Source organism: Vicugna pacos, chromosome X (genome assembly GCF_048564905.1).
Source record: "Vicugna pacos chromosome X, VicPac4, whole genome shotgun sequence".
In the NCBI taxonomy this organism is placed as follows: Eukaryota; Metazoa; Chordata; class Mammalia; order Artiodactyla; family Camelidae; genus Vicugna; species Vicugna pacos.
The window spans coordinates 107984771-108056859 of NC_133023.1; the positions used below are offsets into that span (position 1 = coordinate 107984771).

A 72089-nucleotide genomic window follows, 5' to 3' on the forward strand; every position below is an offset into this window, starting at 1 on the left:
ACTCTGCCTTCATGTGGAAAAGGGATTTTGGAGGGAGAGAATTGGGGGAGCAAGTGTCCTTTGCCAAAGGCATCTACTCTCTTCTACTCCTTCATCTCATGATCCTCTTAAGAATAGCCCTCTTAGTTTTCTTCTAGTTCTATGTGAACTTTTAATTAAAAGATTATCTATAGAGATTTAAATAAAATCTCTGAGCAGCTCAGGGCTTATGGAGTTACTGTTACTTGAGGCATGGCTCAAAGACCACTTGTATCGGAAGCATTTGGGGACCTGGTAAAAATGCAGCTTCTGGACACCTATCCCAGACCTACTTTATTTCTGAGGGTAAAGTCTATAAATCTGCATTAGTGAAATGCTTCCCAGGTGATTCTAATGCACCAAAAAATTTGAAAACCAGTTCTCCAAAGCACAATGGTTTGGTGTATAAAAGAAGTAATAGTCTCAGCAACCGATGACCTAGTGGACCTGGCTCTACAAATAATTTCCTGGATGACTTTGAGCAAATCATTTAATTTCTTTGGGCCTCAGTGTTCTCATCTGTAAAAAGGGACATCTCTTCTTTCCATTCCCTCAAAAGTTGTATAGATCAACTATAAATGTGTATGAAAGTTCTCTGGAGTGCTATAAAAATAACACACATTATTATTATTATGGGTGGGGTCAGGGAGAACACACTGGAGAAGGAATGCTGTTGGCAAGGACTGAAGGGAGGAGACCCCAGTTTCTTTCTTTTTCCCATCAGAGTCCAGACAATGGATTATATTGGAATATATTTTGGAATTTCAAGGTTCTTTCCAACTCACACCCTCCCCCGTCCTTCATGTGTTCACAGTTTACTGTTAACAGTGAAGAAGGCTCCTCCTTCCACAACATTCCTTCAGGTAAAACAAAATCTGTCTGAGCAGGTTGATGTCAGCTCCAGGTTCCCATCAGTGCCCAACATGGCACTGTCAGTCAGGAAGTCACTGGATCTTTCCCCTTTGTTATTAGAGGCAAATGTATTAAACAATAGTTATCTGCACATTAGCAGAGATGGAGAAACAAAGCAGATTTTTTTTGTGCTCATTCCTGATTAGGCTTAGAATGGTATATGCCACAGGTGGTCATCTTTAAGACACAGAAAATACTGTTCACTCTTCATGCGTAATGAGTCCAAACATTTCTTCTGTTTCTGATATAAATGGGGGATCTATTTATTTTCAAAGTGAATTACTCTACTTAGGCCCCCTTTCCTACCCTCCACTCTCCGAAGTTTTAGTCAAAGGATTTCATAAAGGATTTCAACACTTCTAAGATTCAGACTGGGTCTAGAGTTTTGTCCAAACATCTGGCTTTCAGTTTCTGAATGCCTAGGTCATTCCTGCCTTTCGGAAAAGAATGTCTGCCCATTCTTGTCCATCCCCGGAGTGCTCCGTCTCAGTGACTTTCTTCTCTGCTATTTTGACTTTCCGACCAGGAAATGGGATTTCATTAACTTTTAGCTTGCAGAGTGGAGGCTGTACCTGAGGTGACCCCAAAAGCCATTCAGATATTCCATCCAAAGGCAGGCAAGTGCTGTGTGGGAAATCACAAAGAGGAGGGGAAAAAAAGAGAGGGAGAGAGGAGAGATGAAATCAGGCTTTGACGAGCAGTTCAGCCGGGCCAGCCCCTTGGAAGCGCGCCAGCGCTGGTGAAGCGCAGCAGCAGCTCTGGGTTTCCGTCGGTCTGGAATGCGCTTCAGCACCGCCCAGCCTCCATCGCGTTAGACGCCCAGCGTTTGATGATTCAGCTGCTTCCCGGCTGCCAGGAGAGATTTGGCCAACTGTTTGAAAAACACTGTCTGCCCCAGACCACACTTGTTTTTATTCTCTGCCTGTTGTCAGGGGCCTCTTCTGAAATGGAACACCTCAGGAAATCAGACCCAACTCTGAGGAGTTTATGCTGCCTCTTGTGCCCCCCTTTCAAAGGCAATTATACCAAAATAGGGATTGTTTGTAGCAAAGTGCTTTCCTAGTGATGTTGAAAGCAGACAATGTATTATCAGGAAATGATCTCTCATTAGATCTTCTTTAGATCAAATGAAAAACACAGTGTGCAAGCAGACTCATCAGACATTAAAGGCACAGCTGAGCTGTGCCATGGCTGAACTCCCCATATATCAGTTTGTTCAAAGATGCAGGTTAAAGGGTAATGGAGACATGCACTTGGGGAAGGAATTGAGCAAGAGCTTCGGCTGAAGGCTGGACTCTTGAACTCTACTGTTTGCTTCTGAGAAGTCCCCTAGCGTTACAGGTCCAACTTTCTGACAGAGGAAATTGATCCTCATGAGGACTGGGCTGCCTCATGCAGAAATGAACCTATTACCTTCAATACAGCTTAGCGGTTAAAAGGATGGTCCTTGGAGTCAGACTGCCAGAATGTGTAGCCCAGGCTACCTTTCTTAGTTTTGTGAATGTAGGAAATTTAGCTCTCCGTGCTTCATTTTTCTTACCTGTAAAATAATAATACTTTCTTTACGGGGTTGTGAGATTTAGAGGAAAATGAGTTGATACATGTAGAGAGTTTAGAATAGGACCTAGCATATGATAAGCCCTCGATAACAGTGTTAACTATTAATGTTATGAAGGCCCTGAAGGTATTCTAGCCTCTCATGCACTGTGTGGCACAGTTATTGAGAACACAACTTTTTAAAAGTAAGACAGTCTTGGGTTTGAGTCCTAGTTCCACCATTTCCTAGCTGTTTGGACTTGGGTAAGTCGCCTAACCTCTGTAAGCCTCAATTTCCTCATCTGTAAAATAGGGATAATAACTGTAGCTACTTCATACAGTTGTTGGGTGGATTAATAAACCATGTAAAATGCTTCACATAGTGGCTGGCCCATAGTAAGTGCTCAATAAATGATAAATAATCATAGAATATGCCTAAGACCCTGTGACTCTAGAAGCCCCACATGTTTTTTTTTTCCCTAGTCTTGGCTCTATTTAAATACTAGGTAATATTTTAAAGATTCACTCTATGCTAAGAGGCCTGTATATACAAGAAGCAGATTGAAAAGCTATTATCTTACTCCATTAAAAAATAGTAATGATGTCTTAATTAACTCCTTGCTTAGGAGGAAGCAGAGTTATCCAAGCGAGTAGGAAATGGAAAATCGAACTCCTCTCTCCTCAACCCTTAGATGCTTTAATGGTCTCAAGAGTCACTTGGGCCGGTCAGCTGAAAAGGGAACCAGCTGGAAACAAACCCAGGATAAGTTGGCAATTACCAAACTCCTTCATCTTATGAAGATGCCTGGTTATTTGTCAAACTTTTGGCCCACTCAGGATCTCTCAATCTATCCTTTATTCTTCTTGAATAGTGAAAACCTGGGTGGGAAGGATGGCAAGGGAAAGAAACAAACCCCTGGCCCTCAAAACCTCACCTGTGGCCTGGCATGGAAAGTGGGCTTGCCTTTCCAGAGAAGATAGTGTGACCTTGCTGAGAAAGGAAGCCAGTCCAAACAGCTGCAAATGACTCTGTACTTCTCTCATGCTCCAGCATGTTCCTCAGCTGTGAAACGTCATGCTTTAGAAGAGAAAACACGATATTTCCTTTCTCTTGCACTTGTGTGAACGTGCAGAAGGTCCCATGTTCTTCTCTGTTCTTCAAAGACACTGAGTTTGTGGAGGACAGTATTGCTTTAGCTCCATCTTGGGGCATGAAAAGAAACTAGATCTAAATCGACAGATTCTCAAAGAATGATTTAATGTGTCACTGGAGAACTTGTACTGTAACCTGATTTTTGCCTGAATCTACAGAATTGCACATGTAAATCCTGGCAAGGAGCACCTTTGCATGTGGCTGTGGTTCTGCAAAGTCCAAACTCATTCTCCCCTTTCTCTTCCTTGATTTCTAGTGTGGTTTCAAAGCAGCACCAAGAGAATTCCTAATGTCTGATCAACCACGCCCTCCTCAGACCCTTCTCAATCCTCTTGCCCCCACCCTCTTCATCCTTAGCACCTTCACCAGGTCTGAGAAGACAGAGACACAGACAGTTAACACTTTTTGGTAACCTTGCCTTGCTTCCTACAGACACAGTCACAAAAAACCACTGTTTTTAATTTTCAAAAGGGAAACCAATAAAAATTATACACAGGAGCCATTTTCTACTACTATGTAAAAGCAGTAAAATACCATAAAGTGGGTTCTCAGCATTTTAACAATAAAAAGCAGTGAACAATACTTTAATAGTCACTATAAACAGTAGCCCACTGGACTATAATTCTTAATAGTTATCTATTGGGCACAACAGAATACAGAACAGGCTATTCTGTTTGAGAGATTTCTACAAGACTCAATTTTAAAAACCAAGCTGGGATGCACAGTGAAGCTTGCTGGGCTGTGGTAGAATAGAATGGGCAGGCCCCATCAGCAGTGGTTTAAGGGAGAGCAAGGTACATTCGGATAGAGGCTTTATGGCCGGTCACACTTGTCCACATGGAGTGGGAGAAGATGAGATTGGTTCTCAAAGGTAACACGTCTTCCCTCTCAGCTCTTGTGGGTCCAAAATCTTGAGAGTCAATTTGCTCAAGGATGTCTGAGTACCAGATAACTGGTTTATACTATTCCAAATCTGAACTGCACCAAAACCCAAGTCTGAATTCCCTAAGCCTGAATTGTCTGTTTTCTGCATAGGTTATCTCCTTGGTCAGGAGATCTACTCAGAGAAACAACTTACTGGATGGATTTTTATATCGCAATATACTTTAATGATGTAAAATCAGAAGAAAGAAACTAAGGTGGCTCTAAGAGGTCTTGTCATCTCCCTAATGGAATAGCCTATACTGCCGAACTATTTCTTGCCAGAGTTGTGCCCAGTTATCTGACGTGAGAACCTCCTTTCCCTGAAAAGGGCTAGAGATACTTAATGCAAAAAGACATAGTAACCAAGCAAAGAGGGATCTCTTTTTGACCTTACGCCTACCTCAATTTGAGAAGTAGGCAAAGATGAAAGGACCAGTAGGGACTTGTGAGCGAGCAACAGCTTTATAAGGTGCCCGGGAAAAGTCTAGCCCATCTCAGTACTGGGTACGCAACAGGTTTTCCTTTGACTTTGGGTGGACTGATTAATTATTTAACTTACTGATTAATTCCTTTTCTAAACCATTTCTACTCTAACCACTTTTTGTTCATTATTTTTTCTCATCCCCTTTCATTCCCTCAGGTATTTGTTACCAATAGTATTAGGCACTATTTTAGCTACTAATTTGTGAATCCAGAGATTTTAGCTACTAATTTGTGAATCCAGAGGACTGTAGCATCTTTTTTTCTTACTATTTCCAACTCTGTTTATATCTTTTTAAGCCAAAGGACACCCTAGGTCTGAACTTGGCTCTTTTCCAAGAGACAACAATCTTTTTATGTTACAGAGAGATCTTTTCCTCAGAACTATTCAAGTGAACTCACTTGAGCTGTATTGCAGTTTCTCAAGATGTCTAACTTACTCTCCCAACATTCCTTAGAATAGTTAGTATGGCCACCTTGATATGGAAATATGAATTTCAAATCACTGGACTATAAAATTTATTACATCAAAACATTAAGACTTTAAAACCACACTAGCAAATGAGGAGCCCAAATAAAATTATTAAATTAGAAAGACAAACATAATGTATGTAATTCACATGAGGGAGACACTAGATTCTTCTACTTAAGTAGCCAGATGTGAGGGAAAGAGGACTAAAAGAGGAAGTGGAAAAGGAAAGAGACATAAATATAATTTCTTACATATCCCTTATGTTCCATATCATTTAATTTCATTTCTACATGAAGGCTGACATTTGGCTGGGTAGCAATTATGCACCATATGGTCAAGCAAATTGTTTTCAGCAGGTGTTGTTCTGATTGGTCAGTGCCTGTGCTCCACCAGTTGCTCAACACTTGGAATATCATTTAAAACCACACCAAGCCTACAAAATAGATATTAATCCTACATAATAGTTATTTTTGTCTACTTTTCAAATAAAGTCTCAGGGAAACTAAGAGAATCTATAGCAAGCAGTGGAGCTTTAGGTGAATTAGCTCATTTACCCCTTTTTGAATGCCCCTCGTGAGGTACTGTCCCAATTTCACAGATGAGGAGGCTGAGGCTCAGAGATTAAGTAAACTGCCCCTAGGCTGCACAGGTAGAAACACAAGACCTTCAATTCAAGCCTTTATCTATTTGACTCAGAGGTCCACTCATTGCATTATACTACACTGCCTTCCAAAGTCTTTGTCCAGAATTGCCACTGAGCCAGCTCTACATCCATAGGTAAAAATGTTCTGGGTGCCTAGTTTTGCATTGTTGGTCTCAGTGATCTGTAAGTTTTCTTCCAGTCATAACCATGTATGCAAAGGTCTAAGTTAAGGTCTTTCCTTACGGATTCCGCAAGGCATTTGTGTGTGCTCTAGTCATTCTCATATGGAGAGTGCTTTCATTAGATGGCCAGTTGCATCATTTTCCTTGGCAAGTTCTTTCTTGTACAAGGAGAGGCGAAACATCTCAACAACTCTAGCTGGGTTCATACAAATATGACCTGTAGGAATTGAGCTCATTGAACTTCCCAGGATGCCAAAAACCTTTCTGACCAGTATTTATGGTGCCCAACACCACTTCTGAGGAACTTTTCCCTTAATTTTTTGCATTAGAACCACATTTTTAGAAGTCCTGTAAGACAGTGGAATGGAGACTGGATAAGCAATCAACATGAGAAGACTGGCTTCCAGTCATGGCTCTTCTATTGTCTAGCTGTGGATGCTCAGGCAAGGGTTTCCCCTTCTCTTGATCTTTCATTCTTCAACTCCCATAGGGTTATTCTGGATATCAAATGAGATAATGATGTCAAAGTGATTAAGTATTTGATTAGTTATAGAATTCCTTTAAAACCACAGAATTGTAACATGGAAACTTGTCTTGGATATCTACTTCAGTGATTGGAAAAAAGTTTTTATAAATAAAACCCTTATTTCAATAGAAGCCTTATTATAAACAGCAATAAATAAAAGATAAAAATAGGATTTAGCAGCTCTGGTTGAAGCAAAGGTGGGTGTTTGCAATTCTGCTCTTCTTGGCCCTCGTAAAGTCCCACGAGGCCCCTGCTCAGAACCCTAGATTCCCACAGAAACTCTATTTGAAAATCATTTATATAATCCACACCCTCATGTTCAGATGAGCCTGAGATTCAGAGAAGGAAAGGGGCTTACCTAGTGCCATCCAACTATTTGGAGGGAGAGCTGGGACTAGAAAGCACACAACATACAAACACTATAGCAATGGATTTTTCCTGTATAACAGTAATTTCAACTAGGAGATAAGCAAAGAATTACGGTAAAAACACTTTAAGTAGGTTGTTTTGATCCAGATATTTTGATGTGAAAATACTTTGACCATAAAAAGAAATGAACAAAAAACCTTTCAGCTTAAATAAAATATTGTCAAGCAGTTTTGTCAAAGCTTACCTCATCCCAAATCCTAGTTGGATCAAATAGCTGGTCAAAATGGAAATAGAAAATGTTAGGTTCTAATTTTTTGAAGTCAGTTTCATATTTTATTAATTTTTTCTATGAACTTCATCAAAGTAAGTTCAAAGTAATACATGCACACAGTAATAAATCAAGGTATGCAGAAGAATTTGTGATGAAAAGCAAGTCTCCCTTCCCATTCCTCAGTGCCACTCCTTAGAAGCAACTTATTTTAACAGTCTCCATTTGTATTTCCTGGATGGAGCCAAGGCCAGTGTCAAACTACTGTGGATCACAACATTCATAAACACTGTAATAGAAAAGCCTACAAGCAAGAGAGGCTTACCAGCTCTCAGATACTTCTTACCATAGTATTCTTCCTATTTGCATCTCTCTCTGGTCCCCCAAGGTTAAAATCCTTGAGGTTAAAGCTCTGGTTCTCTGTAATACTCAAAGAAGCGCTACACCTTAATCCTTGGGAGGCAAAGGCTGAACTAGGCCCTAGATTGTCTTATTTATTCTTAGATTCCAAGGACTTAGCACATAGTTCTCAGTAAATGCTTGTTGAGAGTTTAATTAGTTGGTTAACCAACAAAGGTCTTAAGAAACCAGTACAATATCACTTCACTAAAGCATGTGCCTCAAGTCCGTGACTGCAGCACTGTTGGCAACCACTGGGAGTGATCAAGGCAGCTTACTCAGGTATTATTCCTATGGACGTACGCAACAGCTTGTAAGTAAAGACATAGAAACCTGTGCATGGAGGTGGATACTGACATTGACCTTGGCTCAATCCAGGAATCAATCAAGAAGTAATAACTGCTATGACATTAATTTATTGAGTGTCTAACATAGCATATATAGGAACTGGGATGAGCATTTCACAACTCTATGAGATAGGTATTATTATTATTATCTCTATGACTGATGAGGAAACTAGACACAGACAGAGAATGGATCATGACCAAGGTAATACAGTTAGTATAAAGTGATGGAGGGTGGGGGGTAGGTTCAAGTCTAGACAGCCTGACTCCAGAGCCTGTGTTCTTGATGTTTTAGAAGTACGTACATGTTTTACAAGCACATACCATAGTGTCTTTCACATAGTAGATGCTACATACATGTTAATTCTCTTCTGGTCTTACCGGAAACAGGAAATATTTGGAGAACCGTAAGTCAGGGAGGTAAAAAAAGGAGGGGAACTCAAACACTTAAACACAGAATCAGATCATATTGAGGGACATACGTGTTGTTAATATCACTATTTTTAATCACCTTCCCCACTTCCCACCCTCTTTAGTATCCCCCTCCACCCGTGAAAGTCATCCAGTTTGATCATCAAGTCAATGTACTAGAGCTGGCTGCCTTCCTGCCAGAAGACTTCATCCAAATCTACGCCCACACAAGCCATGTGTCTACTCCCTGCTGTGTCTTATTAAAGGCCAAGTTGATGAACCAAACAGAATGGGAAAATTATGTTTGGGGAGAAGACTGTATGCCTGGATAAACTTGGCTAGGGCAGAACTTGCCTGTCTGCAGAAGTTTTCTAAGTCTCCCTCCAATAAAAGAGTGAATTCTGATTCTTATCCTTTCAGGATATAGTTATAATAAAGCTGCATTTTGTTGCACTATATGCTCCCCAATGAACTTTTGCAGATGTTATTACATGTAATCCTCACAAGAAACTTGTGAGCTAGGCAGAACATTCATTCAGTCAGTATTTAATGCATCCTACTATGTGCCAGGCCATGGCTTAAGAATATGAATAAAGTTAACTCCTACTCATCTTTCCAATCTCAACCCCAACGTCATTATTTTTCAGAGAGGACTTTTTTTTTTCCTCCACTATCATAATATCCTGCTTGTATCCATCACAGGACTTATCATAGTTTAATTATAGACTTACTTGTTTATAGTCTGGCTTCCCTACTTGCACTGTAAGTTTCAAGAGGGTTGAGATTTTTGTCATGTTCCCCTGCTGAATCCTCACACACAGCACAGTGGAAAAGAGCTCACAGTCTGGTAAAGGGAAACAGACAAGCACACACAGAAGCGTAATAAACTAGTGCTGATGCTGTGGAAAAAGTCTGTTTAGAGTAGGGGCTAAAAAACAGGAGGAACAAAGTCTATTTCTATGTGTCAGAAAAAGCTTCCCTGATGGGGTTACACTTCAGCTGAACGTTGAAAGATTATAGGGAAACAATGATGGGTAAATACTCCCTCAAAGAGAAAGCAACATAGACAGTAGCTTGGGGGCATAAAGCAGCACACCACATTCTAAGAACTGTAAGTATTCTGGTAATTTCTAGAGCATAGGAGAGGAAATGAAAGGTGTGAGTTGGTAAGAGATGAGCTTGAAGAAGTAAACAGGAGCGAGGTAAGCAAGAGGACCTTAAATGCTGAACTACCCAATCTGAACTTTATTTCATTCACAATAACAACAGTTACCATTTGTTGACTACCATTCACAATAATATAGCTTCTATTTATCGACTACTAACTTAGGGCTGAATACTTTATACATTGTCTTTTTAAAAACCTCATTCTTATGAAAAATTTCACATATATATAAAAATAGAGAGAATGATAAGAACTTCCATGTAACTATTACCGAGCTTCAACAATTATCAGCTCATGCCAATTGCTCTGGTTATTCGCTGCAGCATAAAAACTACCCTCCAAACTTAGTGGCATAAAATAACAACCATTTGAGGTCTCCATTGAAAAACAATTTTGTATTATATTCCATGATTAGGGGAGCTAGGAATTTGGGCAGGGCATTTCTGCTCCTTATAAATATCACCAACTGAGGCCACTCAGTAGTACTCACCTGGTGGATGTGCTGGTGTGGAGGGTACACGACAGCTTCACTCCTACATTTGGTGGCTTGATGGAAATGGCTGGAAGGCTGAGATGAGCTAGAACGTGGACTGGAGTATATAAGCGTAGCCTCTCTGGCATGGCGTTCTCAGGGTAGTCAGACTTCTTGCTGTTTTCTCCCTGAGCAAGTGTCTTAAAAGAACTAGGTGAAAGCTTCATGACCTCTTCTGACTTCATTACTTATTTTGGATTTTTCATGTAAATGGGATCTTGTGACCTTTTGTACCTGGCTTCTTTCACTTGCCATAATATTTTCAAGATTCATCCACCTTGTATGTATATCAAATCCTTCACTCCTTTTTATGGCAGAATAATATTCCATTGTATGGGTATACTATACATTTTGCTTATCCATTCATCAGTTGATGGACATTTGATTATTTTTTTCCACTTTTTGGTTATTAAGAATAATACTACTATAAATGTTCCTGCATAATTTTTTTTGGTGACCTTTTGTGTCTGTCTTTCACTTAGCATAATGTTTTCAAGATTTAACAAGTATCTGTTCAGGCTCTCATCTTAAAGTGGAGAGGTGTCAAGGACACATAGTAGAAGAGTGTGTGGAATGGGAGATATTGTTGCAGCCATATTTGGAAAACACAACCTGCCACTCCAATCTTGTTTCATTTGTACCTTCATCTACACCCTCCCCACTGCCATGGACTATTCAGAACTAAATTCCAGACATCATATTTTCACCTGGAAAAACTTCTTCATATAAGAACTAATTAAATCCTCATCCTGCCCCATGAGGTTAGAGATTTTTATTGCCATTTTATGAATGAAGAAACTGAAACCAAGAAAAGTTTGAATCATTTGTCAAAAATCACAAAACTGGTAGGTGGTTCAAGCAACACTTGAACGTGCTATGCTTGATTCTAGTGCCTGTGCTCTTTCCATACTGCTGTTTCTTAACAGGGACGGACTTAAAATAGGGAAGTAGTATAATCAACTTGACCTATTAAAAAGATCTTCCTGATTCCAATGTAGAAGGTGGATTGGAAGGGGCCAGAGTTGAGACAGAGAAACCAGCTAAAAGGCTGTAATTAGTTTAGGTCACTGCTTCTCAAATTTTAATGTACATGTGAGTCACCTAAAGATCTTGTTAAAATGCAGATTCTGTTTTAGTAGATCTGGAGTGTAGCCTGAGATTCTGCATTTCTAGCAAGCTGCTGCTTGGCTGCAGACCATATTTTAAGTAACCAGGGCACCATAGGCTAAGGATGATAAAAGTGTTGAACTAGAGAAGTGATACTGGAGAAAAGAGGTAGCAGAGGAAAGAAAATAGAATTTATATAAATTTTTCAATCCCCATTTTCTAGTTGATTCACAGGGAGGGTTAAGTTAGCTCAATAATTTTCCCATTTTTCAGTTGATTCATAGGAATGATTTTCAATTGACTGATAGGGAGGGTTAAGGTAGCTTAATAATTATGTACCAAGTTAGCAACTAAAGCTATGACCAGAACCCAAACCTGCTGACTTTTCATCACACTTATTTGGCCACCCAAGGAAAGTCCCACAATATAGATACAAGCATTAGTGTTCCAAGTAAAATTGAACAATGAAGGTATTTTACCAGTGCATTATACAGAAAATTTAGTTCACATTTGCTCCACTTAAAACTTATTTCTCTTAATGAACAAGATTACACTGTATAGCACAGGGAAATATACACAAAATGTTATGATAAATCACAGAGAAAAAAATGTGACAATGAGTGTGTATATGTCCATGAATGACTGAAAAATTGTGCTGAACACTGGAATTTGACACAACATTGTAAAATGATTATAAATCAATAAAAAATGTTTAAAAAACTTATCTCTCTTAAAATAATGTATTTAACTATCTTAAATTAAAATACAGCAGTACTTATGGTGTTTAGTTAAGAATACTATGGTATCCAGGAATTACGCTATTGAGTCACTGGGCACATCCATCCTGAATTTGCTTGAGAGAAGACTTTACAGAGGGGTGAAATTTGACCTGCATCTCACAGCATTTGAAGGATCTAAACAGCATGAAAAGAATGAGGGAGGCCTTTGCAGAGGGAGAATGGTAGGACTAAGATCCAGAGGCAGGAAAATACATAATGGGGACTGCATGTATGAGTTACATGATAAGCTTCTGCTCATTCTTCAAAAAAAAAATCAGTTATCACAAAAAGGGGAAACCACAGGTGGCCTTTTCTGCACCAGTTGTTTGGAAGAGAATTCCTCTTGTAGTAGGATGCCTACCATTTAGGGAGACGAGTAGTAGAGATAGGGCTGGGGATAGGACTTGAGGTGACACTAAAGAAATGAATATCATACCCATCTATCCATCTGTCTGTCTGAATGGATATGTGTTTAATGAATGTTGATCCTCACCCCCGGGAGAGGGAGGAGGCTCTCCACTATTTTCTCTTCAGACCCGGACCAGTCTCCCTGCACCCTGGCCCCCACCGTAAGCAGGAAACATTCACAAATAAGAGGGCTCTATGTTTAACAATTTGAGAAACTTTGAGACTATTTTCCAAAGCATCTGCACCATTTTACTATCCCACCAGCAGTGTATAAGGGTTCCAATTTCTCCACATCCTCACCAACACTTGTTATTATCTGTCTTTTTGATTATACCCATCCTAGTGTTTGGGGTTGGGGTTTGCAGTTTCCTGATGGCTAATGATGTTGAATACCTTTTCATGTACTTATCTCCAACTGGCTCTTGACAGATAAAAAGGCATCTTTTCCCAACTTTGGTAACATAGAGTTGCCATATGATGCAGCAATTCTACTCTCAGGTACATACCCAAAAGAATTGAATACATGTTCACACACACAAAATTATACAGAAATGTTCATAGTAACATCATTCATAATAACCAAAAAGTGGAAACCACTGAAATATCCATCAACTGATGAATGAAAAAACAAAATGTGGTATGTTGTATATCCATACAATGGGATATTATTCAATCATGAAAATGAATGAAATACTGATATACACTACAAGATGGATGAATGTTGAAAACATTATGCTAACTGAAAGAAACCAGACACAAAAGACCACACGATTCCATTTATCCGAAACATCCAGAATAGGTAAATCTGTAGAAACAGAAAGCAGTTGCCCGAGGCTTGGGGGAGGGCAAATGAGGAGTAACTGCTTAATAGATACAGGATTTTATCTTGGAGGTATAGAAATGTTTTGGAACTAGACGTCATTGAATTGTTCACTTTAAAATTGTTAATTTTATATTAAGTTCACCTCAAGGAAAGAAACAAAGAGCTAGCTGGAGCTGGCTCCACCACACCACTGCCTGAAGACCTTGCACCTCCAAAGTCTGGAAGATCCGACTGTTTATGCTTTATGATAGCCACATGTCACCACTGAGGCAATGAGTACAGAAGTGACTAGCAACTTGAATGGGAAGTGGGGCGAACTCCTGGAGGGCAAAAATTTAATAATATCTGAAATGTATTATTCCATCACCTCTCCACATTTCTGCTCACATTTTTTATTATCTTACTTAATTCTCACATCAATTTTATAGATGGGGGAATTGAAGACTAACAATAAGCTAACAAAGATCACACACAGCCAGGAAGTAGCAGAGATTAGATTTAAACCTTGGTCTACCACAAGTCTGTGCTCTTACATTCAAATGGAAGCCTGTGGTAGCCATGGGAGTGGTACCTAGCCATGTTCCTTTTGTACCCTCAGGCCACTGGGAATTCCCTACAGTGGGTGAGTATGGCTGCCTGCCAAAGACTTCAGTCCCATTCCAGAACTGGTGGCCTTGGGGACTTCTGTGGAACTGTGGGGCTATAAGGCTGCTTAGCTGTGAGAAATGATCTGGCCAGGACCATGGGGCTTGCTCTGATCTGAGACTTCTGGTGGCATCTTTTTCAGAAAATTCAAAAAAGAATTTAAATACTTTGGGGTGTTATAAGGAGCTGAGATATATATTGCTTCCAGAGACCTAAAAGATGATCTTTTCGAAAGATCTCACCTACCAGATGAAGAAACTGAAGTTTATAGAAATGACTTGTTTAAGATCACACAGCTGATTCAGTCAAGAACCAAGACTAAATGAGGAAGTAACTGGGGGAGTTGGTCCTCCTCCTCAAGCTCTCCATTTTCCACTCTTCCTTTTCGTATGTTCTTTCCTCAGTACTCTAATATGGATATGCTATAATAAGAGAGAGTCCAGCAGACTTTTTCAAACCAAGATGTAATAAAGTATACTCTTTAAATTTTTTATAATAGAATATTCATCTATATTACTTATTTATAAATTATATATAATTATATTTTACTTTTTTGTTTGTTTCTTTATTGTTGGAATATTGTAAAGCAAGTCCTAGACAGGTATATATATTGTTAAAGAAAAGCATTATGATACAGCAAAACACAAACAAATGAACATAAAATCTACCCTGGGCTGAAGATCAGGGACCTACGCCTTGTTTTGCTCAGCTCTGCCACTGGCTAGATATATATGATCATGGGGAAGTTGTTTAAGTCCTTAATCTCAGATTTTTCCTCTAAGAAAGAAAAAACCAAGATGTTACGACTTTATAACATTAAAGTTCTGTGACTATTCAAATTCCTCTGGGGATAACCGAATTTTAAAAGGGGACAAATGCTTAATGTACTTCTGTTATCTGGCAAAGTAAAGTAGTTTTGGGGAGCATTAGTTACAGCTGCAGGAATGGGTGAGTAATGGTTCAGAGGTCTTAAAATTACTCTTTGAAAGCAGCTGCCACAGAAGGTTGGTCTTGACTACGACTACCGAGTGTGGCTCTGGAAAATGCAAAATGATGCCATCATTCCTCTTTACTAGTGAGCTTTCAGGACTAGTTGTTTAAATAGCCTGAAGGTCATCTGTCTGAGTTAAACTGGGGAACTGCACTGTAAGTGTGAAATGTTCTCCAGCTTCAAACAAAATGTCCATTTTCTGAGGTATCCAAATCCTCCAGAACTTGTTTAACCATAAAGGTGCCTTCCTCCCTTCCTCCTTCTTCCCTCCTCCTCCACCTTTTCTCTTCTCCCTTCTCCCATCTCCTTCTCCTTCTCCCTTTCTTCTGTCATCTCTCTCTTCTCCTCTCCTTTCCTCTCCCCTCCCCTCCTCTCTTCTCTTCTCTGTCTGTCTCTGTCTCTGTCTCTGTCTCTGTCTCTCTCTGTCTCTTGGAGGTTTGCTGGTTAGTGAAAGGCTATCTTTTTTACTAGTTGAATGCTGCCATCTGTTGGTTGAGGGGCAGCACTCTCAGTTGGAGCGAGGAAATTTTTCTGCCAGATTTACAGCAAACAAACAAACAAACCCCACAAAACTACAGGTTCCTGATGTACAAACCAAAAATAACTTAAATATTTTTAAGACTTATTATTTTACCTATGAACATATTTTTTTCTGATATAAGTAAAATGTGGTTATTTTAGACAATTTGTAAAATCTGGAAAAGTGGATATAGGAAGACATCAATTTCCTGTAGTTCCCAAATTCTAACACATGATGCATTTTTGCAATACCCTGATTTTCATTCAAAATGCAATTTTTTCCCATGCTCCTGACTTTCATTCAACAAATATTTATTAGCACCTTCTGTGTACCGGGTACTTTGTTAGGCATTGGAGATAAACAGTGAGGAATGAAAATCAAGAAAGTCCTTGCCCAGTCCCTTGTGCTTACATTTAAGGGTAGGGGTAACAATAAACAAATGAAAATATAATGACATGTTAGATAATGATAAATTCTGTGAAGAGAAAGAAAGCTCGATGAGGCGACAGAGTGAGGTAGTGCTATTTTAGATAGGACAGTCACAGAAGGTCCCTCTGAGGCCGTGGAAGAAGTGTCATTTGAACAGAAGCTTGAATGATCAAAGGGAGGAAGCCACGCAAATGTCTAGGCGGGAAGTCTTCTAGGAGGAAAAGTGTTCTAGGCTGATGGAAAGGCAAGTGCAAATGCTCTCAGGAGGAGCATACCTCCACTGCTAGAGACATAACAACACGGAAGCTAGTGTGGCTGGAAGGGTGTGTGTGGGAGAAGAAAACTGAAAGGAAATGAGAAAGTAGCTAGGGATCAAATCACAGAGGTGAAATTATGTACAGACAACTTTGTAGTGTTTTCCCTCATTTAAACTCATGTCATATAACAGAGTTGCAGCTTGAAGGATCGGCAGGATCCACAGTCAGCAAAAGAGAGAAAGAACATCCCAGAAAGAGACAATAATATTGCAGCAAAGACATGAATATCAAAGAGGTTCTTAAGAGTATGGATTCTATGACTTGAGAGATGTGGGTTCAAATGCCAGCTCTGCCACTTAAGAGTTGTACCACGATTCCCCACTTCCTCAATTAATAGAGTGCAATCAGTTGGTACATTCCAGGCTCTAACTCTAGAAAACGTGAGATCAATGAAGGTGCAGATGCAGCCAAGCAGACGGTCTTCCAAAATCCACTATGACACACTGGATGGAGTATTAGAGTGGAAATGTAGTAGAGGGGAGAAGGGGAGGGTGTTTAACATACGTAGAAAGTAAGAAGCAGAAAGACTGAAACAGATGGCAAGAGGGAGACAGGGGAGAGGCTCTACAATTTCATCCGTTCTTGGGTGGGAATTTTAGTTACCACGAAGGAGTGGTATACTATACAATCTCAAACTTTAGCATGCACCGCAGATTGCTGGGGCCCACATCCAGAGTTTTTGATTTAGTAGGTCTAGGGTGAGGCTTGAGAATTCACAAGTTCCTAGGCAATGCTGATGATCAGCTGGTTTGAGGACCTTACTTTGAAAATTAATGCTATGATTGGTGCCAAATGGGGCAAAAAAAAAAAAAAAGGAAAATTCAGTCAGCTTGTTTCTTTGTTCATGTACTGACAAATAGCTAGAGTGTTTGTCTCTTGGCATTGACCAAACTGGTTGTTTGTGCTTCTGTACTCCTAATGTTACTCAAGGTAGAGAGGGAGAGAGTAGTGAGTTATATACAGCTATTGTTTAATGCAGAAAAGAAATGATTTGGCACTTAGAAAATATTGCTAGGTTCAATGACTTATGCTGTTGCCCTTCACCCATTATTACCCATCAGCAAGCAAGACACTGAAAACAGTACATATCTATCCCATATTCTCTGTTGGTAAGGGTATGAGAAAACAAGCCTTTTCATATTCTGTACATATTCTGTACAGTAATTTATCAATATGTGTAACATTCTAAGTAAGTACTGTTTTGTTTAGCAATTCGACTTCTAGAAAATGATCATATGGAAGAAACTGGGATACACTGCAAAGATATAGCTACACGGATGCTCATCACAAGTTTAATTTATAAAAGCTCAAACTAGAAACTGCCTAAATGTCTAGCAATGGGGAATTGCATAGACACTGGAAAGCTTTGCTGTAGAAGATATCTTAGTGTCAAGAAAATAAATATGGAGGTAGATATTACAGCTGTTATGCATGAGTTTTAGTACTTTGTGTTTTCTAAAATTTCTTCAATAAACATGTATTGTTTTTTTGGTCAGAAGAAACATTCTCTCTCCAAATCACTTGATACGAATTATATTACAAAGCTTACACATTGTCATTCCTTATATTCAAGATTAGGAATTTGCAGCAAAACTACAGCAAAGTATATAGCCCTTAAATGAAACTGTTTGATTCCCAACACAATGTTATTAGTAAGAGAATCTTTACCATCTGTTAATTTGGTTCAGAAAGCAATGCTATATATGAGCCAGAATAGAAACCAATGTTTCCTATATTTCTATAGTGTATTTCATTTTCTTTGCATAAGCAACTATTTTTCCCCTGATTATCAGCACTTTAAAAAATGTTTTTTTTAATTGAAGTGCAGTTGATTACAATGTGTCAGTTTCTGGTGTACAGCACAATGTCCCAGTCGTGCATATACACACATATATTCATAATAAGCAACTATTAAATGTAAGAACAGAATTTATTAAATTAAGTTAAAATCTACCAGCATGGTGATTACCTAAAAATGATAAGTACTGAATAATTATAAACCAATATTTTCAGTGTACCAAAAACAAGCTTAGCTGGATGCAGACTGATAATCTGCATCCAAATCTTTAGATCCCAAGTATCAATGGACAAGAAACAAGTCACACTTAAGTGTAAAATTTATTAACTTAATGTGCTCACAGAAAGTGACAGAACAATTTAAAATTCGTGTCAAAAGTAAAAGCACAAATTCCTTGAAAAAATATAAAAGCTTGAATACAAGTTTAGCATTTTAATAATCAAAGAGTAGAATTCAAACTTACTGTCTGAGCTTTTGAGGCACAGAAGGTTTAGTCATCAAAGATATCAATTACCTTGTTCTATTGTCAAAATAGTCTACTTAGGATTCATATGTGGGTTCTAGAGCTCAAAGAACAAATTAAACCATAGAAGGAAATTTTGTAATTTTGAAAAGACAAGTACTTCTGAAAATACAGCTATTTTCCTAACATCTCTCATTCTAAATCACCTTTCTCCTTGCTCACCTTTCTGCTCTTTTATGCAAACAAAGCTAAACATTTTTTTCTTTTATGTAAACACTTAGTTTTGACAGATTACTCACATCAAAGCTTACTGAAGGAAAAATACATTAACAAAAGCAATAAAAAGTTACATGTTGAAAAATACATATGCTCTTGAATAAAAGTCACTACAATATCTGTTAACAGCAAACTTTTAAGAGGGAAAAACGTTTTAGTCTTCAACATTGGCAACTGGTCCTGGTCTTTTCTTCATTTTTTCAGCTTAGAGAATCTCTCATGGAGTGAAAGGTTAGTCTGTGAAGGAGAGAAATGCTATGACTTCAGAGGGTTAACAATCCTCAAAAATATTCGTGTAACTTGATTACTTAAAGTAGACGGGATAGTTGGAGGAGACTGTGAGTTACAGGAGGAAGAGTGAGTTTGAAGAAACTGCACAGAACTCCTCTCTGCGATCTTGGAAGCATGAAGTAGTTAGCCAGATCTACACTGTATCACAGAGGCCACCTCTTGGTACTTACAGGCTAAACAGTGGTATGTATCAAAGAAGTTTAGTTGAAGAGTTAGGAGGGAAAAAGCATACTATCACTCCACAGAGTAAGTGGGTAGGCTCCCACAGTGGGATGAAGGTCAGGCTTACTTCTATGGAGTGGAGATTAAATGCCTCAACTGTGCTCAGGTATTTGGCAATCTGCCTTGTGACGATACCCCTAGGCCCACGTGACTTCTCACTGGTGCTATTAGTCTACAACCAGATAAAACACCTCAAAGATCTCCCCAAACTTGACTTCCAGTTTCATCCTTATATAGACTGCCACTAAGTGTAAGTTTCTTTCTCCATCTTTAAAACATATCCTTTTCAATATCACCCCAAAACCTAAATCAGAAATCAGACTGATACTGCTCTGAGGCTTAGATGGGCTCTGTCCATTACTCTATATTGTCTATTTTCTGTGTACGGGTCATATACTTTTATGCAGAATACAATCAGAACATGAATGGAATAGGGTGCTCTGATTAATTTAACCTGTTGCTAACTGAAGGTTAGCAGATAACTCTTTTGGTAACAACCTCAGCTGTCAAAATCATTAAAAATGTGTTAGTATATTATTTTGCTTTAGTACATAGTCTGGTAAACATGGTTGTTTCCTTGGCAAGTGAGAACCATGTTGAGCCTGAAGGCCACCACAGATGTTAACCTATAGTAAACTGAGCTAAATCCATGTTTAACTTGAAGTTCATTTTCAAAATAATTAATTGAAATTGGCTTATTTCCTTGACCTCTGTGACTTTCACAAAAGTAGAATACAGGAAGACATTTCTTGTGCATTAAGGGCTCCAAACAGGCTCTGGTTAACCACATATTTTCTATACATAAAAGATATCCTTGTATATACCTAAAACAGATATGAATTCTTTCACATCTTATGAACAAGCTTATTGTGCAATTCTATAACATTTACCTGATTACCAACTCCTTGAAAGTTGAATTCCGGGTATCTTCCTCTGTAGTGGTGCTGGGAACTCTTGGTTATATTATGCTTAGCTGTTACGAGTGAAGCTTTAACCCCACAACTCTTGTTTCTGTCAATTAAGCATAGTGTTTAATAAAGCCATATTTGACAGCCACTAATTAGGTGAACAACATTGAGCCATTCAACTTAACCTCTCTAGGTCTCATTTCCACCAGCTATAAAATTAAGAAGGTATATTCAAGAATCTTCAAGGTTTCTTTTAGTAGTATTAAGATTACAAGTACTGAACCTGGGAGTGTTTGTACAGCATTCAAGCAGATTACATGCATGCATTAATCCAGCCTTTTTTATACTGTCACTTCAAATCCACTAGATAAGTTCTTCCACTGTTTAAATGCCAAAGCAGTTTTCTTCTTATTTATGTATGTTCATGCCTATAGGCATTGTGGAACAAAAGTAGCCAGAGCTTCCATATAAAGAGAAAATGCATTAGTAGTTACCTTGGGCTGGAGGGAAGAAAGGAAAGGGAGTAAATGGGAGGGACTACTAAGGGTTCAAGGAGATTCTTTTGGGGATGATGAGTATGTTCTAAAATTAGATTATGGTGATGGTGACACAACTCTGTTAATATACTAAAAGCCATTTAGTTGTATACTTTAAATGAGTGAACTTTATAGTACAAAATTACATCTCAATAAAGTTGTTACCAAAAAAGTAGCTGGAGCATATGGATACATAAAAATTAATCAAAAAGCAGCTGGTTATCCAAAATATTCATTCTGCCACATTGCAGCAGTATTCTCTATATAGGATCTCCTGAATGGCTGCTAGTGGGTCTGGTTTTTGCTTTGTCTTGTTAAAACAGCTCTTCATGGAAATAAACAGTGCAGCTTTTTTTTTAATGGATAGCTAAATAGTTGGAGGGAAAATGTTTACCACATGTAGTGTCTTAGTTTGTTAGGGCTGCTGTCACAAAATACCATAGACTGGGTGGCTTATAAACAATGGAAATTAATTCCTTACAGTTCTGAAGGGTGGGCTGCCCAAGAGCAGGCTGCCAGCATGGCCAGGTTCTGATGAATGCTTTCTTCTGGATTGCAGACTGCCAACTTCCAGCTGTGTCCTCACAGGGTGGAGTGGGTGAGGGAGTTCTGTGGGGTCTCATTTATAAGCACTTATCTCATTGGCTCTACCCTTATGACCTAGTCACCTCCCAAAGGCCCTACCTTCTAACATCATCACATACGAATTTTGAGGAGACACAAACATTCAAACCATAGCATGTAGTCACATACTATCAGAGGTAGAGAATAAAAGCCCGAATGCTGTGTGGTTATCTTGATAGTGTCAGTTAAGCTACTGTAGTCAGCGGTTTTAAATAAGTCAGGTACTTTTTCACTATTGCTTTTTTTCTAGTTATAAATACCATTCCTACTAGGATCCAATTGGACCAAAAACAGTGTTTGATTTGGAAAAAACAGAGTGCTCTGAGTAATTATTGGTTTCTTAATTAACTTTTAGTCATAATTTCTCTTTCTTTTTCTTTATTTTCTTTGACCACATACTGTAGAATGTGTACATGTTTTTTGATTTATTGAACACAATATATTACATTCTTAAAAGTAGATAAGTGTAACATTCTAGATGTGGTAGGCAAAATTCTAAAAATGGCCCTTAAAGAGTTCCCTCAGGACTGTGAATATGATGAGCTAGCACATCCATGAATATATCACCTTATCTGGCAAAAGAGATCATCTGTAATTAAAGTTACTAACCAAATGATTTTAAAATAGGGAAATTATGTTGGAGTATCTGAGTTGGCTTAATGTAATCACACAACATAATCAAAAGACTGGGCAGAAGAGGAAGTCAGAATAATTCAGAGATGAGAAGGACATGCTGTTGGTGACTTGAAGATGGAGGAGGCCTGCATGAAGGGGAATTCAAGCTGCCTCCAGAAGCAGAGAGGCCCCTGGCTGACAGTCAGCAAGGAAACAGAAACCTCATTCCCATAACCTCCAGGAGCTGAATTTCCCCAACAACTAGAAAGAGCTTGGAAGCAGATTCTTCCCCAGAGCCTCCAGACAAGAGAGCAATCCGGGGCCAGCAAATCGATTTCATCTCCGTAAGACCCTCGGTAGAAAACCAGCCAAGCACACCTGGATATCTGAACTGCAGAACTGTGAGATAATAAATGGGTTCTGGTTTAAGCTGCTGTTTGTGATACTTTATTTCAGCAGCAATAGAAAACGAATACTCAAGGGTTTTAAAGAATTTAACCTCATCTTTACTTATACTAGTAGAGACACAATATGTTCGAGCAGAAAGTCCACTGGTTTTATACCTACATAAGCCAAATTTGAATATATTATTTGGAATTTGAATTACATTATCGGTTATATGACTTCAAGGAAATTAATACACTCCATTGAACTTACTCATTTATAATACCTACTTCACAGGATTGCTGGGAATTAAATTAAATCACAAATGTAAAAGGGCTTAGCACAGTGCCTAGCACATAGTAGGCACTCAGTAAATGCTAGCTATTATTATTGATCTGCTTTTATGTCCACAGCTCTTTCAGCCCTTCCACAGATGCCTTTGGTTAGACCCATTTTAAAGGCAGTGTAATATCATTCTTCCCTTTCTAGCTGTAGTTCTTAAAGGATACACAAATATTCCGGATAATCATCACTGGGCAAAGCCCTCCATGATTAAAAAAACTAAGATCATTTGGAACACTGAAATTTACTTAGTATGTCTAGTACATATTATTATTAAAGAGCAGGAGGATTTTAATCTTAAGATTGAAAATGAGGAAAATCTTCATGGCACCAAATTCTTCTGGGTGATAATTCCTGCATGCTTTAAGGAGAAAGGATACAACATCAAGACATTTATACTCACCATAGGAAAATGATGGATAGAAATCTCAAATGTAAACATAAAATCAAGCCAGGCAGTTTTACTTATGAATTTTCTGGTTCTACATTAAGATTGTTTACAGAAATTGTTACGGATTGTTCAGAATCAGGTTCTAGAGGCCCCTCCTGGAAGTTATATTCATTCATTTTTGTTTCATTTTTCTCCTAAAACTAACTAAATTTAGCTATACAGATATCTGTCTGCAATTACCTTTCACGTCTTCGAAAATTTTCATAGGAGCTGTGGTCATTTTCCGGTGACATCTAAATGGGAAAGGTTGAAACAAATTATGCAAAAGCCTTCATTACTCAGCACAAGGTGTTTATTTTCTATATTTTAAATTGACTAACATTTCAGAGACAATATTCTCTTTGCCTGATCCTCAGTCTAACATTCAATTTCAGATTTCTCTTGTCTATTTGAAGACGTATGAATGTCAAAGACAGTGGACCCTTAGAGATCAAGAAGTCTAACCCACTCACATAACAAATAAGGAAACAGAGATTCAGAAAAATCAAATGACTTCCCCAAGGCCTTATAGCTGGTAGTGACCCAGAAGAAAATTCTCAAGATCTTGGTATGGCCTGGATCCACACATTTGTGTGGATCAAGGGGAAAGATAATGATTGTAGATAAAATTCACAAAAGACGTCCTTATAATCTTTATATAGTAGACTTGCGACCTAGACTGTATTCCAGAGAGCTAGGTATGATGGAGAACTGTATTATCCTAACAACTTAACTTTAGAAAGTCTTACTTCTACCCCAATCAGACATTTCAAGTGAAAGTTAGGATTTTTTAATCAATAATTAGCTTAAATGTCTTATTCCTGTAATTACTTTGTGACAAATAGTTTATACCTACATGTGGTCAATGAAACAAACCAAAGCATAATCAAAACATTCCACTCAAATGCTAATTGGCCCAGATTACGCCACAATTAAATTGGTTTCAGTGCATCCAGTTATATGTAGCTGGTGTTTGGTGGTCCAGTTGTTTTCTATATAAAGTCCTAGCTACATTTATAGTTTGCAGTTGGGTTTGGTATTAAGAACCTCACAAATATTATAGCAGCCAAGAAATCTGTAGAGTCAATAGATTATAAAAGCACAATAACACATGGTATTCTTAAAAGCTAATGTTTACAGGTCAGATATTCCTTTGTTGGAAAGTTCACGTTTCGGTTGGAAGCACATATTAATGTTATGTTAGTAGACATGCTATTGAAGACAGCCTTAAATTCAAGATGCGTGTGTGCCTAATGGCAATGACTCCATGAGTTAACAGAACCTCACATACCCTCATCCCATACTCTACTGGCAACACTCGTTAACATGGTTCTTGCCAAGAAGTTAAGAAAGATAAGAATGCCACTAGAATGTAGGTATAGTTTATATGGAAATGAGTGGCAATCTCAGCAGAGACTGCCCAGAAGCTTAATTAGGTGGTAGAGAAGCCAAAGTTGGAGAAGTGAGAATAGGAGTCATGGAAATACAGGAAAAACGGGTAGGAATTAGAACTGGAAACTACTGGAAGAAAGGAATTTGAGCTAATGTGGTTATTTCTAAAATAAATTGGTCAATGCCACTTCCTTCCTTAAAGTCTCTCAATAGTTCTGCATTGCCCTCAGTAGAGAATCCTTACTCCAGCTTGGTGCATGCTCCATGATCTGGCTTCTGTCTCTACCTCTCCACACTCATCTCTCAACAGTTTTGCCCACATACTTTACACTTGAGGTCAATGAGTTTCAAACTATTTTTTAAAGTGAAAGAACCCTTAGTTCTAATAAAATCTTACTTGGTATCCCAATGTGTAAAATACGGAAAAGCAAAACTGCCTTCTTTGGCTCCTGAGGCACCTCTTCACAACCTCCAGAACTCTGAAGTACGAGTTTGAAAACCACTAGAGTCTGGCCAAATGAAGTTAATAGCAGTTTACCAAATATGCCATGCTTTCTTTCACTTCTAGACTTTTATACATGACGTTTCCTCTGACTGGAATGCCTTTTCTACCTTTTCTGCTTTTCTTACTCTTACTTGGCCTCTAGGACTCAACTCAAGCACTATCTCCTCTAGGATGCCTTCCTTGGACCCATCCCCCTAGCTGGTATGGGATTCCCTCCCCGGTGCTGCCACAGTACCTTGGGCACACCTCTGTCTCAGTATTTATGTTATGCTTCTCTCTCCCCTTCTCTCTCTCTCCCCTCTTTTTCTCTCCCTTCCTTCCTTCCTTCCTTCCTTCCATTCTTCTTTCTTTCTTTTCTTTCTTACTTTCTTGGAGTAAAGATTCTTTCTCAAGTACATAGCACATTTCTGGCATATAATAGGAGCTCAATAACTGCCAAATGAATAAATGAAATACTACAAAGAAGAAGACTAAGAAAAGGTCATTGAATTTGACAACAAGGAAGTAAATAAAAATTTTTGATGGCAAAATGTAATAGAATGGTAGGAACTAAAGTGAAATTCAAGACATAAATGGACAAACAGAAACACCTGTGAGGTTTTAACTATCTCTGGAAGCTTATTAGGGATTTTGCTCCTATTTAAAAAATATTCATATTTGCCCCTATATTCCTATGGGCATTTCTCAGTTCACATTGAAAATCCCTTCAATAATGAATGAGTGTGTATATATACATATATATGTGTGCTTATATATACATATGTGTATAATGATCTGAATCTGAATCAGAATCTGAATCATATAAAATTAATTTGAGTATAAGAACTTTTAAGAAGTCATGTATTTTTAAAATTATCATGTTAATATGGCCATAATGAACATCTGGTGATTATAATGAATAAGTTGATATAATCATAATAAAGTAGTAAGAACTCCAATTTATAGAATGCTTATCACAATCCAGTCTATAGCCTAAAATGTTTACAAATATTTAAATTAATCATCACAACAACCTAAAAGATCAATATTGTTCCCATTTTATAGCTGAGAAGACAGGCTCGAAGGGATTTGCCCATAGTTCCTCAGCTACCACGTTTCATCAAATCTAAGATACCACGATTGTAAAATGTACTGTTATTTTATGTATCAATGAAAAGATTTTAAGTTCTTAATTTAACTATGATATACCATTGAATACAAGACACTTCTTGACTTCAGAGATAATAAAAAATGAAACAAAAGTATGTCTTAAAATTGATCAAATATGATATTAAGTGGTAGAAATATGATTCCATCCAAGTGTGAATCTAAAGTCCCTGTTATTAACCACTAAACCACAATGCTTAGATCTCTTTAGCCGTCTCATGGATGTCCTTCTTTCTAATCTCATTTTCAAAGGAAGAAAATTAAGAGTTAGAGCAGGGGCGGTGACTTGCTCATGGTCAAACACAGCTACTAAGTGGATTAGCCAGGCAGGGAAGTCAAGTCTCTGAGACCCAGACTAGATCTCTTTACAGTATACCACATTGCCATTTAAGCTTGTCTGTCTTTTCCAGTAGGTAGAGGTATTGGAAGAAATACCGGAGTGTCATGGTAGGGATAAGTATTAGGCGTTTCATGTAAGAGCTAGCTCTATGAAATTTCAACTAAATCCTTATGTCAAATACATGTGTTATGCATATGGAAGTGTCCAGCAAAATAGAGTTAATTGGCTTAACCAATAAACTATTCACTTCATTTCTTGTAATTGCTGTACATAGATCTTCAGTAAATAAATAATAAAATAAGGACAATATCCTGGGGATTCAATGGTTGTAAATGATTAAAATAATACATTCTACTAATAAGTTTTCTTTGTATCATCCTTTCTTTCGCACTTTTGTCCTATGCCAATTTAGAAGCTAAATAATATAAGTTACGATGGGGAGTAATGGAAGATGAGCAGGAAACTTTTGCAAGCAATAAGGCTGGAAAAACTTGATTTGTGAAGATACATATGATATACGTGGCTTCTTCCTACATTTGATGTTGGTAAACAGGTCTTAAAATGTACTAATAATCATCAATATAAGTAGATGTCAACAAGGACTGCAGAAGGAAAGCCTATTCAAATGAAAAGCTGTACAACCACACAGATTCCCTACTATAAAGTTGAACATGCTGATACTTACCCTTCGAATCATGTTCCTTGGGTAATTTCTTTGCTGCATTTTTTTCCATAAGTAATCACTCTTCTTTTTCATTGCAAAAGTCCTGATATGAATCATAAATGTGATATGTTAAAAAGCAATCTTTTATTGGAAAGAATTAGTATTTGGACTGTATGTTTTCAAGCAATATTGTTTTATTATACAAATTTAAACATCTGATTTAAGACTGGGTATTAGATGTAGTTAAAATCCAGAATAGTGTTTTGATAAGTGATTTTCAGCTTGTAAATTATTACTTACTATGTGCATAACAAAGGTCAGAAGTTAACCAGGCATATGGCTGAATATTTTTGTTTAAAAATTTTTTTCAGGAATGATGTCAGCAAAGCTGGCTGTTATGGACTGAATGTTTTTGTTTTGCCTTCCCAAATTCATATGTTGAAGCCCTAACTCACAATGTGATGGTATCTAGAGGTGGAGACTTTGAGAGGGAATTAGGTTTAGATGAGGTCCTGAGGGTGGGGTTCCCGTGATAGGATTAGTGTCCTTATAAGAAGGAAATGAGACCAAACCCAGGAAGCCAGGAAGAAATCTCTTACTAGAACCCACCCATGTTGGCTCAACTAAATGGAATCAGACAAATGATGCATGAACAAAATATGAATATCAACAAAGTGAGCAAAACTATAAAAAAGAGCCAAACAGAAATCCTGGAGCTGAAAAATACAACTGAAGTGTTCAACAGAAGAGTGGATTAAGCAGAAGAAAAGAATCTGCAAACTTGAAGAAAGGTCATTTGAAATCGAGTCATAGGAGCTAAAAGAAAAACAAACGAAGAAAAACGAAGAGAGCCTAAAGGACTTATGAGACATTATCAAGCAGGCCAATAGATACATTATGAGAATCCGAGAAGGTGTGGGGGTGGGCAGAGAGCTTATCTGAAGAGGCGAAAGCAACCCAAATGTCTATCAACAGATAAATGGATAAACAAAATGTGGTATATACACACAATGGAATATCATTCAGTCTTGAAAAGGAAGGAAATCCTGTCACCTGTTACTCCATATGTGAACCTTGAAGACATTATCCTAAGTGAAATAAGCTAGTCACAAAAAGACAAAAAATGTCCAATTCCATTTACAGGAGATATCTGAAGTAGTCAAATTAATAGAAACAGAAAGTAGAATAGTAGTTACCAGGGGTTGGGGGAGGAGAGAATGTTAAATATATTTTAATTTTTATTTGTATACTGTTAATATAACTAAGGTGGGACCTTTAGCATTAAAATAGTGCCTACATCAGATGTTGTCTATATATACAATAACCCACATATATACATTTTGGAAATAATTTTTTTAGCTGAGATCAGCAATTCTATGCAGTTAATATGAGCTCAAATATTTGACTAAACATTTATAGGCAATGTGAACTAAAGGCAATCACTGAGAAATTTAAACTAAAAATAATTTTTTACTCAATTACCTAGCCAATCACAATAAAAATGTCTTGTGGTTTTTGAAACTAAAACAATCTGCAATACTATTAAATTTTTCTGGTTCTTTTGTCAGCCAAACAGTTTTATAAGGCCATAGTGAATATATACAATATTCAAAATACATTTGGAAGGTTAGGGTTGCATCTATGCATAAAGAAGCATTCTCTCCTATAGTCTGATTTGTGGAAAGTAGAAAAGCTCAGCTGCTCAAAGATATGTCTATCATTTGCCTGCTGAGGACTCTCTGAAGACTCTTTAGAAAGGAGACAGAGGAGGGAAACAGAAATTCATCATCAGAGATTATATATTATCAATCTAGCAATAGTCTGTTGTTAAATTAGCTAGCCTAGCAGATTGGAAAGTTCAGAGGGAATGGGACACTGAGTCAATATATTTTGATTGTGGAGAAGGCTCAGTAGGAAAGACTGAGTGCATTGGGGCTCTTCCAGGGAAGCTGACCTAGATGGAACAACTTAATTAGAGTAATTGGAAAACTGGATGATAGCTAGAGGGCATTAGCAAGTTGAAAGAATATTGATGCTATGTAAATATCGCCTCTATTCTATTAATGTCTTTGTTCCAGTTCAATGTCTGTTACAACAAATATATATTTATCCCTGAAAAGATAGATATATAAAGCATACCTTTACATTTTCACACCACTCAACACATTGTACTAATAATTAAATATTCATTACATTTTTACCTGTCAAATTCAGACTCAATTCCTACTGGTGAGTATCTTCGATATCTCCTTGATTGGTCATGAGATCTCTCTGATTGACCATAAAATCTCCTTGGTTGGCCATAAGATCTCTTTGCTAGGACATGAGATCTCCTTAAATGGTCAGGAGATCTCTCTGAGTGACCATAAAATCTCTTAGAGTGGCCACGAGATCTCTCTGATTGGCCATGAGATCTTTCTGTGTAGCTATGAGATCTCTCTACTTGGCCACGATTTCTCTCTGATTGACCATGAAATCTCTCTGTTCGGCGATGAGATCTCTCTGCTCGGCCACGATATCTCTCTGATTGGCCTCGAGATCTCTCTGAATAGTACCGATTTTTTTCTGATTGGCTTTTAGATCCTTCCAATTGGTGTTGGTTTCTCTCTCCTTGGGCCTTAGAATTGTCATTGCACTTATCCTGCAAAGAATCACAATTCTGCAAAACAAATGAAATATATACCCCATGATTTCATTAAGTCATAGTGATATTTTGTCAACACCATTTCTTTGGGAAATGTTTTTTAGAATTCCACTGCCCCTACTTTTATAGACTAAACATTTTTTAGAACTAATTTGTAGAAAGCTTTGATGTCTCATGTCATCAGCACAAAGAATATTATAAAATGTTAATAAAATGTTTTAAATATGGAAAATTAGTTTCTTTGTGCATTTGAATACATTTCAAGGTTATGCTCTACCTACCATTTTCTGGATCTATATTTTACCTAAAGAAACAACAGATTCTGTGACTTTATAGTTGAGAGACAGAATAGTTAATAATATTTTGTAGCACAAAACCTTAGAACCAGAGGGAAGTGTTCAAAATCACACTATTTATTCTTCATCTGTTCAGGATTATTGAAAAGAAACTATCAACCAACACAACATTGTAAATAAATGATACTTCAAACTGAAAAACTGAAAGAAACTATTTATCTCCTCCACATAAATTAATACTTAATTCTAGAGAGAAAGACAAATAAGTGAGGGGATAGGTAGCTATAAAGAAAGCAGAAGGTAGGCTTAAATACTGTTCAAGTAAATTGGCCTGGCAACAACTCAGTCATTCTACCTTTTCAATTTTTAAATCAAAAAGGTCAGTGGAGTGAATCAGTCAAATGGAAATAATGAGACAGTTGACAAATATATATGAGGCTACATAAATGTAAGTGGGCAAAGTAATATGGGCCGTGCTAAGAAATTAAGCTTTGCACTAGCAAATATCGCCTGGCAAACAAAACATGTCCTAGATCTGGTATTGTGACTTTGCAGAATAACACTACCAGAAGCTGAAAGCAACTGTAAAAAGGCAGGGGAGCTATTGGTATAAAGAATATTATTCACACAAAACTTTAATAAAATAAAAAACATGACAAATCCGTTGCTTTGCTAAAGCATAAAGCCCTAGTCACTCTCGTTTTCTACTGTAAAACATAAAACTAGGGAGATTGTGTGGAATGCACACGTACCTCTTTTCTTTTCTAAGTGACTAATGTTGGGAACACAGTGAGTCAGCAGGAAGGATTAAGACCTATCTCCTAAAGACCCATATGCACCCAAGTACTGTTCCAAGGGAACTTACAGTCTTTTTACAAATGTTTATATAAGAAATAATTTCATCAAATTGGATACTACAGATTTCTACCTTTAGAAACAAAAGAAACTATCATAAACGACAGAAATTTTCCTTATAAACAATAGAAACTATCAAAAATTGTGTTGAATAAATACAATTGTGTTCTACTAATAGTATGATTAAATCTTATGAAGTACAAAACAGGTTTATTAGAATTTCAAAGCATGATTAAAAACTATAATTGTTATTCAATTTATTGGTAGATAATTAAATTTTAATATATTTCTTTATTGCAGAGTACTTTTTTCCCAGTGAGTTCTGCTATAATGACAGTCTCAAAAGTATTAGAACTAGAAAGATGCTTTCAATTTGAAAATACTATTTTACAATACTCTCAGATTATTTATGCATCTCAGACTGTAGCAGATGTAATCTCATGTCCTTTCCAGACTTTATCAAAAACCTCCTCATCTTACATATTAAATGCCATCTCCTCCATCAAACTTTCTCAAGTTCCCCTAATCAGAATGAATTACTATATCCCCACAATATATAACTTACACCCTATTAGAACATGTACTGCAAACTGTGTGGCATTAAATTTCTACCTTATCTTTCTTTCCCACCATCACATATAATATTTTAAGCAGGGCTGTTCTGGTACCTTGTATAGTGCCTAGAGTAGACACTTAATTAGTGTTTGCTAAATCAATTCTCTAAATAGTTGAAAATGCAACATGTTCCCTTCCCCTTCCCCAGATCTGCATTTACATAATTTGGCAAAAAATGGTTTACACCCCCAGAACCACCATTTTTCACTAAATGACTACATAATACTTTAAGAAGTATCAGTTTATAGGCCACACTAAAATCACTGCATCAATATTAACTTATGAATCTAGATATGAATACCTCTCAAATTTTGTCCAGTGACTGCTCATCTATACAAGTTTATAGGTGATGAACTTACCACCATAAAATGTACAACTATAGTATGTCCCACCTGTTGGTTTCAGAGTCTATGTCATATACTATGTCATCTGTTTTTATACTAAAACTTAAGATCAAGGACTCTTTTTAGATGAGGACTAAAATGAGAATGATTATACAATACAAATCATGAAACCAATAATCTATTTTGGCATCTTATAAATTCAAAATTTCTAGCAATGACTGAAAATAGCAAAAATTAAATGTTTATTAAAACAATTACAGGGAAAATCAATAATATTTTAATTTAAATTATGTTCAACACAGAATGCGGGAATACTAAGAAACAATCCCTGCTCCTGATAGAATTTAAAATAATCCTTAATATTAAGAAATATATTAAATTTAGCACCTTTACATTGGTTAATTCTTGGTATTTATTTACCTGCTTAATTAAAGGTTGCCTGTTTAAAGGGCTTTGTCCAAACTTGATTCCAAAAAGTTCTTGGTTTGATTTTATATCATTACTTTCCTCATCATTGTTTCTGAATCTTGAATGTCCTTCAAAAAATAATTATTTTCTGTATTTTTAGTCAGAAAATACAATGTATCTTTCAGAAGTATTATCTGTGATCTCATTCTTTTAAAGCTATGCACTAGGTTTTGCAAAACTTTTGATATTCCATTAGTCTGACACCATCTGAGAGTCTCAGTGAATTCTAGAACAGTCATTGCCATACTATTTCTTTCTGCATAACTTAATATGGTAGAATCCGTATAAAATACCTCAAATTTAGTTTCATATGCCACCAAAGTTGGGACATTATCTGAAATTAATTGAAAGAATCCTCTAATAAGAAAAGGAGAGATGGAGAGAAACTCTTTTGTATTAACTATGTGAATATCTACCTCAATCGTCTGCTTTGCTTTGGGTGTAAAGACAGCTTAAGGACTGATCAAAGAATGCGTATCTCTAAAAGCCTCACAAAGATCAATTTTATCTTTAGTTAGAAACACAAGAGTGGGCCACCTCACCATCCTTAGCAGCTTTGCCCCTATAATAATCACCGTCCCTCCTTTTCTTAGAACCCACTAAGCCACTGAAGGATTCAAATAAGAACTATAATGAAGCCAGGTAGGCAGCTGTCAGGGGCTTAGAGTACCCACAATGTCAAGATGGTTCCAACCTGTTCACTAGACCGTGGAGATCCTTAATTGTTGAAAAGACTTCTCTACTATGGCAATGTACAGTATGTTAATATTAAAATATGCACCCTGCACTGACCAATGTGTTTAGGGATATAAAGGACTTTCTTCATGTTCTTCTGTACTCTCTTTGCCTTATAGCATTTGTTTTCTCAAAATGTGGGTGCCGTAGGGTCCAGGTTATTGACCATGCTCTTAACCCTCCTGTACTGCCTCCTGAAAGTGGAACTGGATCATCCAGAGAGGCCTATGAACAAGTACAAAACATTTCTCATTCTTATCCTGCTCTCCCTTAAGGAAGTAACTGATACAATTAAAAAAATTTTTTTTCATTTGTCATGGCACAAATTCTTACCAATCTTCTATGCATATATTTCCAGGAAAGATAAAACCAGTAACATGACACAACTTTAGAACACATTCCAAGTTTGTGAATTTGCTTACCCAGTTCCTCACAAACATTTCAGACTCTTTACCACGTGTTTTTATTTTTACTTTTTGTATACTTTACCTCTCTCCCAGTGATGCTCTTCAGCATTTGATTGCTGTCCTGAAATTAAGTAATTTTTTTTGTGGTTCTCTGTCCCAGTCTTTCTTTCTTCAGTGCTTGTATCTGTTATCTTTCTAAGAGTTATAATGTCATCTGTATTAGAAAACACATAAAACAAGAAGACAATGGAAAAAGCTGAATTACAACAATGTATCTCAAGAGAATAATCTATATTCTATCTCATCATATTTCAGAATATTTTAAAAATTGGTAGCTCCGAAAAAATAATGCTATAATAATAATGAGCTTGTAAAACCATAACAGAGATCAAACAATGCAGATATTTTAGGCTTAGTTTCCTGGAACAATAAAGAGAAAAATTCCTGTTAAACAGATATATAGTAACTTCATTTATGCAAAAATAAAATACTCTCAGAGTAAAGTAGCTTAAGGAGGAAATCATTTAAATAAATGATTAGTATGTTTAGTTTCAGAGAAACATAGAACAATTGTATCATCCCTGAGTAAATGTAAGAGCTAGAAAATTAGTTGCATTTATTATCTTGAGAAGTAAGAAAGGAAACAATGGTGATGGACATTCACAGGAGATACCAAACAGCTGAGGAACCAAGATTACTGTAGTAGCAGAAAGCGATTGGATTTTACTTTATAGTCAGTCATGTTTTTATGCACTCATGTAGAAAGCATTTACATGGCATGATTTAAAGGATGTGAGACAGGTACAACCTGCTCTAAAACATCTCTCCTAACAACTGGGATGGAAAGGTCTAAAGGTTGAATGTTCTATCAATGGAGAAAAGCTTACTCAGGTCAGGTATCTTTAGAAATAAGCACAAATTAGGCATTTGGAAGGAGCTACAGATAATAGAAGAAAGAGGAGGAGCTGAGAAGAGTGCCAAGAGGAAGTAACTGGATACCAAAGATTAACCACTGCTTTATTATTTGCTTAGTACTAGCCTGTCTCAGGTCTCCAAAAATCTGATTGATTTTCTTTGAAATGGCTAACATCTCCAAAAGTAAAAATCAGTTTAAAGCCCAACAATCAATTGAATATCATTTCTTGACAATCCCATTTTAAGCCTTTGTCAGCAGCCATTGTCTGTAACATCTCCTGCAGATGTAGTCTTTAATTTTCTGTTCCTTGTATTCACAAAATTTTTCTGCTGTTGTTTCTCCTGTATTCTACATTTAAAATCTGCACAAATCTCTGTACAGAGCTTTTTTCTCATTATGGTATAGCTGACCCTTGAACAACATCTGCATATAACTTATAGTCATCCCTCCATATACATGGTTCCTTGGTATCCATGGTTTCACATTCATGATTCAACCAATCATAGGTGGTGTAGACCATAGTATTTACCACTGAAAAAAATCTGGGTATAAGGGGACCCGCACAGTTTGAACCCATGTTGTTCAAGGGTTAACTGTATAAGGGAGTGCACCAAGACAGCCTCTTATAGGCCACCACAGGAAGAGTTTTGAATCTCCAACCCCTCTCCCTCATCGGTCCTGAAACAATCACTACCCAGCTGCCAAGAACCCAATGAGACAGGTGACTTTCTGTATAGGAGAGCAAAACTTCCAGAGAGGAGAAAGTGAAGAGCTGGTACCTTCCACAATGAGGTTAAGTGCTTTCGCCTTGTGGCACTCAAATACAATGGACAGTGACAAACTTTTCTTAAACTTTTCCACTCCTCAAAGTCAACAAAAATAATAGCAAGCTCTGTCTTAGAATCATGTAAGAATTAAATAAAAAAGAAAATTTCTTGGGGTTCATGCAGACCTTCAGCTACAGCTAAGAAATATTTAATGCTTTATGACAAGGATAGCTGAATGGATAAACCATGTGGATTAATAACACCTTTATATTGAACAGTACTTTAAAGTTTATAGAGCATTTCCACATAAAAGCCCTTGGCACAGTACGTGGCATATATGAGACACTCAATAAATAAGATAATAGACGAACAAACATTTACTGAGTGCCTGATACATGCCAGGTACTGTGCCCTCACCCTTAAAGGTCAGCAGAGATTATCCTCACTTTATAATGAAGGAAACAGACTTAGGAAGGTTACATGACTTACTTGAGGGCACAAAATTAATATGTTAACAAGCTGGCACAGATTCTAAGTCCAAGATTCTTGTCACTACATTACACTTCCTCCTTCAAAAGCTCAGCTACCCTCAGAATTAAGACAGCGGCATTGGGATTAGTGACCATTCATTTGAATGTGGTATTTTTATTAAAATAGCACTTTCCTTTCAATTCTGTTTTAAATTAACTGCATAAAGTCAAGTTTGGAATTCAAGTAGTGTAACAGCAACCTCTAATCCAGTATTCAAGTACCCACTTTGCCCTGTCGCCTTGATTTTTCAGCCTACGATTTGGTATACAACTGTTATCTGGCTTGCTCTGAATCACAGAGTGCTATACAGGAAAAGTATGACATGGCTTTAAATCCTGCCTGTGGCCTCATTTGCCCAAAAGAACTTAAGTCACTTGAACTTTCAATCAAACCACCCTGCAAGTCACATAATCCTTTAAACGCATGAGTGAAATATATAAAATGGCTTCAGAAATATCTAGAAATACTCAGAAATACCATAGTTAAATCCTTCTCGGTTTACTTTTTAGCCTACACAAAACATTATAAAGACTTCAGTTTTTAGTGTCATCCCAACAGTGCCACATTAATCCCACAGGACTTTTTTGAATCCATCAGAATCACCAGGAGACATTTATTTTAAAATACAGAGCCCCTATGCAAGGTTATGACTCAGTAGGACTAGAGTGGGTCTCAAGTATTTGTGTATCTTTCAAAAAAGTCCTCCAAATAACTTTGATGCTTAGCTAACATTGCAAACAACTGCTGTGAGCAATGGAGAATCTTCAAGGAGCATAGGAGTAAGATTATGAAATTGATGGTTTGGAGCAAGTATCAATTTGTGATTGGCAATAAATTGCAGAATACAGTGAGACTACAAAAAGGAAGACGAGGTAGGTAGAAGGATTGCCAATACTCTAAGCATGAAGAGATAAAAGTTTATTCTAAGGTGGTGTTAGGGAAACAGTAAAAGAAAGACAGGATGTCCTCCCCCTATCCACCTCAGATCCATCGGGAACATTGGCTGCAGGGGCCTCCCTGGCCTCATCCTCTTCTAACCACCCCCCTTGCAAGCATAAAACTCTTCCCTCAGAGCTCACAATATTCTCAATCACCAGTTATCAAAGACCTCCCCAGGTCACCAAGGAAATGAGGCCAAATTGAGAAGGAGGAGGAACCCATAGGGAGGTGTTCTTAGAATTCTGGCCGGGGAGCCGCCTTCTTAGAATTCTCAGTTTGACCCTGAAATTCATTTTTGCATAAAATATTATTATAAATGGTTGTTGCAATCCAAATAAAAGTGAACCAAATAGATTTTTGTGTGTACTGCCCTAGAAATCTATTCACTCTTTATAGTATTGTTTCTATGGAGGCAAGTCTTCATGAACCCAACAGTTAGCATACAAATAAGGTACTGGAACATAACATCTCATTTGCCAGCTGGGAATTGCCTGTATAAGATTAAGTACCAATTGAATGACATAGAGACTAAATGCTCCAGGACCGCAAAGACAAGACAGACTACTTACTGTGTACTGGAACAACTGCAAAATCTTTGTGGTAGAGGTGGGTAAGATGGATACGATCTGAATGAGGGGAAAGACCTGGGCACTCCGAGAAAGAGAAACAACACAAGAAAAGCCTTGGAGCCAGGAATTAATATAGAATGTTCAGGGAGAAGATCAGCTTGGCTCGAATGGAAGATTAGTGCTTGAGAGTTATGGAGGAAAAGGTCAGACAGATAAGGTGGATGAAAAGCCTTGCATGTCAGAGGCTAAGGCACAGGTAGTGAGGATTATGGACAAGGGGAGAATCCCGTATAACCTCTAGCACAGTGCCATGTCAGTATACCAAATTAACAAGCACTTTCTGAGAGCTTCTATGTGCTTGGTGATATGCTCCGTATCACATGAAATCAGGAAATTAATCAACACTTTTTAAATAGAGAGGGAATTTATATTATCACTGCACAGCTGTTTGAAAGGGAACCACGATCTTTCCTGTTATCTAGTAATCTTTATTTCATTCGACTGTCTTTAGAAACTTTCCTCATTTTAAAGGGAACTTGTTGTGGGGAGGGCATAGGTCAGTGGCAGTGTGCGTACTTGTCATAGAGGAGGTCCTGGGTTCAATCCCCAGTACCTCCATTAAAATCAATCAATCAATCTAGTTCTCTCCCCCTCACCAAAAAAAAAAAAAAAGTAATAATAAATGGAACTTGTTTTAGCAGAAACTGTAAAGCTGCCTAGACCATAAAAGGAGGATAGTCAAAGAAAACGTGGAAGATGGATGCGTTTAATATAGCATTCGATCTTTAAAAGCAATGTTTGTTATTTTCCAGGTCAATTTCTGCATGGCTCACAGTAAAGCAGAAAACTTTTGTATAATACAGATCTTTTACCACGCCTCTTGTCAAATGCTGACTATTCCAATTATCTTTGCACTTAGAACACTGATATGGTATGGTCACCTCAGGACATGTCTGCATGGCATAGTACTCATCTAAATTAATGCAAGGTCCAGACATCAGTATTTAAAATATACCAACTGTGATGAAAGTCAAGTGAGTAGAAAATTTTAATCTTGAAGGTGCTTCAGATTCAAAAGGTAGAAAAGAAATATACTTCAGGTACATAATCTTGAACATCCATTCTGTGCTAGATTTTCTGGAAATAAACCTAGAATTTGGTATTTCAGGAATATTTCATAGTAAATTTGCAAATGTTCAAACTGAAATGGTATTAGGAAAATCTATGTATGACCCCAGCATAAAAATGTACCATGAGACTAAAAAAAGATGTCAGGTATTGCCTAAGTGAAATGAATTTAGCAATTACATTCCTTTTGTTTTCTTAATGTTTCTTTATTTGACTGTTAGGTTACAAGAGAGTCTCTATAGTCCCTTCTAACTCAAAAATTCTATTAATAACATGAGAAAATTGAAGGAAAAAACCCTATAGTGTAAGAAGTATCTCTGTTTTGTAAGAATTCTCTTAGATACAGAGTGAATGTTTAATAAATATTTGAATTGAATTGAACTGGCATTTAAAAGTTATTGATACCAAAAAGTTTTCTCATGTGTATGTTTGTGGCCTATAAAAAGTATTTTATTTTTCTATTTTGGTTTTTTTTTTTTCCTCTGAGTATACAGGTAGATCTTAAGTGGGCCAAGATAAATAATGGTTTCACAGCAGAAAAAAAAACAATTGAGAAACACCAGAGGTCTTGATTATCCAAACATAATGGTCATTTACAAACTTATTTAAAAACTTACTTTCTTACTGAGGTAAACATTTTACAATATATGTGTAGCAAATCATCACATTGTACACCTTAAACTTACACAATAGCATATGTCAATTACATCTCAACAAAACTAGTAAGAATAAAATTTTTTTAAAACCTTAATTACTTTTTAAAACTTTCAATTATTTATACCCTTGGATGCATGGCAATTGTTTTTTTTTTAAAGTGAGATTGTACATCCTTTTAATCCTTGGATTTTGTAATTCCAGAGATCCCCATTTGATTTGTTGCACTGTAACGGCATTGTACAATAATATACATAGCTAGAAATCAAAGATCTTGCCAGCTATGATTTGAGATGAAATCCAATTGTTGCTCAGCCTCTCCTTAAAGAAGAGAAAGCAAATGCTTTTGAACTTGGATACAATGCGTAAGGACCCTTTCAACATAGTTTATGAGGTTAAGAAGAAGGTGTCCTTAATATAACAATCAACCTTTTTGCAGATTCTTATGTCCCTTTCCTTAGTTCTCAAAATATGTCATTACAGAGATGTGATGCTTTGTTTTTGCTACTCTCTGTGATGACATTGACTCCATCTGGAGAACACTTAGCCAGCCAAGTTCCCAGGGAGGAAGGACCATTTGGTCCAGGCCTCACCAAAGATCCTCAAATTTGAATTCTTGACCTAAGTGAGATATACTTAGTCTCAGAAATATTCTGTCAGGGTTGAAGAAAGACAACATTCCACATACATTTTAAAATAGATTACACTGCTTGAGTAATATTAATAATTAAATTTTTATAAAAATTAAATAATTTTCTTGTGAAAAGCTTATTTTGCCTGGTATTTTAGAATATATTAGAAGCACTGCTTTATTATTTACAAACATTTAAAATACACCCCAATTTTGTAAACAGTTTTGTCATTTAAAAAAAATACCTAAAATACCAGAAGCCTCATAAAATGTGACTTAGGTTCCTCTCAGTTTCAAGAGACTCTGACTACATACTTCCAGAACACTTAAAACAACATATGCATTTACTTGGCTGCCTCTCCAACTATATTATTAGCTACTTGAGAAGAGGCCATTGCTTATTTATCAGTGTGTTAAGTGCCTAGCACAGTGCTTAATATGGAGTGGCTACTTTATAAATATTTATGGATCTATGACCTAAAACATGGAGCAAGCAGAAAGGGATAGTCTTTTTCTAACTGCTGTATTTTTGCCTTAGTCTCCTTTAGATTCAAGTAGTGAACGGGGAGGTGCAGTTCCCATTAAGTTCTTGCTGTTGCCAGTTCCAATTCTGGTCTCATTTTTGCCTTTTGTTTCTAAAAAAAACCACTATAATACCTTTGAGGAATGTTCATTAGAGACAAGAATGAAAATAAATTTGTACAGCCTTTTCTTATTTTCGTACATGTTATTACAATGGAAGTAATATCCTTGCATTCAATGTAAATAATATAAATAATCTATTTATATAATATATATAAGTATGCATATAATTATATATAATATATAAATAATATAAAACTGGTTTTCTAATGCATAGATGTAGTTAGTCAAAGATATATATTGTTAAAAGTAATCTTTTCACTTTAATAAAAACATGGGGGAATTTATTGGAAAAGTACAGATTTCTCACCAACTCATAGAAACAACATATATTTGCTCTTTCTGATGTATTTTTCTTGGCTTCAAACTAGAAGGGCCTTAAATGACTCATCAAAAGTTTTCCCTGTTCCCCCTGAAAAGATCAAAATCTGGACTCTCATTTGTCTGAAATGGTATAATATGGATATGGAGAACCAATGTTTAAGAGCATGAAAATAGTGACTTGATAAGATTTTTTACAACTCTATGATCATGAGATTTTACTATCATGCACAACCTCCATCTAACTTATTGTATTCAATTCGACATCATTCCTTGGCCTTGCAACTATGATTTGAGCCAATCTTTTCAAAACTAGACTCCAACATCCTCTTAGCTCTAATCATCTACTTCAGTGACAGTGCCTCCCTTGAATCTGCTCTAGTCCAAGTTAGACCAAACAACCATCTCTCCCCAAATTTGACATTATCCACTGTTTAAACCCCATCTTTCAACCAAATAACTTTTCATCTCTCTCAAGTCAGCTACATCCCTTAAGTTCAATATCCAAATCCAGAGAGAGGAAGTAACTACTTCAGCGTGCCAAACTGCTAGCTACCCAAAAGTGAAGCTTTAGGCCCACTTTCTGAAGGACATATAGCAAACATCCACTCAACTTTTTCCATATGTCAGGCACTGTTAATTTATGCACATTACCTGTATTATCTCATTTAATTCTCAACAACTCTATGATGCAAATACTACTGAACTAAGAAAACTCAGGCTCCAAGAGATAAAGTAACTTGCACAAGGTCACAAAGCCACTAAATTTGGGAGACCATGTCACCCTGCAACTATGGTCCCTATTTCTCTGAATTTTGAGAGAAACCCATTGCTTTGGCTATTTATCAGTTTGTATTTTTACCTCTACAAGCAGCTGCTAAAACACCAATCAGTGAAGTCAACACAAAAAAAAGTACAGAAAGCATTTAATTTTACTTTAGTGCTATAAATTCCCCTCACTCAGGGATTTTCCCCCCATTCAGGGTCCCTGTGACAGGGCAGGGCCTAGAATAAGTCAAGTGAGGTACTCACCTCAGGTATAAAATTTAAGGAGGCTCAAAAAAACTCAGTATGCAAAATAAAAATAATATTTAACACGACATTTTCAAAAATAAAAATCTATACAAGAACAAGATCTGATGAACAAAAACATCAACAAGAAAAGACCAGATCAGACTCTGCACTTGCACAATCTTGCCTCACTCTAATTCCCTTATTTACAAAAGAAAAAAATTGCTTACCGAAACAGGTGACCAGCCAGAGGACTATAGTCTGTCCATTTGGTTTTTTAAGATATTTCATTAAAATACTATTTATCTTGATATTTTTGGTGCTTCTTTAAATTTTGCACCCTTGGCACGTGCCTTGCTTGCCTCATCATAGTCCCAGCCCTGCCGAGTGACCAAATACTATTTTTTAAAACCCATTTTAGTGCCACAAAATATTTAGGAACTCATGTTGGAGCCAGTGGTGGGGAGCAAGCAGCAGTTTGGAATCCACAAGGACTATGTCTTAGGAGAGTAAAGCCTATTGATACCAAACACGAAATAGATCGTTAAAAATATGTGAAAGAAAAAAAAAAACCAACGAGAAAATGTCTTAGGTACTATTCATGGATATTCCCCTTCAGAGGTAAAGGAGAAAGAAGGGTAGGAAATTTCCCCAATCTTATAAAAGGCACCTTTGAAAAACCCACAGCTAAAATGATGATTAATGGTAAAAGACTTAAAAACTTTCCCCCTAAGATCAGAAACAAGTTAAGGACATCCATTCTCATCACATCTATTTCTCATTTCATGGGAAATTATAGCCAGGCCAGTTAGTCAAGAAAAAGAAATCAAAAGCAGCCAGATTTGAAAGAAAGAAGTAAAACTATCCCTATTCTCAGATGCCATGATCATATATACAGAAAATCCTGAGGATACACACACCCAAATTAGAGCTAATAAACAAGTTTTGCAAGGTTGCAGAATACACGATCCATACACAAAAATTAAATTCTCCTTCTCTACCCGAGCAATTAACTACCCCCAAATGAAGAAAGCAATCCCACCAAGAAGACCATCCAATAGGAGGAAGAACAGTTTCCTTAACAAGTGATATTGAAACAATTGGATATGCACGTGCAAAAGACTTTAAAAAAAATTAAATCCTACCTCACACTATCTGCAAAAAATTAACTCAAAATGGATTAAAAATGTGAATGTACAAGCTAAAGCTAGAAAACTCTTAAATGGAAACATAGGGGTAAATCTTCATCGTTTCTTAAATATGGTATCAAAGCATGAACAACAGAAGAAAAAAATTAATTGTACTTCATCAAAATTAAACACTTGTGCTTCAAAGGACACCATCAAGAAAGTGAAAAGACTGCCACAAAATAAGGGGAAATACTTATAAATTATATATCTGAGAAGAGTCTATATCCACAGTATAAAAAGAACACTTACAGCTCAACAATAAGAAGACAATTCCCTTTCATTTCAAAAGTCCACCCTCCCTGCACTGCTCCCTCACTCTCATTTCTAGAGTCCACTCTGCCTGCTCCCTGCCACTTTCTGAGATCCTCCCTGGCTGCAATTCTCTGCTCATTTGAGGTCTGTCCTCCCCACTTGTTCTACTCTCATTCTTAAGGACCACTCTCCTTGCTCCTCCCTCTCCTCACTTCTAATGTTTGCCCTTACCACTGCTGCGTGTCTCATACCTCAAGTCGGAACCCCTGCTCCTTCCTCATTTCTAAAGTCCATCCTGCTTCTCCCTCCTCATTTATAAGATCAACCCTCCCTGCCCTCTGTGCCCTTCCGTTTCTAAGTTCTGCCCTCCCTGCTCTGCTCTCCCGTCCTCATCTCTAAGGTGAAACCTCTTCCTACTGGTCTTCCATTTCCCAGCCCTCCTTGCTTCTCCCCTCCATTTCTGAAGTCGCTGATGCTCTGTTGCTCCTTCGTCCATCGCTAAGGTTTTCTCCTTCCCTGCTGCCGCACCCATTCCCAACCTCCTGCCCCCACCTCCCGCCGCCTCTGCCCCTCCCCCCAATTGATGAAGTCTGTTTCCTCCCCCCGCCCCGCCCCCGCCCTTCAGTGGATGAGAGCGTGTAGCGGTCTGAGGTGAAAGACTAGAGGGCGCCAGTGGAGGGGAAAGGTGGTCTAGGGTGAATACGCGCCAACCAACCGGCAAGCAACCAAATAAACCTTTGCCAAGTCTGGCTGCCCGATCACCACTCCTGGCAAACCACCCTAAGGTTTGCTCCTCCCACCCCTGGAGTCCAGTCATTGATGGCACGAGATGGGACTGCCAAGAGCGAGGGAGGCCGATGCGAAGGGGGCGAGGAGCTTGCTATCACTCCTTAGGAAGGAAAAATACATTCCCGCACCTCACCGCCTCCAGCAATCCTTATTCCCCACACGACTTCTGTCAGTTTCGTCCAGTTTGCCACCTGAGAGGCCAGGGCTGGGGGCGCGGGAAAATGGGAACGGAAGGGAAGGGCAGGAGCTGGGCGGGCTGGACCAAGGCTTTCTCCGCGTTGGGGCGGGTTCAGGACACAGAGGGGAAGCCTCCCGGTACCGAGGGGCGTGTGCCTCACAGCGGCGCTTCCAGCCCGCCCTTCGCTCAAGGGCTTGAAGGGCTCCCGCTCAAAGCCATTCAGCCCCGACTACCAACTACCTGGGGATGGGATCCGGAATCCACGTACCTAGAGACATATCTAGAAAGGCCATCTTTCCCTCATTGCTAGGGTCTGTCATCACCTTTCCAGAAAATGTTAGTTTGGAAAACGAAGCCATCTCCTCAGCGTGGCTGCACCACACTCCGAGCTGAACTAGGCTCGTGTGGTGCCCCCTCACTGCTCGCGAGGATCTTGACTAAACTCATCTCCCAATCACAGCACTTCGCCTCGCTGTTGCTAAGGTTCAGGGGGTGGAGCTTGGCATCTACACCCTCACAAGCCGCCTATCAGCAATCTGGCTCACCAGAAAAGAAAAAAAAAAAAAGAGAGAGAGAGAGAGAGAGAAAGAAGACCCGCCCACATCTTTCCCGCTCTTTCTAGGAACTGTCTCTTCCTCTGTGCATCCACCATCTAGTCAGCCGCAACTTTTTTTTTTTTCCTGTGGCTGCTTGATCCTTGCTTTTCATAGTTATTAGAGGAACCCATTTCTCCTCTTTGCTGTTGATATCGCTGGCAAATAAAACCTTATGTTCCTGACGTGATGATGGACTGGCTCTTTGTTTCCCTCAAATTTGAAGAACTACCACAAATCCAGCAGTTAGGGCTCATCCACAGGCATACAATACCACATACTTTTTCATGACTTACCTAAAGGTGTGTCCATAACATTTTTTAGGAGAAATGTAATTATTCCTCCTATCGCCTAATACTGCTCAGTATACGCTATTTTTAAATGTTAAAGGAATCCTGTCACTGGTTCTTCAGGGGAATTAAAAATGAAATTAATAAATTTTGAGAGCCAAAAATTTGTTTCAGAAATCACAACATAAATGTCCTAAGTTATCAAAATGTAAATTATTTAACTATTTGTTGTATTTAAGTCATTGCTTAGCACCTAAAGATTTAATCTTAAAGACTGATAAATAAATCTTTTTTTCAAAGTATATACAATTGCCTGAAGATAATAAATATATGTAAAATATTAATTTCGGTGCCATAATTCAGTCCATCACAAATACTGAGCTGCTTTCTCTGTGAGGCTCTGGGGATACTAGTAGCTACAGAATATATATGGGAGACTTAAAGGAGAAAATCCAACTAGTGTATCAGGAAAAATCATTAAAGATTAGGAAAATTAGGGGATAATTATAGGGGCTGGAAGAGTATTTCCTGGCAGAGGAAGCAGGACTACCAACACACTCTGGAAAGTTCAAGCCATTCTATGTGGCAGGGTATGAAAAGATGAATCGGAAGAGATTAGCAGAGATTAGATTATTGAGGGACTCTAATATTATGTGAAAGATTTGGAGCATTTTTTCGATAAGATTTATTGAGTTATAGAGTGAGAAGGGAAGAGGACCAAGGACTAAACCCCAAGGAAATTACAAGGGAAATTGAGTGGAAAACATCAGAGAGATATGGGAAAAACCAAGAAAGTGGTATCCAGGAAATAAAGAGATAATTCCAAGAGGAAATTAGTAGTCCACCAGGTCAAGTGTTGCTGGAAGGTCAAATTAGCTAAGACTGAAGAATTCATTAAATTTAGTAGTTAAGAGTTGGGTTTTTTTTTTTTTTAAGCTTTCAGCAGAGTTCTAACAGGCCATAAGTTGATAACTGATCAACTAATTAATTAATCTTTATTTAACAAACACATATAGCATTTATTATCTGCCAAGCACTGTTCTAACAGCTCTACTATTCACTCATTTAATCTTCACAATAATCCCATAAAGTAAGAACTACTATTATTTATTTTTTACAGGTAAGGAAATGAAGGCACAGAAGCATTAAAAAATTTGCACGAGGACACATAGCTAGTAAATAGTGGAGCTACACTCAAACCTATGCTTTTAATGAATATTTCCACGAGGTAAAAATAGAGTGATTTTTAAAAAAGCAGAAATGATTTAATTAAACATGCTTAGAGGCTATGGGAAAGGAGGTAGGGAAAAGAGAGGCATTAAAAATAAAGGAAAGAGAGTAGGAAATAATCAATGGGCATATTCCCTATCCTGGAGGAAACAGAAAGAATGGAATTAAGAGGGCAGTTGGAAGGATGAGTCTTGAATAAGAGAAGAAATATACGTATAATAAAAGAAAAATCTTAATAAGTGAAAAAATGTCCTATATATTACACAAACATTCTTAGACCTCACCTTCACTCTGGATATTAGTAAGATTCCATTAGTAGCAATAACTCAAATTTGAATTTTTTTTGTTTCCAAAAAAACTGAAAAATGTTCCCTAATATTTCCTGAGGTGAAGGCAGTCTTTCATAAATGTACTCACAAACAATTCAGCTAGCTGCCATACGTAATCTGCTATTTCTTTTCTCCTCTGGACTCCTTTTCTTGGTACCACCATGTCTTTCAGGCTTCACCATCTCTGGCTACAAATAAGGAATTTAGAACCCCCCTTTTTTTTTAAATTGAAGTGTAGTGAGTTTACAATGTTGTGTCAATTTCTGGTGTACAGCATAATAGTTCATAGATATACATACATATATTCCTTTTCATATGGAACTCTTAAGAAGTCAAAAACCACATACTAAAGTAGAGAACTTCTGTCTCTTCTTCGGGGTCACATTTATTAGAGGGATACCAAAGTGATACTTCTAGAACCCCAATGTTTTAAAGACTTTTACTGAAACTTTTGTTTCAGTTTTTGTTGTTGGTATTTTGTTTTTATTTTAAATTTGCAGTCCACCCTCTCTCTAGGTTTCTAGAATTGAGTCTAGTAGAAATTGGGCCAGAAGACAACTAGAGAGAGACCTCTCATAAAATTACTTTGCATGAAAATTGCTTCTCTCCTCTGACAAATAAGACTTTGTTATTCAATGAGTCTAGCCTTGTATAGCTTTTCCTCTGCTTTCATTCAAATAGACGTTAAAACTGGGTCCCCTACCATATAAAGATTAATGTACAGTTTAGAAAGTTGTTTCTCCAAATCAATTGTAGAACAATCAGGTATTTTTTTAGTCAAAGGTCTTTTAGCTGGAAACAACAGAAGCCTATTCCAACTAGGTTAAACAAAAAGGAAGATTTATTAGAAGAATCCAGTGGAGATCAACAGTATGAAGTGTACTTTATCCTCCAAAAAGGTGGGAACTGGTTAGTTTATTTGATATGCCAGCAGTATTTAATGCAGTTCATCACTCTTTCCTCTTTGGAATACTTTCTTCACTTGGCTCCTAGGACACTATGCTTTCCAGAGTTTTCTTCCACCTTACTCACTGCTCCGTTTAAATTTTCTTTTCTGGTCTGGCCTCATCCTCCTGAGCTGTAAACCACTGGTGCTCAAATTTTAGCATACAATAGAGTCACTTGGAATACTTATTAAACTATATCTTACTGGGCTCCATCACCAGAGTTTCTGATTCAGTAGGTCAGGAATAGGGTAGGAATATGTGCATTTTTAACAAGTTCCCATGTGTTGCTGATGTTGTTGGTCTAGGGCCCACACTTTGAGAACCACAGCTTCAAAGTTGAAGCAAGAGCCCAGCTCTTAGACAATTTCTGTATTTACATAAACTGCTTCAGTGATTTCATCCAGTTTCATGGTTTTCAAAAGTAGCTGTACACTGATGTCTGCCAAATTTGAATCTCTAGTTCAGACCTCTCCCCTGAAAGTTTGTGTAACTGACTATCTACTTGACATGTCTACTCAAATATACAACGGCCATCATAAACAATTTTTCAAGACCCGATTCTTATCTTACCTCACAAAACTTACTCCCTCCACGTTCTGCCCCATTTCAGTAAATGGCACCTCCATTCTTCTATTTGCTCAGGACGAAAGTTTTGAAATCATGCTTGACTCTTTTCCTTCTATCATACCATGTATCCAGTCCATCTGCAAATCCTGTGAGCCTCTCCTTCAAAATATATCCAGAATACCACCACTTTTTGTCACTTCACTTCTACTATCTTGATTCAAGCCATTATTTCTTGCCTGGATTATTGAAATAGCTTCCTAACTGAACTTTCTACTTCTGACCTGGTTTGTTATGTATATTCTCCACACAAAAGCTAAAATGAGGCTTTTAAGGGGAGGATATAGCTCAATGGTAAAGCACATGCTTAGTATGCACAAGGTCCTGGGTTTAACCCTCTGTACATCCATTAAAAATAATAATAATAAATAAACCTAATTACCCCCCTAAAAAACCCCACAATCAATCAATCAATCAATCAATCAATCAATCAATCAAATGAGGCTTTTAAAACATTAGTCAGCTATCCAGCAAATGAAGTCCCTTCCTATTCTGGGAGAAATCCCACCTTTAGATTCTTATTGGGAGGCAGCACCTGCCTCCCATTATAGACCAAGAAAATTCCCAAGAAAACAGAGCAAAAAAAAAAAAAAATCTGTATATCTGGAGGGAACTCTATTTCAAAAAGATACATGCACTCCAATGTTCAAAGCAGCACTATATGCAATAGCCAAGACATGGAAGCAGCCTAAATGTTCATTGACAGATGACTTGATAAAGAAGTTGTGGTATATTTCTAGAATGGAATACTACTTGGCCATAAAAAAGAATAAAATAATGCTATTTGCAGCAACATGGATGGACCTGGAGGTTGTCATTCGATGTGAAATAAGCCAGAAAGAGAAAGAAAAATACCATATGATATCACTCATATGTGGAATCTAAAAAAAAAGAAAAGAAAAGAAAAGAAAGAAGAGGGCACTAACGAACTCACCTGCAAAACAGAAAAGGACTTCCAGACATAGTAAACAATTTTCTGGTTACTAGGAGAAAGGGGGTGGGAAGGGAAAAATTTGGGAGTTTGAGATTTGCAAAGGTTAGCCACTATATATAAAAAGAGTTAAAAAAATTTCTTCTGTATAGCACAGGGAACTATATTCAATATCTTGTAATAACCTTTAATGAAAAAGAATATGAAAACGAATATATGCATGTTTATGCATGAATGGGACATTATGTTGTACACTAGAAATTGACACATTGTAACTGATTATACTTCAATAAAAAAAATTTGACCTAGACCAGAGGTACATGAAATCTGGCACTGGTACAACACAGGAGCAGGGACAGTGTAGAATTCATTCAGGCCCACAATAGCTAGTCTCTAGGGGCTGCAGTAGCAGTGGTGCAAATTTCAGTATCAGTGTATGGCAGTGGTGGCCTAATCAGATTAATTTTGAGGCATGATTTTAGTTGCAATTCTTATTTTCTAGCCTCTCTTGTGTTAACTGAAAAAAAGGTACTACCTGAAAGTCGACAATTATGTTTTATTTGGGGCATTACTGAGGACTGTAGCCTGGGAAGGCAGCATCTCATATAGCTCTGAGAGACTGTTTTGAAGAAGTAAGAGAGGAGACAAGATATAGAGGAGTTTTTGCTGAGAAAAACAAACAAAACACATGTAGTCAAACATCAAAAGGTTACTGCTAATCACAAAAAACCCCAGACATCTCAAGTTAATGGTTTTGGTGCTTTTCTATATGTGAGAAGATGCAAGAATCTGGGCTCACTGAAATTATTACTTTGATATATATTTTAACTATCTAGGGGTAGTATCTATTTGGTTTGGTTGGTGCCTGGGTGGTAAAAGAACTTACCAAAGACAAAGTATGAAAATAGAAAAATGTGTTAAGTACACTGCCATAGACAAGAGCGGGCCACACAAGGGTCCCTGTGTGAACCCTGAGGGTTGGTTGCTGAGCTCTTTTATTAGGGAGGGTTACATCAGATACCGAAGGGTCATGAGGTGCATGATCGGCTTGTGCACAAGTCTCTGGTTGATGTTGAGATTATAGAGAAGGGAGGGGGCCGTGAAATAGTAGGGCTACCGGACTCTGGTAGGGGGCTGTGACTGGTCCCGGTGGTCAGGCTTCTGGGCATTGTATTGATGATCATTACCTCAGCTAAGGCAGGTACCTATTAGGAAAGGAATGCTCTTTTTTATCTTTAAAGGGCAGCAGCCGGGCGCCTGAGGGGCCTTGGTGCAGAGTGGCCTTGGAGTAGTAATCTGCCAGATGTCTGTGGACTCCACAGTAACTGTTTTTCTCCATCCTGAATTCCCTTCAGGGTGCACCATTGGGGGGCGGCTGCAGTGGTTGATGGCTTTGTGACCAAAACATCCTTTGTTTACTGAAATGTCAGGCAACATTCTGTGTCTACACTTACTCCTGCCCTTTTTCTTGAACCTGGTTCTTTAAAGTCTCTGGCCAGTCCTTGAACTACCCAATTGACTTTCGATAAATTCCTTCCATGCTTAAGGCAACTAGAGTTTGTCACAGTCATAAAAACTCTGCTCCTACTGGCATCAGTAGAAATACCTAGTACAAGTGTTGTTGAAGCCAAGATCATGTGCCTGACATATGGTGAGGCCAAACAAACTGAAACGTCAGAGCTTGGGGCAGAGAAAGTTTTATCACAAGAGCCAAGCAAGGAGTATAGGTAGCTCATATTCCAAAGACTCAAACTCTCAGATGGGTTTCAGGGAAGAGTTTTTAAAGGCAAATTTGGGGTGAGAGTTGCAGGATGTGTGCCTTTCTTTGATTGGTTGGTAGTGAGGTAACAGGGTGGTGTTCCAGGAATCTCAGTTATCAACCTTCTGGTTCCAACAAGTCTGGGGTGCAGGTGCTTGTGCTCAGCCTGAAGTTACCATCCCCCACCTGGGTGGAGGGGTGAAGGCCTTAGTTTCTGTAGAAGAATCCAGCAATTTGTACTAGATTGTTATGTCTATCCCTTGAGGAGGAACTAACACTTGTTCTTTCCCTGCACTATTGTTTCTTGATTGCTTTTCCTTTGTGTCTGCATTCTTTCACTCCCCTAATTAGTAACTGTTTGAATCTGTCCTTTGGAATTCAGGGAAGTTTTAGGAGGTTTTTCCTACAAACAAGAAATGGGGGACATGAAAAGGTTTTTGTACCCGGGAGGGCTCCACAGAGTTCTGCTCAGTTTAAATTCCACCTTTTCTTTGATATTCCTCAGTCTTGAGGGGAACAAGTCCAGGACAAGAAAGAGAATAGAGCTTTAGGTAGAGAGGTTAATCATAAACTCAGCAGAGGAACTCGATTTTAGGGGGCCTCAGTTTCAAAAGGGAAATAAATATCCAGTATAAGGGAAAGTTTTCCTTTAGTATTGACTGTTATATATTAACTCATGAACTAGATCGAAACTAGGGAAAAATCAACTAGATTTGTGAGGAGATTTAAATCATGTCATGTGAAACAATATCAACAAAATTGTGGATGTGTAGCTGTAGAACAGAAATCTCAGGGGACCGTAATTGTTTTGAAATAATCCTATGAAAGGAGGAATTTATTATTCTGTCTAGCACTAGAGGGCAGCACCAGCCCAAATGCATGAAAGTTAACAGGAAAACCAACTTCTGCACTGTACAGAGATACTCCAATAATTAAAACCACAATAATGGGACAAAACTATGACAATGGGATAAGCTGCCTTGAATTGAGATACTGACACTGGAAATATTGAAGCAGAAGCTAGATTATTGATTACTTCAGTGGGTTAGAGTCAGTGACCTCTGAGGTTTGTTGAATATCTGAGATCACAGTATAAGTAAAATGAACACATGGTGACTTCCAGTTATTTCAGTCTTACAATCTAGAAACCAGTATCAGTCTCTCAGGTTTTTAAAATAGTAAGTAGGCATGATAATAAAGGAAAAATAGGTAATCATTCCCACCTAGAAGGTGATAGCAACATAGAAGATTTTATATCTAGAATGGAGATTAAGTACTATGATATTTCAGTAAGAAGTTTTCCATTCTCTAGGGAAAGAGCCCTGTTATATTGTTCTTATCAGATACTTTTAGGAATACAATCATTCCTATTGTTAGGTTATGAAACTGAGCAGGACCCTGTGGGGCCACCTTGGGTACAAATACTTTCCATGTCCCCTATTTCTTGTTTGTAGGAAATAGGCTTCATTCAGCCTCCTAGACCTTCCCTGAGTTCCAAAGGGCAGATTCAAACAGTCGCTAACCAAGGAAAGGAGAGAATGTAGAAACAAAGGAGAATGTTGAAATCAAGAAACAGTAGTGCAGCCACGGGGCAAGGTCCTGGTTCCTCCTGAAGGAATACAGATAGTAATATCTTTGAGTTCTTCTGCAAGAACTAAGACCCCCACCCAGGTGGAGGATGGTGACTTTGATGCAGGAAAACAGATGTGGGGCATGAGGAGAGCTGTGTCCCAGGTCTCAGTTGAGCCCCTGGGACGCGCCCGGCCAAGTGTGGGTCCTTGGCTTCGCGCAGGAAAGAATTCAAGAGCTAGCCCCAGTTGAGTGAAGGTAGATTTATTCAGAGAGATACATTGAAAGGCAAGAGAAAGGCCACGAGATGTGGGGGTTGGGTGCCCGGATTAAAAGTAGGTACACACTCCATAGACAGAATGTGGGCTGTCTCTGAAGAGGGAGAGAGAGGGTAGCCGTGAGGCCCCATGTTGCTGGTTTTTATGGGCTTGGTGGCTTCATATGCTAATAAGTGAAAGGACCATTCTAAGTAGCCCGGGGAAGGGGCTGGGATTCCCAGGAAGTTGGCCATTTCCCACTCTTTGACCTTTTGTGGCTAGCCGTGGGACTGCCATGGTGCCTGTGGGCATGTTATTCAACATGTTAATATATTACAGTGGGTGTATAATGAAGCTCAAGATCTACTAGAAGTTAAATGTCGCATCATCCCGAGCCTTAAGGCCTACTGGGGGTTGAATCTTCCAACATTTTGATGTTAATTTCTGTGGCATTCCTTGAATGGCTGTGCCCTGCCCCCTTCCTGTCTCAACTTCAGGCAAAGCACCAGATTCCTGGAACACCATCCTGTTATCTCACCACCAACCAATCAAAAGAAAGTCACACACTATACAGCCTTCACCCTAAATTTTGCCTTTAAAAACTTCTCCCTGGAAACCATGTGGAGTTCAGGTGTTTTGACCACAAGCCACTAGTTCTTGCTTGGCCCTGCAATAAACATTTCTCTGCTCCAAACGCCAGCATTTCGATTTACTTGGCCTCACTGTGTGCCAGACACACAAACTTGCATTGGATAACAGTTACGTCTTTTTTAACATAAGCATAATTTATTGTTTTGTTGGTAATTAGTTGATCCCTGAGTGACTAAACATATGTCCCAGCAATATTTAAAGTAAGCTCCTATTTCTTCCTTAACAAAAAAGAAACTTTAAATTGTACAATTAAATTATCAATTGTGTTCATATATGTGTAGGCAATTTGGAAAACAGAAAAATTAAGTAAAAAAGGAAAGAAAAGAAAAAAGAAAAAGAAAAATATTCAAAGATCACTAAACATTTTGTATATTTCCTTTCAGTTATGCTTTCTACATAAAATTTTTTGTGTAGGTAAAACTTACATGGTGAAAAACACACCAAATATATATATTTCTTGCTTCCTCCCTAAGATTTATAAAGGTTTGCTTATGTAACTAAAAACAAAAGAAAATTTTTACACCCATAGATTTAAATGCCTGCCTAATATTACTGATATGTAACCTCAGGGACACATCCTTAATTTTGTAATCATTGCTATAGCCCTCACAGTTGATATTCTTTTGGGATAATTTTGCCCAGATTTTAAAAAATCATTTTTGTGTGTGTGTGTGTATATATATATATATATATATATATGCATAAGTATATATATATATATATATAATTGAAATATAGCCAGTTTACAATGTTGTGTCAATTTCTGGTGTACAGCATAATACTTCAGTCATACATGAACATACATATATTCGTTTTCATATTCTTTTTCATCATAAGTTACCACAAGATATTGAGTATAGTTCCCTGTGCTATACAGTATGAACTTGTTGTTTATCTACTTTATATATGGTAGTTAGCATCTGCAAATCTTGAACTCCCAATTTATCCCTTCCCAACCCCTTTTCTTCCCCAGTAACCATAACTTTGTTTTCTATGTCTGTGAGTCTGTTTCTGTTTTGTGAATAAGTTTGTCTTTTTTTTTTAGATTTCAGATATAAGTGATATCATATGGTATTTTACTTTCTCTTTCTGGTTTACTTGACTTAGAATGACAATCTCCAGGTCCATCCATGTTGCTGCAAATGGTTAAAAACCATTTTACGAGAGGTTTTTGCTCATCATCTACTGCTATGATCATGTGATTTTTCTTCTGTAGCCTGTCGATGTGATGGATTACATTAATTGATTTTTAAATCACATGCTTTAATAGAACACAATTCAAACATCTTGCTTCCTTGGAATGCTTTCTTTGAACTTAGTTGCTGAATTTTTTGCAAGAAAAATTATGGATTATGATCTTGTAGAAATTATGTTTGTACATATATTTAAAACAGAAGGTTTCCAAGGAGACTTTCATTTAAAGGCTAATATTTCTAACAAGATTACTAGATATACTGCTAGATTTTTAAAAAACATTTTCTCATAAGTACTTTTTTTTTTTTGCTACATATTAGGTAGCCAAGCAGGTTTCCAAATATTTAGGTATATGTATATACTATCATATAAGAAGAGGATTACTTAACTTTTAAAGAGAATAATATAATTTTTACAGTAAACTCTTTAAATCTTTATCAAAGCTCATGTTCACATTTCTCAAAATTGCACAATGAGTGTTTTCCTAGAAAGTAAATCATCTGTTGTTTCCTGTTAGGTTGCAATTCTAGGTTATAAGCCTGGCTAATGGTAGATAGCAAATAGAAGTAAATGGGGCAAACGTTAATACTCCTATAGTATTTCCAGTTTTCTGTTCCAGTTTCTTATTTCTGACATCCCACTGATAGTGTTAGTGATGGGGGAATTTAAATTCTGAAAAAACGAGAGAAATGAAATAATTTATGTAGAGATGTAAATATGTAGAAGCAGAAGTTACAAAAAAATAGAACTCAATCTTTGCAGTTATGCTAATTTTTTCACACAATTGAATTGCATATAACAGATACTGAAATGTGCAAAGAAATTGGGAGGGGGGATTTTAACCAAATTACACTTGTCACTTTCAAGTGTCAGTTGTGCTTTTTGGAGTCACATTTGAGAATGCTGTGTATCGTTATTTTTAACTCAAAATGATAAGCATGGCAAAAATATCTTTGAGGCTAAATATAAAGCAAGGGGATTAGTTCATTCATTTATTCATTTAATGTTTCTTTACTACTTATTATCTCCCTTGTACTTCACTGGATTTTACAGTGCAGGTAGCTGAGACACAGTAGGGAGAGAGACAAGTACAAAATCATGAAAATGATGATAAATTGTGAAAATTGATATAACAGACTAATGAACAATGTGCTGTGGAATCACATAGGATGGAATAACAACTCTCATGGTATGGAAGTGTAAAAAAAAAACTATTACAAACACATGTACACCTAACAACAGAGTCTCCAAATACATAAAACAAAAAAATGACAGAATTGAAGAGAGAAATAGACAAGTTGACAATAGTTGGAAATTTCAATAGCACACTTTCAATAATCAATATAATACTCATTTTAAATGGGTGAATTTTATGGTATGTGAATTATATCTCAACATATCTGTTTTTTTATAAGATGTAGAAGGGCTTTGGTAGGGAAGACTTCACATGGCAAATATGCATGCAAAAATAACTCAGCTTTGCTGATTTTGTAAAGGAACATTATCATGTGCATTTTTGATAAACTGATAAATGATAAATATATGTATTTATATGAGAAAAGTGTATTACACATAATTTTAAAGAATCATCTTTTCTACCACCCAGTGGTATCTACTTATCTTATCTACATAAGAGTTCCAATTTCTCTGCGACCTCACCAATACTTGTTATTTTCTGTTTTTTTGTTTTTTGTTTTGATAGTAGCATTGTACTGGGGTATGAGGTGACGGTTCACTGAAGTTTTGATTTACATTCCTTGATGATTAGTGATGTAGGCATCTCCTGCGCTTGTTGGTCATTTGTAAATCAACTCCTTTATTTTTTACTCACCATTTTCTAATTCAATAGAATTATTTTAAGTTAATATCTTTGGTAATACAATTGATGGCATTGTTTTTCTACTGATATGAAGTAGAACTGCAAGGTTTTTTTCTACTTCAGAATGCAGATTTCAGTAATTAATTTGCAGATAGAATACTTTTTGCATATCTAGTTTTAAAATTTATTTTGTTTAAAATTTAAAATTTAAATTGTATATGATGTAAACCATTTGCAAGTAGACCATCTTTTACATTAGAAAATATATGGCACAGTGCCTAACATATAAAAGAAATACGATAAACCTTATTTTCCTAGTAATTAGTACTTAGCAATTTGACTTATTCTTGGAGATTTTTAAAATATATACCTAATTTTCCACAGGAGTATTTTCCATAATTAAAAATTTAAAACAGGTTTAGAAAAAGAAAGATTCCTGTCACAAATAAATATGTAGAAAATTAGGGTAATTTTGAAGAAAATAAAGTTATGTAGGGCAGGAGAAAGTTTTCCTTGACCCTTTTAAGGTCCCTGGCCGGATCCGAAAATTAAACTGACAAAGACATATGAACAGAGGTAAAGCATACAAATTGATTTAATATAAAAGTTTTTGGTGACACAAGAGCTTTCATAAGAAAATAAAGACCTAAATAAACAGACCTGAATATTTCATGCTAGGTTTAATGAAGAGCGGACAGCAGCGGAGGAATATGATAGGTTAAGAATTATGAGGTGTTAAAAGATAAACTGAGGCATATTAACATTTTTTAAGAGTTTATTTGACCATTTGTCCATTCAATTCGGGCAGCACTGAACCAGAGTGGTTGGGGGCACTCTACCAATAGGAGCTAGGGGAAAGATTTATAGAATCAAAGAAAGGAAATTATTTGATTGGCTATAGCTTATAGCTTGATTGGCTGCTTGTGGTTGGTTGTCCTTAGCATTTTGATTTTGTAACCCTGAGGTATTTACAGGCTTAGATTTTGATTTGCTTATATAGGCTGCCATGGCATTAGAGCCACCTCAGTCTAATGGTCTCCTTGTTTAATTAACTTAACAGGAGATAATTGTAGTAGAGTGGGGGAGAATTAACAAGGTCTGTTTGTCAAGATTCTTGCTGGCATCCCCTTAGTCTTTGGAGACAAGGATGGGCCCTTTTCTCTGGGTATAGAAAGGACACAGTCTTACAAGAGGGTTTTATGACCTGTTTCAGGGGAGGGGTTGACAAGAGGGGGGAAATTCCGAGTGACCTTCCTGCTTCTGCTGTTTTCTGAAACTCCTTCAGTTTAAAATATTCAGTAAGTCAAGGTGCCATATTTTAGGGTAATGTGTCCTGAATCTCATCAGTTACACATATTCATTTAAAAATACAAACTTACAAAACGGCATCTTTGTAAATTAGTTCTAACATTGAGGTGTAACACATTTGGACCAGTATTATTTCTGAAATATAATTTTCTTGGTCAACATAGTTAATGCCATTTTTTTGTCTAAGATTATTTTGTATTTGTCATAATGGCAAATCTTGTGTGCAGAATAGCAAAAATAAGATTTTGGAGGTTATGCTATATTTCATTTTGTTTAATTCAATTTATATTGAAAGCCATAGACCTTAAAGTTTAATTTTAGAAAATAATAATCCCTAGGAAAATACTTCTAAATTATTTTTCTCTATTCTCAAAAAGAAAAAAATTCGTTAAACTCTGAGAAGACAATTTAATTAGGTTACTATTATTTCAATCACGTGTTACTTTTATTATTTTCAATCTGATGTCAGAAAAAATAATTTATTCCATTTATTCTTCTTGGCATTATCTATTTTCATGATGGCATAAGAGCATTTACTTTTAAACATTGGAATTCGAGTCACATAAAACATCAACTTGTCTTTAGTTGTCATAATGCCTTTTATACCAAAATATCAGAAAAAATATATCTCATGATAATAAATAAATATCACAACTGCACAGTATGGAACTTTCACTGCATGTGTGACTTTAAAAATGTCTTTTTGCTAGGAATGCGGGAAAGCAATTCTGCCTCAGATGGTGCTACTGATAAATATCACATTTGCCATTTAAGTGCTTTTAACAATGTTTTCTACTTGTAAAAGAAGTGACCTTTTAGTAAAAGATTTTAAATTAATCTTCCTCAAAATGGAGGCATTCTGAATATTGTTAATTGCATTACAAAAGAATGTAATTGTATGCTACAAAGTAAATGAAAGTTCAAGGAATTATCTCTTATGTTCGTTTATGCACATTTGGATAATTCAAGCCTACAGTTTTTCTTCCTGGCCTAAACTGATTTTAATTTTCTAATTCATTTTCTTTCAGGTCTTTCTTTATGCCAAGTAGATTCAGCTTAAAAATAAAAATAATAATTTTAGAAAGGTACAGAATTTTAAAATGGAAGCCCTGTGGATGGTCCAATCCAACCCTATCATTTTAAAGACAAAGAATCTTAGATCCAGAGAGGTTAGCTCTTTGTCTCATAACACACAGCTAGGAAGGAACTGGCAGAACAAGACTAGAGAACTAGTTTCCTCAGTTACATTATATGGCCTATCAAAGTAACCTTGTGAGAGGAAGGTGGTGGGATATTTTATTTTTATTTTTTAACTGTCAAAACGTACCTAGAACACCTTAAAATTTAGAAAAGTTAGCCAAGAAGTTTTGGGGGTGATAATTTTGCTACCGTTTTGAAATACCTACCCTCAAATAAATGGGAAGTGAAAATAAATGCATCCAGAAAATGAATTGGGCAAATAATCAACTAAGCTTGTTCCCTTTCTTATCCCTTGTGTTCTGTGTAGCCTGTGGCATTAAAAATATCCATTTCATAATTACATTTTCTGGATCAATTCACAAATCTTCACAAAGTCATGGTAAGGTTTTTTATGAGCAACATGCTTCACATGTTCTCATTTGCTTAAAGCTATTGTCTTTGCTTCTTTTCTCTTTCCACTACATTGGACACAGTGCCTCTCCTCCCCAACTCGTAGCCTTTTTTTCTCATTAAGATTGCAGGCTCATGAGTTCCATTATGTAAGCTCAGATACAGAGAAAAGATGTAATTGAGGTCTTTCCTAAAGAGTAGAGCCCAGAAAAATATGCATTTTTTTCGGTTCCTCATTTTTCCCAAGCGATGAATAGGAATAGTTTGTGGCAGATCCCCCTGTGCTCACACACTCTAGTACACAGCTGGTGAATTGTTTAGCACTCGGCATGTAGCCTGACCTGCACCGACACCCGGAGCTGGGGCCAGGGCTCACGGCTTCTGTCATAGCTGCATGCAGAAAACGCACAAAGCTGAATTTGGAAAGTGAGAGAAAGGATAAAAATGAAACATCACAATAAATCTGCTGTCAGGGTTTTTTTTTTTTTTCCTATTTGTTGACAACACAAATAAACAAATTCAAATTCACCTTCTAGATCCAGACTACTGGAAAGTGATTATTGTTCAAAATGATAACCCCAAAAGGTACTACATGTTCAAGGTATTTTAAAAAAAAAAAAAGCTTAAGTTTTGGTTTTCATTAATCCAATTCAATTGAATTTGGTTCTGTTAATATTCTTTAGAATATTCTTATTCAACATGAATTTGAACAGAAATGAATTTAGCTACATTTCATCAGAAAATCGATTTGGTCAAGACATCCTATTCCCTGAGCATTTGGTTCAGGTTTCATAATTTAGTATCTATGCCTGAAGCCATCTTTCAGACATGGTATTTCAAAAATTTCATTCCTGTAAAAGTCAAAGAAATGTGTTTTCTAAATAAGAAAACTATTTTTCAATTCTGCCATATTTTTCAACTGTGATGTCAAATAGCTTATGTTTTGGGGGTAAAAGAATGCATTCAGTAAGAGATCTACACCCCTCATTAATGTGACTGCTTCATTTTCTGGGCTGCATCCTGTCTGTTACTCTCTTGCTATTCAGATAAATTACCTACTTTCACAAGCTCAGTGAAGCATTGCTAGCTGTATACTTGGGCATATTCAGCAACTCTGAGATACTCTTAGGCATATATGAACTCTTTGTTAAGAACCTTCCGAAAATGAATAGAAAGGAACATTTTTTTTGGTTTCTCTACTATTGTACAAACTACCACATAATAAAATCACAATTATTTTCTTTCATTAAACATTTCACTGAAAATCCATTCATGCTCAAGTGCTTCTGTTAAGTAACATTCACCATTTCTTTTAATTTTTAATACAAAAACGGTTTGCCATAGTTGCTGCCTTACATATCAAACTGATGTTTTAAAGACGATGCAGCATCTTCCAGTTTTCATTTTTCAGAACACAGGAACCAGTAAGAAATAAAGGAACTGTAACACCTTTAAAAGATATCAAATCAATACCTTCACCTTTAGCTTTTGAATTTAGCTATAAGGGCCCTTGGGCTTGTTCTTGGCTTTGTTAAGAGCCAGAGCTTGCTTTCCAGATGTTTCTATTGCTTTACTGTCATGACTGATAATTCTGTAGTAAAAGCTATTTGCGCACGTACTTTGGTAATAGTACTACCTAACTAGTAAATGAAGGTACTGTCACTAGGACACAGCAAACTACTACTAACTTCCCTCACCTGCAAAGGTTTCCTACAGGCTTCCCTTTCCTCTAAAGACTTGTGTATTTTTTTATAGTCAATTTACAATGTTGTATAAATTTCTGGTGTACAGCATAATGTTTCAGTCATACATATACATACATATATTCCTTTTTCATTTTCTTTTTCATTATAGCTTACTACAAGATACTGAATATAGTTCCCTGTGCTATACAGTAGAACCTTGTTGTTTATTTTATATTTAGTAGTTAGTATCTGCAAATCTCAAACTTCTAATTTATCCCTTCGCACTCCCTTTACCTCCTGGTAACCATAAGTTTGTTTCCTATGTCTGCGAGTCTATTTCTGTTTTGTAAATAAGTTCATTCATGTCTTTTTTTTTTTTTTTAAGATTTCACATGTAAGTGATATCTTATGGTATTTTTTTTCTCTTTCTGGCTTACTTCACTTAGAATGATGATCTCCAGGTCCACTCAAGTTGCTGCAAATGACATTATTTTTTCTTTTTTATAGGTGGGTAGTATTCTATTGTATAAATATACCACAACTTTGTGGACTGTTTACAGCTACTGTAGGAGAGGAAAATAATCTTCCCTTTACACTTCTGAGTTCTTGGATGAGACCCCCCTCCCGGTAATAAAAGATTAACAAGAGAAAAACAAGCAGAACTTTATTAACATGTATACTTCATGTATACATGGGAGATATCCAGGGAAACTGAAGAATTCCCCAAGACGGCCCAAGTCGTCACCTTAAGTAAATACCATCTTCAGTTAGAGACAAAAGACAGATGTTGATTGTGAGGGGAACCAGCTATGGGAGTGACCAGGAAAAGCACAATAAACAAGGGTAAGTTTTCTTATGCAGATTCAAGTGGGCACCTTCTCCATTGATAAGATTCTCTTGTGATTTGGAGTCTTTCTTCTCTTCCTGGTACAGAGGGGGAGACACTTGCAAGTGGATATTTACTTTATAAATGTAAATTTCCCTTGCAAAAGCGTAACTTCTGTTTTCAGAGCTTCTCCATCTCTGCTATTTCTCAAAATAATCAGCTCAAAATAATCCTTATGCGAAAGAGGCGTATTTTCGGGTGGCTTGTTCTGCTACGCTTCATTACGTTAGTTCACTTTCTGTGGGAGAATTTACAGTGTATTTAACTCTACATGTAGAATTTGACTAGTCTTTGAACCATATATCCAATTTTAAATATGTTACAAAGTGTTCAAATGAAAACTCTGTACACATATACACAATCACTTATGTATACCAGATTTCTCAGGGAAAAAAGAAAAAAAGTAGTCAGTGCTAGAACTGCACCCCATGAACAAAAATTCAGTTTTCAGACTTGTCCATCGCTCTGCATCAGGAAGTAACTGAGAGCAGTTTTTCCGGGTGTGTACACTTAGGAATGATAGGGAATCATTGTTGCCAATTCTTCTGGGTGGCACAGTTATAAAGCTGCAATTCCACATTTTATTTGACTTGTTATTATTAACATAGGAAGGCAAAATGCAGGACCACTTAGTTCTGTAAAGATAGAAGTCAGCACTCCAGATTGCCATCAGAAGCGAGTACGTGAATTGAGTATATTATAGTTCACTGTTGTCAGATGCTCCACATGGTCAATGCCTAAAAAGTATCAAGCTGCTGTGTCTGTTGTTAGTGGGAACTTTTGGATGCTCTTCAGGAATATGCTTAAGAATAATGTCTGGTGATAGAGGCGAAGAAGAACCCAGAGAACTTAATTTCCATATTAACATATATGGAAAGGAACGCTCTCAGTTGGAAGCATCATCTCATGTGCTTCATTCATTTATTCACTTATTTGATAAATACGTATTGAGCCAGATAGTCTTCTAAGTTGTGTGAATATAGCAGTGAATAAAGAATACAAAAAACCCTGCCCCCACGGAACTTAAATTCTAGTGAAGGAAGATGGACCATAAACAAAGTAGATAAAATAGATACAGTAAGTGATAAGTGCTGTGTACAAAAAAAATAAAGGAGGATAAGAAGGTGTGTGTGTGTAGGGGGAAGTTGTATATTAAATAGGATGATCAGGAAATGACTTGATGAGAAGTGACATTTGAACAAAGTCCTGAGGGAGAGGAGAACATCAGCTACGGAGAAATCTGGTGGAAGAGTGTCACAGGGAGAGAAAATAACCAAATGCAAATGCCCTGAGGTTGGGAGAGTGGCTGGTGTGTTAGCGGAACAGGTTAAAGTAGGCAGAGTAGAGTGAGAGAGAGGGCAAAGTAGAGGGACAGGAGGTCAGAGTAGTAAAGATGGGGGGGGCGGAATGGTGCATAGCTAGGCAGGAGCCATCATGAAATTTTTGGTTTTTTATATGACTAAGATGGGAAGTTATTTGCAGGGTTTTGAACAGAGGAGTGAAATGGTGATTTGACTTATGTTTTCAAAATATGAATCACTCTGGCTGCTGTATTGAGAAAAGACTGTCAAGGGCAAGAGTGGAAGCAGGAAATAGGGAGGCCCGTTGTGCGGGTGATAAATGATGGTAGTTGGAACAGTATAAAGTAGTTGGATTTGGGGTATATTTTGAAAGAGCAAAATTGAATGTGAAGTGTGAAAGAAATGAAGATACCAAGATTGTCAATGTTCTACATATTTTGATATTATTCCTCACTATAAGTATTAAAAACAATTCTGAAAAGTGAAGTGTATATAACTGATTCACATTTCAGATCCATCAGAGTAATTTATTATTTACAACAAACACAGTGAATCTATAAGAAAAAGACAAAATAATTTAGTAAGTCCCAAATTTCTGGTTTTGGTCCCTAATTGTTTATATATATTATGGATTTTTTCTGAAAGCAGGAGACCTCTCATTTTACATAAAATGTAAGACCCATTTATTTATTTAATTTTTCTAGCTTTATTGAGGTTTGATTGAAAATAAAAATTGTGTATGTTTCAGTTGTACAATGTGATTTTTAAAAAAAGATGTAGACCATGACAATTTAATATACATATACATTGTGAAATTGTTATCAAACCAGACTTGGGTCTGCACATGCACGCACAGAAAAGCCAAGCTACTGACACCAAGCTGTGGTGAGGGAAAGTGCGGCGTTTATTGCGTGGCGCCAGACAAGGGATCTAGCGGACAGCTAGTGCTCAAAAAGCTGGAACTCACCTATTGGTTTCAGGAACGCGTTTTTAAAGGCCAAATGAGGGAGGGGTGTCTCAGGGTATGTGATCTGCTCATGCACGATTCTCTGATTGGCTGATGGTGAAGTAACAGGGGTTAACGTTATCAATCCTCAGGCTCAGGTAGGTCTGGGGGCTACGTGCTCATGGTCATCAACTTGTTAACTTCCATTTGGTGGAAGTTTTCCCATCTGCAAAACAACTCAGGAAATGTGCATCAGGTACAGTTATCTGGGTACTTCAGAGAGGAGCTAAAGCAGAAGATACGGGGGAGTGGTCTGTCCAGGAAGAACTCATTGGGTACTGCTAAGTTACAATTCCCCCTTTTCTTTGATACCCCTCCATCTTGAGGAGAACAGGTGTTGGACAAGAATGGGAATAACATTTCTAATTAAATGCAGTTAATTAACATATCCATCACCTCATTTAAGATCTACTCTCTTAGCAAATTTCCAGTATACAGTATAGTATTGTTAACTATCACCACACTGTACATTAACTCCCCAGAAATTATTCATCTTATAACTGGAAGTCTGTACCCTTTGACTGACATCTACCCATATCCCAAACACCCTAGCCTCTGACAACCACTGGTCTACTTTCTGGTTCAATGAGTTCAACATTTTTAGATTCCACATATAAGTGAGATCATACAGTATTTGTCTTTCTGTATCTGGCTTGTTTCACTTGGCATAATGTCCTCCAGGTTCACCCATGATATCATAATGGCAGAATTGCCTTCTTTTTATGGCTGAATAATAGTCCATTATATATATCACATTTTCTTTATCCATTCATCCATTAACAGAAACTTAGGTTGTTTCCATTTCTTGGCTATTGTGAATAATGTTTCCGTAGGTTGCTGGATCATATAGTGGTTCTATTTTTAATTTTTTTGAGAAATTTTCATACTGTCTTCATAATGGCTGTACCACTGTAAGACTTTGAATTTCTTCAATACTTTTTGAAAATAAGGAATATTTTTATTGTTTTGGGGGGGTCTGTGTTTTTTTTTAATTGAAGTATAATTTATAATGTCATATTAGTTTTTGGTGTACAGCACAGTGATTCAGTTACATATGTATATATACATATATATATATATACATGTATACATATGCATATACTTTTTAGATTCTTTTCCATTATGTTTATTACAAGATATTGAATGTAGTTCCCAGTGCTATACAGTATGATCTTGTTTATCTATTTTAAATATAGTAGTTTTTATCTGCTAATCCCTAACTCCTAATTTATCCATCCTACCTCCCCAGAGCATCTTACTTAACCTCTCTGAGCTTTATTTTATTGATTTATTTTTTAAATTGAAGTATAGTTGATTTACAATATTGTGCTAATTTCTGGTGTAGAGCATAGTGATTCATTTATACATATATATTTCTTTTCATATTCTTTTTCATTACAGGTTATTACAAGGTATTGAATGTAGTTCCCTGCACTATACAGTATAAACTTGTTGTTTATCTATTTTATACATAGCAGTTAGTATCTGCAAATCTTGAACTCCCAATTTATCCCTTCCCACCCCCTTCCCCCGCTGGTAATCATAAATTCGTTTTCTATGTCTGTGAGTCAGGAATATTTTTCCTGAATGAAATTATAGAAGTCTATTCTCAATGGCAGAGCATCAGTTCAAGTATATCTATGTTCTACACAGAAAGAGTCTAGCTGGCTGCTTAGGCTGTATCTTACAGGATGTCTATACATGGTAGAGGATGGAGAGTCACAATGAATACAGAGTCTACCTGTCAGGAACTTGAGAGGCAATGTTCACAATGAAGAATATTCTAGATAAAAGTCTCCTTTGGTATAAAGGAAGCATGAAGGACTAAATTATCTTAATAGTCTAGTGTAATCCAATTAAAATACTTAGATGCATCCATTGCTTCTACAGGGATGGAAGTGTCAAGAATGGAATCCTCCTTCAGTCCTCTCAACTGCATGGTACTGGAGAAATGTACAAATTGCTATACTCTGAGTTCCTTATTTTAATATATCTCTATCAGTCATCAAGACTTTTCATTTCAAAGTTTCCTCATGAAAGAAATATTTGTGGGGGAGGGTGTAGCTCAACCGGTAGAGTGCAAGCTTAATATGCGTGAGGTCCTGGGTTCAATCTCCAGTACATCCATTAAATAAATAAACAAACCTAATTACCTTCCTCCCACAAAAGGAATTTTTAAATGACCTCGATTATAGTTCATTGCTATATTTTAAATTGACGTCTTCTTTTAAAGGGAGCGCTTCTGACTTAGGGAACTTCTTGTCCAATGTCAACATGCTCAGAAATCATCTCTTACATGGGCTTTTTTCCTGGCAATATTTTTTCAGGTAACTATTATCCAGTTGTTTTTGATTATTCTAATTTTCCCCTTCAGACCATAATATTCCTGACCTCACTAAAAATTTTGGTGTGTATTATATTTGCAGCCTTTAGTTCTTTTGACTGAATACAGTTCACTTAGGGACAACTATTTTTTTAAATGTATATAATGCATTTCAAACCACTAAAGGTTTAAGACTTTCATATTCTTAATTTTAGCTAAATACATCCTGAATTTCTGCCAGGTCTTACCCACACTAAGGTATATTCAAAAGCTGTTCCTTTGGGATTAGTCACGTCTCACTGACTTCACTCACTGATTAACGGGCCGAGTAAAGGTCAGTTGCTTTCAAGCAGGCCAATGAAGTATTTCCATGCATTTAACCAATTTCTCAAACTGTAATATGAAACTTGCCAAGGAAGGAGTTTAAGTAGGAACCAAGACAGATTTCTTTAGTTTCAATTCACTACTTTAAATCTTGTCTTGCTTCAATTCGGTTAGCTTTTTAATGCTGAAAGGATAACCAAAAAATGTTAGAAGTTTTGAAGGTAAAAATAAAGAACACAAAACAAAATGGCCACTTGAGAACATCAATAGAAGTACTTCCCCATTTTCCTTTATCAGTATTTCTATGACTACAGCTCATATATTTTAGTTATGTTTTGTGAGAGTATTTTAGATTTCCAAATGCTCTCGTGGTCTTGTCTATTCTGTACTATATCTACTAGCTATGCTTTATAGTACTTGAAAAATTACATTGTTGTGGATTTAAAAAATCAGATTGTTTTTATATATTGACTCTTCTGATAATATGTTCCTAAAGATGTAGAATGGTTTAAACTTGTTTTGAAGTTCAGAAACTGAACATTACCTAAGTACTATGGCTGACCCATTATAGTTTAATGTGCAAGCCTTTTAATGATGAATTTCCAAACCACTCTATGGGAGTTACCATGGACACTAAGAGGCACTCCACTGCCAAATCAGATGGATAGAAAAACAGTTCTTTTTAATGTATTTCAGGTATCTGCAGCCTTCCAGAACTGGTTCTGTCACAAATAAATGGGTCTTAGCCTTAATTTGTCAGAGATTTTCTGACAACATTTCAGCTACACATTTTTGTTTCATTCTCTTCTGTGCTCTGCCTCAGTTCGTATTTTCTTTGTGAAAGGCCTTACAGTGAAGACACATGATAATTTCCTGAATGTTAGTTAGCTCAGACAATAAGGCCTGTATTCAGCATTGGACTGGCAGATCAGGAAAGGAGAGATTTGCTTAGTGTGTCTCCTCCACAGGGAGACCTATTAAATCTTGGAGAGAAAGACTTATTTCTGCCTACACCTTTTCATTTGGTAAGTGTAATTCTGCATGCGTTCTTCTTGTTGTGTTTTTGTGGTTGTTGCTATATATATGTTAAAATAATGAATTTTAAAATCTGTTTATGTTCTTGAGAGGATCTTCTTTGGTAGGATTCATTATGTAATCCAGCTGATAGACTTATGAAGCCTATTTTTCTCTGAAGAGTTTTAATACATGGAGGGAGTATCATTCTGCTATTATTTTTACTATAACATGTATTTTTTGCTTTCTAAACTCTCTTTTAATTGTTATGGAATAAGTTAGGACAAAATAGGATTGGCTCTCTACTTATTACATTATCATTAGGCAAATTCATATATATCAAATATTTAAATAAATTCATGTTCATGTATTACACTTTTGCTTCTATAATAGTGTTTTAAAGCTGATCTATGATGTTGAGCTAACCAAGGTACTGACAAAAATTTATGTCTTTTCCTCATTCTAGTCATTTAATTATTTTTATCTTTGGACAAACTAAAATCTTTATGACTATTAGGCCTATACAAATTAAAATCCCATCCCTATGAACTTCTCTATGTCTTTTTAAGAGATTAGACCATTAAATATACATAATTCAGCGAAGTGTTATATAACAGTATTCTTTGTCTTTCCATAGCAATTAACTTTATTTAGGCCACTTGTTCAGAATTTCACCTATATTGGCAAGACTATTGTTTGTTTTCGTTTCTACAGCATTGATGTACCAACACATACATTAGGAGAATAGGCAGACAGCTGGTAAACAGACTCATTCCCTGCCTCAGGGCTGATAAAGCAGTTCACCAAATTCATCTTTCCCTAGTTCATTTCACATCATCACTATTTCCAAATCATCTGCTTTTGCCCTCTAAGGATTTAGGATATCTAATATACAAAAGCAGCTGAACCTAAACTTGTACATCAGTTTTATTATTAGTTGACAGTGTTTTCTTTTACAAAATTTTGTATTATGCTTCCTTGTTTTTGATTGGTTCATCTTCCTTTTATTTTTAACTATAGCATACAATTCTAATTTCAAAGATTATTGTTATGAAGGTTGTAAACAATTTATTTCCTAATACTCTAAATTACACATTTCAGCATTAATTTCAATACAATAGTAGACTTTTTAAAATGACATTTTTGTTAATCTTTTTGATTTGGATGAAATTAGAATCATAGTTACAGAAATACGGAGAACACTGAAATCATTACCAAGTGTTGGGTCAACTGGTAATCATATGCAAAGGAGGAAAAAAGCCAGGGTCAATGGTATCCAGCCACAACTGTAAATTACATTAGAGTAGGGAGATAAAGTGATGCTCCAGGGCCAAGAGCAACAAGACATCATGATAATAATGACAGTCACTATTTGTGGATTTCCAGGCATCATATTTGTTATGTAGTCATCCCTTTTGGTACTAATAACAACAATGGGGTAGGTATGTGCCAGAGTCCCCATTGTATGGATTCATCATTCAATCAACAAATATTAATTGAGTAATAAAGATGTGCCAGGCTCTAGAGATATCATAGTGAACAAGACCCTTGTCTTCATGGAGCTTATGATCTAGTAGTGATGAGCCACTTACTGAGTCTTAGAAAGTGTGTATAACTAGCTCAGGGTCGGTCTGTGTGGCTCCACATCCACAGATTTACCTTCTACTTTATATTAGTGATGGCTGTGAGGTAGTAATCAGAAAGCACGTAGTAGTCACAGGAAACTTTGTGCCAGAGACCAAAGCTAGCTGGACACTAGATAAGCAGGTAGCTTTCCAGAACATTGCTGTTGAAAGTCAGAGCAAGGGACTTTTCTGTGTACTTAGGAATTTTTTTTGTATACTGAATATTTGATCATATTATTTCCTTGATTAAAGCCCATCAGTGGTTCTACATTGCCTTTGAGATAAAAGCAAAACTTTTTGTTATGATCTATGTGGCCCAGAGAGATTTGGACGCCATATACCATTTCAGTCTCATTTTGTGTCTCCTGGCATTCCTGGTAGCCATTCTGAGCTACCTTCATTTCCTTGAATGGGCATGCTGTCTCTTGCCTCCTGCCCTTTGCACAAGCTCTTCCCTCTCTTGCCTTGCTAACATCTGCGAATTGTTGAGTTCTCAGTTTAGGTAGTATCTCCTCCAGAAAACTTTCCCTGACTCTCAAGTTCAGTTAGGTACCCTTTCTCTGTGTTCTCTTAGCACCTTCTGTTTCCTGAACCACAGCACCTACCACTCTATATTGGTACTTTACCCTTTACTCATGACACTGTAAATTCCTTAAAGACAGGAACACTGCTGTCTGTTGACCATTGTATCTCTACAAACTAGCACAGTGTTCAGCACATAGTAGTTGCTTATAAATAGGTGCTAAATGAACGAAAGAACAAAGAGGCCAGGATTATCAACTTTGAAGGCCATGGCATAATCTTTATGATTTAAAGCGTTTTGTATAAATTCAGCAAATGTATGAGCTAGAAGGTACTTGAGAAGTCACTTTGTTCAACTTCCCACTCAGTGTAAGTATCTCTACCGTATCGTCCCTTAAAGAGAACCCTCTATCCTCTATCTATGAATAAAGAGGTAAAGAATTCACTATTTTGCAAGATGGTTACTATTTCTATTGAAGGCTATGTCTAATTGTTTTCAAAAGTATCTTCCTCGTATTTGGACACTTTCCTGCTATAGCTTTCATTCATGGTTTAAATTCTGCCTTCTTAAACAACACAAAACTAATTTTTTCCTTTCTTGAGCAACTCAAATTTAATCTTTTCCTTTTTCCATATAAGAACCCTTACAAATTGTTAAAGGCCATCATTACGTACTTTGTAAATCATTAGTTCTCAAGCTTTAATGTGCAAAAGAATTGTCTAGGGAGCATGTTAAAAATCTAGATCATCTAATCCCATCCTCAGAGACTGATTCAAAAGGTCTTGGATGGATCTGAAAATTTAACAAGCATCCTGGATAATTTAGATGCAGATAATCTATAGACCACTTGTCAAGAAACACTGCCCAGGAAAATATATTTTAAAAATTTCCCAATAAATGGTGCTTGTAACACTTGACCTTCAAAGTCATTGGATATTTCTGTTTATTCTGTTGAAGTGTAACTCTTACGCTAGAACCAAATATTCAGTTGTATTTGATTCACAAAAAGTAGGGTGAGGATATTATTTCATTTAACCTGATTCATATACTTCTATTCAAATTGTACATCGTTGTGTCACCAGTTTTCTGTAGACATGTCATATTATTGACAGTGATTTTGTTGTTAACTAAAACCTGTTAGGGCAGGAGTGAATTACAGAGAATGGATAACCCAAAGTCACCAAAAAGAAAGAGGAAATGGGGTGAGATGACAGAAGTGAAGGTATAGCCTGAAGGGGGTAGCAACATATAATATTTCTACCAAAGGTGGCACACAGACTTCTCAATAACTCCAGTTTCCCTCTCCAACAGCCATTTGTAAGAGCTGCTGTTCACTGTCACCTACTGATCCTCTCTCTGAAGCCAGCAGATTAACAATCTGTTTTGCTCTTTATTAGAAAGCTGGTAGACCTGCTTAACCTACAGTAAGAACCAGCAATCCGTAATCAACCCTGCCACATGAGAAGGAGTTGGAACCTTGGCACACTTCTTTGGAAAAATTTTTGATCTCTAAAAATCTCAGTAGAGGGTACCTTGGCATATTTGTGGAAGATGATCTAAAACTCTAGAAATAGCAATGAGCACAATTCTCACACATGCACACAATTTGAATAGGTCTGGCAAGATGCTTTTAAGTTCATAAAAGTGTCATAGAATGTTATGAATTGACTTTACACGCTTCAATACACCCGGTGTACAGATTAGCACTTTCTGTTATGACACCCAGGCTCTGTGCCCTCTACTCCAAACAGCAAGAAAAATTTATAAGCCAGAAAACCTTTCTTGGATTTGTCTTTAGGGCAGTAAGCAGTGGAATGTAGTTGCTCACAAGGCGGGAGTCTGAGGCTCACAGAAATTGGTGTGTGTGTGTCGAGGAGGGGAAGTCACATTGAGTAAAATTGGTTGTTAGTGTCTTTAGATGAAAATATAAATCTGAGAAGGGACTGAGGGTTGCAGATAACAAAGCTTTGAAACATGGTAGTTTTGTATTAAATGCAAGGATAGAGAGCTGACCCCTACTATGTTGTGGAAAGAGGAGAGTTTAGAACGTGATTCTGAGGGGGAAAAGAGGATCATCCTATTGCAGGAGATAGGATTAAATGATTTCAATTCTCAGACATATATATATATATATATATAT

General features: G+C 36.9%; 1 protein-coding gene across 1 annotated transcript; it reads right to left on the reverse strand.

The window, feature by feature from the left end:
- Positions 1–18452: 18452 nt before the first annotated feature.
- Positions 18453–44554, reverse strand: LUZP4 (leucine zipper protein 4). Its single transcript, XM_072956632.1, has 8 exons — positions 44440–44554; positions 33736–33867; positions 32464–32579; positions 29491–29948; positions 27311–27392; positions 23444–23496; positions 20294–20414; positions 18453–19127 (listed from the first exon to the last, which is right to left on the reverse strand). Exons 1-8 carry the CDS (start codon positions 44528–44530, stop codon positions 19083–19085), a joined length of 1098 nt encoding a protein of 365 aa, XP_072812733.1. The 5' UTR covers positions 44531–44554; the 3' UTR covers positions 18453–19082.
- Between the last annotated feature and the right edge of the window lie 27535 nt (positions 44555–72089).

Excerpts from the sequence above, each read along its gene's own strand:
- LUZP4 (XM_072956632.1), bottom strand. The coding sequence starts at position 44,530 with ATGGCTTCGTTTTCCAAACTAACATTTTCTGGAAAGGTGATGACAGAC. Across the intron at positions 33,868-44,439 it reads CTTTCTAGATATGTCTCTAG|ATGACATTATAACTCTTAGA; the intron begins GTACGTGGATTC and ends TTTCTAATACAG. Across the intron at positions 20,415-23,443 it reads AATTTTCGAAGACGTGAAAG|AAACAAGAGTTGTGGGGTTA; the intron begins GTAATTGCAGAC and ends CTTAATTGACAG.